Source organism: Amborella trichopoda, chromosome 3 (assembly GCF_054954075.1).
Source record: "Amborella trichopoda isolate Santa Cruz 75 chromosome 3, AtrichopodaSantaCruz75HAP2 v2.0, whole genome shotgun sequence".
Classification (NCBI taxonomy): domain Eukaryota; kingdom Viridiplantae; phylum Streptophyta; class Magnoliopsida; order Amborellales; family Amborellaceae; genus Amborella; species Amborella trichopoda.
In genome coordinates, this window is record NC_142338.1 from 42,302,621 (window position 1) to 42,374,709 (window position 72,089).

The 72,089-nt window shown below is 39.4% G+C and overlaps 2 protein-coding genes across 8 annotated transcripts; one reads left to right on the forward strand and one right to left on the reverse strand.

Annotated features, from left to right (window-relative positions):
• Positions 1 to 18,318: 18,318 nt before the first annotated feature.
• Positions 18,319 to 38,531, forward strand: SIG2 (RNApolymerase sigma subunit 2). 7 transcript variants are annotated; one of them, XR_016051109.1, is made up of 9 exons: positions 18,571 to 18,804; positions 20,483 to 20,684; positions 23,970 to 24,136; positions 24,935 to 25,546; positions 26,370 to 26,600; positions 27,210 to 27,350; positions 27,432 to 27,499; positions 35,466 to 35,666; positions 37,823 to 38,531. XR_016051109.1 is itself a non-coding variant. In XM_088860600.1 (8 exons), exons 4-8 carry the CDS (start codon positions 25,064 to 25,066, stop codon positions 38,105 to 38,107), a joined length of 1,341 nt encoding a protein of 446 aa, XP_088716726.1. In that variant the 5' UTR covers positions 18,477 to 18,804; positions 20,483 to 20,684; positions 23,970 to 24,136; positions 24,935 to 25,063; the 3' UTR covers positions 38,108 to 38,531. The 7 variants fall into 7 exon arrangements, 4 of the variants coding, with proteins under 4 accessions (XP_011623893.1, XP_088716728.1, XP_088716726.1 ...); XR_016051108.1 differs by lacking the exon at positions 20,483 to 20,684 and having other exon boundaries at positions 18,328 to 18,804; XM_088860600.1 differs by lacking the exon at positions 27,432 to 27,499 and having other exon boundaries at positions 18,477 to 18,804.
• Positions 38,532 to 38,594: 63 nt separating this feature from the next.
• On the reverse strand, positions 38,595 to 45,097 carry LOC18422670 (ABC transporter G family member 14). The gene is made up of 5 exons (XM_006878553.4): positions 44,767 to 45,097; positions 42,359 to 43,148; positions 41,587 to 41,769; positions 40,204 to 40,385; positions 38,595 to 39,945 (listed from the first exon to the last, which is right to left on the reverse strand). The coding sequence occupies exons 1-5, from the start codon at positions 44,905 to 44,907 to the stop codon at positions 39,295 to 39,297; spliced, it is 1,947 nt and encodes a 648-aa protein (XP_006878615.2). The 5' UTR covers positions 44,908 to 45,097; the 3' UTR covers positions 38,595 to 39,294.
• Positions 45,098 to 72,089: the final 26,992 nt, after the last annotated feature.

Consider the following 72,089-nt stretch of genomic DNA (forward strand, 5'->3'; position numbering starts at 1 on the left):
CGACACAAAAACCATAGATCAAAACTATAATTAAGGCATAATAATCGTAGATCTAACCCTTTACACCATAGATCTGTTGGTCAACATCCAAAATCAGATAGGCAAAGGGGAGCGATTCTGATACAGGTGAGCCCTTGAAGGCACGGGAATCCCGGGCCATCCGGCCCGTTGGTATTATTTCTTCCTCTATCTTTGTTCTTCTTTTTGTTGTTTTGCTTCTTTTATTTATTTTTGATTTGTTAACTTGTCTTAAACATCGTATTGTAATGCTCTGGATCAGGCTGGCTCTGTCACATATCTGATAGTAGATATGCTTGTTTCCGAGTAAGTCTAGCCTCAGATCTAAATTCAATCTGTCCCACTTTCTCTACTAATTTATTTACATCTTTTTAATTAGTTTAAGGTGTTAAAATTCGCGAGATCTTCATCGGATGATTTATCAGATTTTCATCGTAAATAGTTTGGCACCCATCGTGGGGCTATTTCGAGCTTGATCCAAGCTTCAAAAGTACGATTTGTATTCACTATTTTTCACTGTTTTGAATAAAAAAAGGTCCGAAAAGTCGGATGTGACCAAATTCCAGGGTTTCGGTGCTCCGAAACCCTGCTTTTTCTAGGGGACACTCCCAGTGTCGCTCAAATTCATAGGCCTCAGAAACCTCTGGAACTTTGTGGATTTGTTATAAGGACTCTTTGTGACTGCACAAAAAAATTCAGATCATAATACAATTTTTAAAATACAAAAAAAAATAATTTTAGTTCAATTTAGGCTTTTCTGTTTTACTTTATTTTAATTATTTCATCGAAAATATTTTTGTTTCCTGCTTCTTTCAAGTTTAAAGTAGTCTTATTTCATTAAGATTAACAAGATAAATATATATATAAATAATAAATTTTCAAGGGTGACACCACTAGTGCCGCTTAGGCGACACCACTGGTGTCACCCAACTACAAGTGTCCCAGAAAACTTCTAAGACCACACAGGACCATTCCAAGGACTTTTGGCTCTTTGTTGACCAATTTTTGACCTAAAATAAAATTTTAAAAAATATAAGAAAAATATTTTGCTTCATATGGATCTGTTCTGTTTCTACCATTTTAATTTTATTTTAGTTTGTTAATTTTGACTGAAATCATATTTTCCTTGCTTTCACCATGCTTAGTTTAAATTTTTTTCATCAAAATTAAAAAGATAAAAAAATTAAAAAATAAATAAATTAGGGCTGCTTACCCCTTCAACCTAGACTCACTCTTGGTCTGAGCCGAGACTCGTGCACCATCTAGTCTAGATCTTAGTCTAGGTTATAGCATAGGTCTAAGCTTAAAAGTTGCCTCTAAAGCTAGACTAGGCTTACCCTAGCTCAGGATCTTAACCAAAATCCATTGAGTCTAGTAAGTCTAGATTCCAGTCTAGTCTTAGCCTAGGTCTTAGCTAAGGTTTTTACTCTTAGTGTCAAGCTAGGTTTGCCTTAAGTCTGCAAGTTTAGATCTTACCTAAGTCTAGATTTTAGAACCCAGCCAGCATTCACCATGTCAGTCACTCAAGGCGACCATGATGATTGCTCCACGACCGACTCTAAGCCTAACCAGCCCAAACCTAGGGACCAATATGCTGCAATTCCTTGGAGTAATCGATAGACTTCAGGACAATCCATTATCCAATGCCCAAGTCTTCAATTAGAGGCAGCATCCCAAGCATCCACTCCCAGTCCTGAGATCGGTGTGGCCCGAAGAGCCGGCTCTGCCTAAAAAACCTTGACTAGTCAGGTAGTCCGACCAAGCGTCATCCTACAGGGGATTTTTGGCAACCAAAGTAGAAGTCGAGTGAGGGAAGATATTCATGCAACATCTAAAGCCAATTCCCGTAACTCGAACCAAGATAACTCTGAGGTGCAGCGATCTCAAAACCAAGACCAACCTAAGTCTAGGGGATCTAACCCAATGTCGAGCCACCATAGTACAGCTCATGATGTCTCGAATACTGTATGAAGTAGAGGCGTCGACTCAAACCGACCCTTAAGTGAGATAGGCATCCAAGTTGTCCTCAAAAGTCTAGTTGACTTAGGTTACACTGTTCATGCACAGCTTACGGGTCAATCTCAAACCTAGTTAGAAGTATATGTCAACCCTTAGCTCAGCTGAGTCAACCGATTCTTCAATCGGTCCCCTGGTTCATCTAGTAAAAAAACCGTGTAATTTTCGCATCCGGTGGCGACATCTATGGGTCAGTACGCCCCTCAAGCACCAATGTATCAAACCGCTCTGGTGACTGCGACTCATCAATCTCAGGCCCATGCAGGCCAACATATACCCTAAGTTTCAACTTATCAGTTTACGCTTGGGAACCTACCAACCATTGGGCCTACTGCCATGCCAAATACTCAATAAGAAGGCATCTTAAAAGCAATGCAGGATGTACTTGTAAGAATGGACATGCATGAAATTCTACCCCCAAAGGCCTATGTTCGTGAGACCCTTGGAGGCATGGAAGACATTCCCCTAGAATTTGTCGTCCCAAAATTTAAAAACAAGTTCAATGGGAAGAGCGATCCAGATACTCACGTCAATGTGTACCTCCTCTCCGTTCGAGCTTTGCGAGACTGGCCTAACCAATTGAAGACCATCTTTTCACAAACATTGACCGGTGAGGCCTTGAACTAATATCGGAGAACAATGTCCGCTCGACCACACATCACTCTAGATGAAATGTTCAACCTATTCGTCTCTCACTACCGAGGGTCAACACCAAGACCTCTCTCCTATGGCGAACTCAGCGCAACAAAACAAAACCCAGGAGAATCCTTTGAGGATTTCATCGGTCCATTCTGTGAGGCGGTAATGCGGGCCATATAATGTCCCCTTACAAACCCAGCCAAGATCTCCATAGTCTTAGAGAATGCTGCTTCCGAGTACAGGACATTCTCCAGCCAAGGTCTTATCCCCCACTCTTTCGACTCCATGATCGAGCAGGTGGCACGACATGAAAGGGCCAGAGGAACTCCCCTCAACACCAAGCCCGATAACAAACCGATAACAACTCCCCAAAATAAGAACAAAAATAAGGGGATTGCTTTCGGTCAAGTTAATGAGAACTTCGTTAACGGATCGACCGAAGGTTCAATTGCTCAACGCAACAATCAGAATCAAAATCGAGGGGTCAGCTTAGAGTCAACGCTCAAAATAATAACCAAAGGAGAGATGATAATTTCACCCCTCTCAAAGACCCATTCGAAAAAGTATTGGAATTACTCTTAACTAAGAATATGGTTTATCTCCCACCACCATCTGAACCACCATTTCAAGTCATGGATAAGAGCAAGTGATGCAAATGGCATCAAAACTATGTTCATGATACTCAAAACTGCATATATTTGAAACAGGTGATTCAAGGGTTAATTAATAGGGGGACATCACTGCCGCACCTAGAAATCAACTTGTTAAAGAGTCTAATCAAAAGATGGGTATCTTCGTAAATCCTCTCCCTAAAAATATGGTCACAACGACCGAAAAGCTAAGAGCTCAAGAGAACTCGAAAGAGAACATTGTCATTCACATGATTGAGTGTAGAGACAAAGAAGAGGATCCCAGTCAGTTCATATTGACTTGTGATCATCACTTTCAAGAACCCAAAGAAGATATTTTGAGCCTCCTAGGAGGAAGCTCTTCATCTCCAGACCTTGATAAACTTCCCAAATGGGACCGATATGACGAAGATGACACACTAGAGATTGATATGGTCAGGACTAATGAAAAGGTGTCATCTTCCAAACAAGGGGCCAACACCCCAAAGTCTCCAATTACTCTTGCTAGGGATGACCCTATCGAGCTTCAAGCTGACGAGGTCGACTCCTTAACCCGAAGAGGTCGAGTGTTCAAACTCATTCAATTAATGGCCGATACTCTCGATGAAAGTATGAGAAATACCTCAAAAACCAAAAAACTCTCGATGAAAGATCGTGAAGTACCTCAAAAACCAAACAACCAGCGGGGGTCGTAGATCACGAGCCAAACAAGGAAATTCAAGGATCTGCAACTACCTACGATCTACCAGCTCATCTCGGGAAGATCCAGACTCATATCTCCATCTTGGAGCTACTTGCTTATTCACTAGCACATAGAGCCCAAATCGAGAAGGTCCTTGCCAAGACACACATCCCGAGCAACACACAGCCAGATGAGTTGTGTGGAATGATAAACCAGCTGATGGCACCAACACCAATCGCATTCACTGACAATGACATCCCAGCCAGCTTCAACCGATTTCACGTCTAACCTCTATGCATCACCGTCTTCATGCAAGGATATGAGATACGAAGAATGATTGTTGATAATGGGGCATCCTTAAACCTATGCCCTATGAAAACAGTGAAGCAGATAGGCAAAAGCCCGGATGACTTCGAGCCATGTCAACTAACGATCGCTGCATACAATAGAACCAAAAGATAAGATGAAGGCATACTGCCTCTCACACTCAAGATCGGTCCTACCGTCTAAGTGATAAAGTTTTATGTCTTGGACAAAAAACCTTCTTTCAACATGTTGTTGGAAAGACTGTGGTTGCATGAAAACCTCGTGGTCGCCTCTACACTCCATCAATGCCTCAAATTTCCAACTAAAAACGGTGTCGCTAAGGTATGTGTTGAAGCTTTTCTCAATCCTAGTATACATAACAGGAAGCTAGCTGTAGAAGTTGAGCTCTGAGAAATGCTGCTTGCTTCCTTTGAGCAAGCCGATTGTGCCACCTTACTCCTAGAGGATATGGACCCTGTTCCTCAAATTTTACAAACTTCTACATCGATGGATGACATTATCCAATGTCAACATTGATACGGTTTTGGGTCCCTTGAAGCTTGGTACATGCTCTTCTCTCAAGGCTTCCAACCAGGCCAAGGCTTGGGTAGTCAAGGGCAAGGTATAACAGAGGCAATTTCTGGATCATTCGAAACCAAAACTGAAAATGGAGATCAAAGAGGTCTCGGGTGTTCTCTCACCTTATTGCAAAGCCGGATGAAGCCTTCAAGCTATCCCGACTTTGTATCTGGAGGCATTCAAAGCCTCGATCCTCTCGATGCTCGTCCTTCAAAATGGTCAAAGGTGATCCTTGAATTCCCATCGGGGAATAACTCTTCTTCCACATTTCAGCACACACAAGAATTGAGAATTGAAGACCTTTTTGCTGATCTGGATTTGAACGTATACACAATCGGCTCTAACACAGCCAAACATGCTCATCCACCAATTCAAACCCAGTAACGAAACTGGTTAATCAATCCCCTATCTCGGGAATCACTGGAAGTATACCAACGACACCTTCAAGTCCCGGTGCCAAAAAACGGATAGGTGTAGGGTGCCCATCTAACCACCTTGCGTGTCCAGTCCCGAACATTTATCTCGCGAATCTTATAAGTGAATATCCCTTGTGTTATTTCAAAAACCGTTGAAAAATCAAAACAGAATAAAACTAATAATAATGAAAAAGAATTTTAAAAAACGGTGAACACGCAAGATAGCCCGATAACGGTGCACAATACCCAAGATGACGAATTGGATGACCAAGATGAAGATCAAGAGAGCCAAGAGTCTGAAGAAATCCCTCAACCTAAGGAACTCACTTCTCATGTTGAGCAATTCAAGAAGAGGTTCGATGGTGACCCAATGGCTATCATCAAAGAGATGATTGACATAAACCTTAGAAGGACCCAAGGTTAACTAAGATTGAAACCTCCTTTTCTCATGAGAAGTGGGAAAATATGATTTTCTTTTTCAAATAATATCGCGATGTCTTCACCTAGTCATACAATGATATGTCAGGGCTAGATCCCACATTGGTGCAACATCACCTAATATTCAATGAAGAGGTCAAGCCTATAAGGCAGAAACTCCAACGTCAGAAGACCCACCTTGAGCTCAAAATTAAAGAAGAAATCGACAAGCTGCTCCAAGCGAAATTCATTACCCCCGTCGATTACTCAGAATGGTTGGCCAACATAGTGGTCGTACCTAAGAAAGACGAGAGGATCCGAGTGTGTGTTGACTACAGGGACCTCAACAAGGCATGCCCAAATGATAATTTTCCATTACCAAACATAAATGCCTTGGTCGATAACATTGCGGGGCACGAGATGTTGTCATTCATGGACGACTTCTCAAGATACAACCAAATCTGCATGGCAGAAGAAGACCAGACCAAGACTTCGTTCATAATGCAATGGGGAATTTATTGTTACAAAGTCATGCCCTTCGGCCTAAAAAATGCAACAACAACTTATTATCGGGCAATGACTAGCATCTTCCATGACTTAATGCACACCATCATGGAAGACTATGTCTACGACACTCTGGTCAAGTCGAAGACTAGGCCTGATCATCTCACCAACCTGAGAACCATTTTCGAAAGGCTCCGAAAGCATCAACTCAAAGTCAATTCGCAAAATGTGCCATTGGGGTTGAATCCGACAAATTACAATATGGCACAAGCAGACCCTGAGGACGAATACTCCTCCTGAACCCTGCATGTTCTCAAAAGAACCAATTTAGAAAGATGCGGGAGTGTGATATGAATGGAAAACCGAAGTGACTTCGACGAATCTTAGAAGAACATCTGGATCTCTCTAAGATGGAAGCTCAGCAAGAATCTAGAAAACTCTTCATGGACCCGCGAAGCACGGGATGAAAGCTCCAAAGGTAAAAAAACAACTTCAAGGTTTTGAATTCTCACGATCCCACAAGGAAATTCTTTCATCATCTTTGGGTAAAACAAAATAAAGAAAATGACTACCAAAGGGGCCACAAGTGGCAAAACTATAACGCCTGTCCCTTTTAAAAGCGTTTTTTTAATCTGATTGTTAAAACCCTCAATTTCCAAAACCCTTTTAGAAAGGACTTCCTTTATCACTACAAGAGGTTAAACTGTTAGTCAATCTGGCCTTGTTCTCAATGCCAACTTCCTACGCCTGCTCTGAAGGCTTGAAACTAGCCAGGCACTCCATGGTTGTATGAGTATAACTACCAACTACTACATATCGAAGATGGGTGAACCTTGCCAATGACGATATGGGCTAGTTTGGGAGTGTTTTTCCCTCGACTGGATCCCCTAAGGCGAAATGAGGCAAGCTCATCCTGTGTGTGCGTATGATGTCCCAAAGTCCAATTTAGAAAAATGTCAAACTCGTGCGACATAAAAGAGACGAGACAGGATAAACGTCAAACTCGTGCGACGTAAAAGAGTCGAGGCATGATAAGCCTTAAACTTGTGCGAAGTTAAAAGAACCGAGACAGGAAAAAATGTCAAACTTGTGCGACGTTAAGAGAGCCGAGATAGAAAAAAAACGTCAAACTCGTGCGACGTTAAAAAGCTGAGACAGGAAAAACACCAAACTCGTGCGACTTTGAAGAGCTAAGAAAGGAAAAACTTCAAACTTGTGTGACGTTAAAAGAGCCGAGACAAGAAAGACGTCAACCTCATGCGACGTAAAAGAGTAGAGGTAGATATCGTCTACCACCGTTTGATGTGAAAGGTCGGGTGTATCCAGGGCACAACCACCCTGTTTCAATGGAAAAACGTCAAACTCGTGCGACGTAAAAGAGCCGAGGCAAGTACCGTCTATCCCCGTATGACGTAAAAGGTCGGGTGTATCCAGGGCACAACCACCCTGTTTCAATGGAAAAATGTCAAACTCGTGCGACATAAAAGAGCCGAGGCAGGTACCGTCTATCCCCGTATGACGTGAAAAGTCAGGCGTATCCAGGCCACAACCACCCTGTTCGATGGAAAAACAACAAACTCTTACGACTAAAAAAGTCGTGGCAGGTACCATCTAGCCCCGTATGACGCAAAAAGATCGGGTGTATACAGGGCACAACCACCATGTTTGATGGATTATGTCTATCTCTGTATTGACTTAAAAGGGTTAGGTGTATGGTCCATCGCTGCATGATGCTAAACTGCTTAAATGGCTCTATGATTGTAGGAGTTAAAACTGCTAACCAACCTTGTTTTTTGAAATATCTTTCTCTTTTAAAAATTTGACTGTATGTCTTATGTTTTCTAAAACTTTAATTTCTTTGTTAAACTGTAACTTGTCCTTGCTCTGGGTTCTATTTCAAATCTCCCCTACTTTCAAAAAGTCTTAAAAAAAACGAAGGAGCTTGGACACTCGTATATGATGATTACCGCGGTGCCACGATTGCCGCGTTTCTACCTCGTCTCTTACTTCGGATTCGATCAGACAAGTCTCTTGCTATATAAAGCTTTTTCCTATAGACAGCCTTAGCAAACCCTAAGGAGATAAAAAAAAATACTAGGGATAAAAATTCAAACTACAAAAACCTCTGAAGTTAAGTGGCATGGTTAGAAAATCCAACTCGAGTTTCAAGCTTGTGTAACTCACCGACATCTCACGCTGAAAACCCTATGAGGAAAAATGCCCTAAATGGGTGAGCTCGGTGAGCACAATGACTGGGAGGGATAGTTGGTGTGCCCTTGACCATGTGACCTCAAGAATAAATTTAAAATGTATGCTTTACCTTTGACGTTCACCTGCCCCTCGAAGGATAGGGAACGCCAAAGTGTCTATTTCTTTGCCGCTCACCTGTCCCTCAAAGGACAGGGAGTGCTAAAGAGGGGTAATTGTAAACACCTCATTTTAAATCTGGCAAATTCTATGGTTTTTTTAACCCCTAAGACCACATTATCTTAGTAGACCCAATTTAATTACCCCAAAACTACCTAAATCCTATCCCAATTTGAAGTAGAGCCCAAGAGCTTTCCAACGGTCCAAGAATCTCTTGAATCGGACCTACGGACAAAAAAATATAACAAATAATAATTTAGTCCCTGTGAGACTTAACTATCGAGCCGGGGGCCGCGCTGTATCAAGCCCGATAAGCCTAGGCGCGGGCTGATGATGCAGTCAACACATCTAATGATGCAGTAAACACGTTTTCTTTAATTAGATAAGACTGAAACTTCAAGATAAATCCAAAAAAATATGAAAAAACTCCAAAATATTTAGGAAAAATCACCAAATGAATCTTATAAATACCCCTTCTCCCTAACCCAAAAGGAGAGAGAAAAAGAGACAAAAACAAAACCTTAGAAATTCTTGAAATTAGGAAAATTGCTCAAAAATACCAAAAATTGGAAAAACCCTTAGAAAATTCTTAAAAAATTAGGAAAAATCCCCAAAAATCCCAAAAAATTAGAGAAAATCTCATAATTCATATTCAACCTTTGAAGATCACAAAAACTCTTAAAAAAATAAGGAAATTCTCCTCCAGACCCCGAGAAAGACTGACAATTTTAGAAAAATCTTTAGATTGAAAACCCTAGAGAAGTTAGAAACCCTACCCTCCTGAAGTCCTAACCCCCAAGACTGAGAAACCTAAACCTACGGCACAAAGACCATAGATCAAAACTAGAATTAGGGCACAACAACCCTAGATCTAACCCTCTACACCAGAGATCTGCTGGTCAACATCTGAAATCAGAGAGGCAAAGGGGACCGATTCTGATACGGGAGAGCCTTCGAAGGCTCGGGAATCCTGGGCCATCCGACCCGGTTTGGTATTATTTCTTCATCTCTCTTTCTTCTTCTTTTTACTATTTTGCTTCTTTTATTTATTTTTGATCAGTTAACTTGTTTTAAAAATCGTATTTTAATGCTCTGTATCATGCTTGCTCTGCCACATTGAGAGTAGATCTGCTCGTTTCAGGGCAAATCTGGCCTCAGATCTGAATTCGATCTGTCCCACTTTCTCTACCATTTTATTTACATCTTTTTAATTAGTTTACAGTGTTAAAATTCGAGATATCTTCATGGAAAGATTTGTCATATTTTCATCATAAACAATATTTTTCTCCACTCTCAGTCTTTAGAATTTTTATGTCTTTCTAATTGATTTTTTACTTCTGTCTTATATTCTTTAAATGCTTCTAAAACATCAGATTTTCTACTAATTAGGCATACATATCCAGACCTAGAGTAATCATCTATGAAGGTCATAAAATACTTCATACCTCTATGTATTTTATCATTCAATGGTCCACATATATCTGAGTGAATTATGTTAAGCAATTCTTATGCTTTTTGTCCTTTAGGGAATGGCTTCTTAAAAATTGTTCCTAATAGGCATGATTCACAAGTTTGGAACTCAATTTCTTTAAGATTAGGTATTAATCATCATTTTACTAAGTTTTGTATTTTATTTTTATTAATATGCCATAATCTCAAGTGTCATATATACGATACATCATTGCCACATTGATATTAGAAGAAGTAACATCATTCATTGTCACATTGATATTAGAAGAAGTAACATCATTCATTGCCACATTAATATTAGAAGAAGTAACATCATTCATTGTCACATTGATATTCGAAGAAGTAACATCATTCATTGCCACCTTGATATTAGAAGAAGTAGCATCATTCATTCCATTAACAACATTTAGACGATACAAATTTTCAACTTTCTTCCTCCAAACATAAACTAGACTATATTTCCCAATAGACACATTCCCAAACCTGAAACAGACCTCATAGCCCTTTTCATCTAACCTAGGGACATGAATAAGGTTGCGCATCACATTAGATGCATACAAAGCACATCGCAGAAGGTGTCATTGAAAGAAGGACTCATGTAATCTAGCCATGATATTCTTTTTTTCTTCGTCTTTTTCTATTCTTTTTTTTCTTCACGGCTTAGACCACTCACAAGTAGTCCTTTTATAATAAATAAAATTCAAATAAAATAAAAAAATAAATTTAGGATCTCAAAACTTGAAGCTATTCAAAACATTTCTTTCAATAACAAAGAAAAGACACAACCTATGCTTGGGAATAAAAAAGACAATAAGTAAATAAGCAAAAAAACAAAAGAGGGTGTCAGAGATTACCTCAACTGGGCTTCTTATACCCCACACCAAGTCACCGCTTTCTAATGACATGGGATCAATGGTCAACCTTCAACCTCAACCAGAAAAGCAAGTTTAGGACAAGCCAAACCAATGGAACATGAACCCTTTTCAATCAAAACTCAAAAGATTGGTGAACTCCCTTTTGATAACGTAGTTTGAGAGAGATGAGATCTCTTTTACTACACCCTAAACCCCTTAGCCACAATAACCCAAGTTGAGAGATGGGAGAGAGAGATATCAAGAGATGAAAAGAGTGGGGTGAGCCCCTTTGACTTGCATGAGAGAGAGAGAGAGAGAGAGAGAGAGAGAGAGAGATAGATTCCTAGAGTGGGGCGTGCCTCTTAGGTGGGATGTGAGAGTGAGAGATGGAAAGTTAGGAGTAGAGATTTTGGGTAGGGTACTCTACTTTTTATAGTGCATCATTGGTTTTAGGGTTTCTTAGGGTTTTTCATAACTTACCTCTTCAAGTGAGATTGAATATACACCATTGATCTTGGGTGACATGTGGGGTGAGTGATATGAGTCGTCTATTTCATAGATGGGCCATCAATATCATATAGAAGGTGCTAGAATTATTAACCCCCACTTCCTAACCCATTTTCCCATCAATTAATCCAAATAAAAAATTAATGCATGATAATATTCGCCCTTTTTATTTTATGCATAAGCCTTCTCATACATACCAAAATTTATTTCAAAATTTCCTCAAGGCTTAAGTTTTCTAAAACTTTACTTTCTTTTCCCTCAAGCTTTAGAGCTTGAGCACCACAAATAGAAACTCCTTAGGGTGGGGTGTGCCACCCTAGGTGGCACATAATTGGCCCCACCCAAATTGTCATGGTGGGCCCATAAAGCCTATTGGGCTTCCTATGCAATATTTTGAAAATTAATAATTTTTAGAAATCCATAAAATTATATTTGAATATTTAAATAAATATAAAATCAATATCTCTGTTTTTGTAAATCTAAATTTGATGAATAAAATATCTAGAGATTTAGAAAAATTCAAATAAAAATTTTAAAATAAACAAAATTAAATACTTTGATGGAAAAATGGCTCATATAATATAAGAATAAGTGTACATTGGGGCACTCCACTTTCAACTGTGGACCACAGACCAAACATGCTTTCTCAAACCAACCCAACATTGCCCATGATCCACAGTCCATGCAGGTGATCATTAGCAAGTCACCAAAGTCTAGCCAATGGATTAAGGGTTGTAGTCCCAGTATATGGATTTCAGATTCTCCTCTAGAGACGAACCAATGTCACCTAGACATTGTTGCAATCCATTGCTCGCTGGTGCATAGGGGATATTTCTCGCATATGTACCCGCGTACACCCAACAATCATTCCCCATGTATATCTGTTGGTCGCCGATTTTGACTTCCTTCAAATCAACAAAACCATCCTTAGTTTTAGAAACATGCCTAGTCGATGTAGAGTCCACCCATCATCCTCTCAAATCATGATCGGCCACCATCAATTCAGAAACCACACAAACTAGGTCGAGCTTCTTATTATTTTTCTGGTTGCTCATTTGTTCATTGTTCCTACGATAGCCATTATTGGAAACATTTTTATTTGGACATTTGGGTTTAATATGCCTTATCTCTTCGCAGTTGAAACATTTTGGCAAGTTGTTGTAAACCCTTCCTCATCATGGTTTGAAAACTTTACCCTTCCCTTTAAATGGATTATGGTTATTTCGATTATTGTAGGGTTTGGGGTGGTCACTTTTAGATGAATTTTGGGCAAAGTGCAATTCTGCCTTTCCATTTTATTTATTCTTTCTTCCGTTATACTTAGGTGTATGGGTAAGTTCAACATAGTAATTCCATGGGATGAATGATTAAGAGTAATGTCTACAAGTTCCCATGAATGTTGGAGATTGTTCAATAGAGTTGAGACATGCATACGATCGAGAATGAGGTTTCCCGTTGCAGCAAGGTTTTTAATTATTAACATGCTCTACAACATATTCATTTTCCCTTATCCTACATGAATTATACTTCTAAAAAAAAAACTGAATATGAGTTTCAGATATAGATCCATATTTTTCCATCAAAGCATCTATCATTAATTTAGATGTTTCATAATCTTAAAAAATTCTTATCAAATCATCGTCCATAAAAGTAAGTAATGTGGTTTTTGCTAATTTGTCAACCCCTTCCCATTTCGCAAGTCATCTTCTCATATGAGCAAAGGGATTTAAACCCAATTTAGGTTTAGAAGAAGTCAAAATATGGTCAATCTTGTCTTGAATCAATATATAGTTCATTTTTATTTTCCACATATTAAAGTTTTTCAGTTTAGATAATTCACTCATCACCAAACTAGCAGTTATGCTATTAAAGAAATATAAGAATATCAACAAAATTCAAGGTTTAGATCAGCTGACCACTTCCTTGATGGACAATTTACCGATTTTTCATATGATGATGGCAACACCCTTTTAGTCAACGATGGGTCGCAGATCTCCTCAAGTGGACCAACAGATAATGGCCACAAAAGGACTTCCGATGATAAGGGCTAGTTGTGCTTTAGATGGTTCTGGCCCCTTTTGGCAAACAGTTGGAGTGGCAGCCCACAAAAAAAAAAAGAAAAAAAAAAATCCTTGCAAAAATTCTGATTTTCAGCTCCCAAAAAATGCATTATATCTGCCAAATAGGGTTGAGTTCCATACCAGAAAAATAAATTGGGTATTGAAAAACAAATGAATGCCTTAAATTGAAGGGAGAATGAAATGGTACTTATTTATCAAGAAAGAGAAGATGGAAATGGGTGAGTTGGGAGAGATGACCACATAAATAATATAAGGGAATGTTTTTGGTGATGACATCCCTAGTTGCAGCTTTAGAGTGTTAAAATAACTAGAGAGAGAGGGAGGCAACATAAGGAAGCTTTAGAGTGTTCAAATAACTAGAGAGAGAGGGAGGCAACATAAGTAAAAAAAAAACAAATTGAAGAGAATGGACAAAAAAGTGGCTCAATAGAGTTATAGAGAGATAAAATATCAAAGGAAAAAGCAAGGGAAAATTTCATATAGAACCCTAATTCCTCATATTATTTCATGGTAGATCCTCATTTCATTTTTCTTTCAAGCAGCATAATAGAGCCTCTAAAGATTTCACTATACCCCCTCATCTCTTGTCTCACTATTTTATTGACTTTTGATCATAAAAATTAGCCCTAACAAATCTTTTTATACCATTTTAATCCAAAAACTTTTTTAATGTGTGAAAAGGGAAAAAGATGGTTAAAAAAGCTTTTAAGATGAAATGGTATAAAAAGATTTGTTGGGGCTAATTTTTATAGTAAAAAATCAATAAAAGAGGGAGATAAGAGATGAGGGGGTACAGTGAAATCCTTAGGGATTTCCTTATGCCGCTTGAAAGAAAAAGAAAAAGAGGTCACACCATGAAATAATATGAGGAATTAGGGTTCTATACGAAAATTTCTCCAAAAAACAATCATATAGTGACAAAATAGAAGCAAAAAGATAAACAACAAAAAGGTTATATAAAGGAGAAATAACTATGTACAAAAAAAACAAAAAAGGTATTTGCCTTGCTTGCGTAAAATTGCAGATGGCAATAGCGTGCGTTGGTGAACTCAAGGGAAAAGAGAGAAACGGTTGTGTCTCGATAGTTTGATGGAGCCCACAAAGAAAAGAACTGGCTCTGAAACCAACATCAAAATATAATTAAAAAAAGTTTGATTGAAAATGATAGATAGAGAAAGATAGATATGGAAAAGTGATTTTTGCTGCAAAGCTTGTGGATAACTAAAGAGATGGGCAATGACTCTGATTTTTCTCTAGATGAGTGAGCCCCTTTTATAAGCATTGAAGATTATCCTCTTGCCACATATGGTAGGTTTTGCATTCAATGGTTTAGATTTCTCTCTGTACATATCAGTAGCTAAGCCTTTTTTTTTTATCATTCTCTCTCTTATCCCAAAGAAAAATGTTTGGTCTAATGCGACCGTTAGAATATCATTGATGGGTGGTTAAAAAAACAGAAAGAGAATGAAATTTATCATAAAAGATAGTCAAATGATTTGAATACAATGAGACTATTATAGCAAGTATATAATATAATTAAATTAAATTAAATATATTTGAAAATAGAAGATAAGAGAGAGACCATGAAAACTATGGTAGTCTTGAGGCCTTAGTGGCCATACTCCAACATATATCCTACATTAAATAATGGATTAGAGCAATGCTGAAATATGGAGATATATTCTTTCCTTGTGTTCTAATAACCAATGAGGTATTTGCATGCTTGCACCAACACATGAGGCGTCCTGAGCTTGAGCATGCTTACAGGCCTGGCTCATGTGTAATTTGGTCTTTGCAGCGTTAATATTTTTTGCCGTTTGGTTCCATTATCATAAGGCTACTCTAAAATTGGCTTGCTCCAAAATGTAGATATAGGTCCTCTATTTGTATGAATGCTAACAAATTCTTCCATTATTGATAACTAACAATAGTGGAATCAATGGTGCAGAATCAACATAGGACTCTGACTCAACACTACCGACGAACGGATCCATTGACAAAGCCAGCAGAGGGACGACGTGCAGATATGGTAATTATCAGCCTACAATTGAAGAGGTGCCACTGCCATTGGAAATTTCATAAATTACAACATTGCCCCTGCCAGCAACACTTGTGGCTTTAACGTGTTATATTAAGCGTGATGGTTGTTTTATGGAACTTGAAAATACACCTGACCGTTGGTTATCCAATTGCATTTTGGTTGCAATTGATGAAACCTTTTCAACAGTTATGATTAAGAATCAAAGGGTTACAACTTATCATATAATATAGGACCCGGTATCTATACGGCCAAGCTCACATATGTAGAAATACGAGCCTATTAATAAATGTATTTTTGAGATGGATTTTTGGACTTAATTTTTAATGATATGTAATCTCTAACACGAAGATCATGAGTATGAAAAATAAATAAATTTTAAATACTAAAAATAATAATTTTAGTAAGAAAACATTTGGACCGTTAGTTTCTATTGTTTATACATGGAACACCTACTTGCATCCATCTTTAAGATGGATGCTTAATACTTTTTTGACCGCATATTTAGTTATGCGGTGCTTAACACTTTTTTGACCACATATATAGTTATGTGGTCCAACCCACATGAGACAATTTTCCTATAACATATGTATTGAACAATTGCATTGGGTGGAAGTGAAAAGGGAATTTCTATCTATAGAAATGAAGATTTGTTTTTTCCTCATTTGTAACTAGACTCCTCTCCTATTTAGAACTTGTATTCAAATTTTCGCTCTCTAAAAATAGGCAACTGATGCTCTAGATAATGAAGTACTTATGCAGTTGTATCCGTAAGTATACCGAGAGCTAATTTGCTCGGTAAATACTCGTGCGTAGAAACAAAAAGATTATTGTTCCTAGATGCGATCCACTTGTGCCTTAAAACAAGAAGCTTATTGTTCCTATTATGGCTATGAAGAGAAGCTTTATATCTATCTTTGCTTTTTTGCCCCATTTCACCCTCAAGATTATTCTCGCCATGGTGTTCTAACGAACTCCAAGTCCCTGCGACTTAGGTGAAGTTTGAAACTCAGCATTTAAATCACAAAACAAGGTTTCACCATAGTTATATGGAAAATTCATGTTTATCATTTTCAAAATACCATGGTTTGAGGATCTTGTAATATGTTTTTTTTTTTTTGCGTGTGTCAGTGGGGAGAGGGCCTTACCCTTGGTAGAAATTGAGCGTCGAATGTAGCGTTGCAGATCATCAAGTACTAACCAATTAAGCCTGGGCATGAGGAAATTTGATAAACAATATGATCAAGGTCAGTGAAGTGAAGGTCCATTCAACTGCAGTGCTACGGTGTAATTTCAAGAGAAGAATTCTCGATCCAACCAGCTTAAAACAACCTGAATTTAGAACATGGAATCTTTTATCCTACAAAAGTATTCAGATTAAAAAAAATTTATTTGAAAGTGATTCAAGAAAAAATCTTTGGATCAAGAAATTGGATTACCGAGGTGAAAAACAAAAAACTTCAAATCTGAATTGAAATAAGGAAATTGCAGCGTGCAAGTAGTTTTTTTAATGTTCATGTACAATTACAACAAAAATAAAAAAGAAATAGCCTTTTCTATCACACTCTACTCCAATTGCTTATCATTCTAATTCCATTAATGCATACTTTATTTTAAGCAAGAAGATTAGGTTCTCTTTTATTGAGCGGGAAGAAGAAGAGTTACGAATCTCCAACTCATCCTTTTTTGGTAGAACAAGAACACAAATTCATTATCTCTAAATCAATGAATTGATTCACTTCTAAATGTAAGTTCCCTAAGGCAACTAACATCCACCTTAAAGATGGATACTAAAAGGCGGTACTCCCATCAAATCTATACATCAATGGTTTAGACAAATACATCAAAAGTACTACTTTTTATTTAATTTTATTAATTGATATTCACCATGGTATAGATTATCAATCCCTAAAATTTTTGAATTGAAAATCCATTTTTGATATGGATTTCGAGGGATGATTGAGATGGTCCACTCATAGAACCCTTTTTTTTAAAAACAAAAAAAAATTATAGATGCTCTCAAAATCAACTTTCTACCCATCGTAACCCTAATACTTTTTGTATTATATTTTAAACCCCAATACTATTTTCTCTTCTATTTACCTCAAGTTAAATAGTTAATGAATTTTCCCCGTTTCCAATATATTATTTTATATTTCTCTCTCTTCCCCCGCCCTTTTTTTTTCTCTTTGTCTTTTTAGTTGCGTGATACACTTGCTTTCTCACTTTTTCTCTCTACTCGTCCTCTTTCTTACTTTCTCTCTTTTTCTGCCCTCTTTTTTTCTCTCTCTACTTGTTTTTCTCTATCTCTCTATCCTCTTTCACTCTGTCTCTCTCTACCCTCCACCATTTCTCTTCATCTTTTTTGCGATTATTTTCAATGTGTCGGATTACATTATATGAGAATAACTTCTTGGAATTTATGTAGTCCGGTACACTTCTTGTTGGACCGAAAAAAAATTTGCAAAAAAAATGGAGAGAGAAAAAAAGTGAAGGAGGGTAGAGAGATAAAGAGAAACATATATAGAGAGAAATGGATAGAGAGAGAAAGAGGGGATGGATGGATAGAGGTAGTAGAAAAAGAAAAATAGTGTTGGGATTTAGAATATAATATAAAAAGTATTGAAGAGCGTAGGATGAGTAGAAAATTGATTTTAAAGGTACTATAATTATTTTATTTATTTATTTTAAGCTCCTACAAAATTGGAAACCACCACCACCACGACCCAAAAACCCCTTTCCTTATTCATGGAAACCTTTCCTTCAAATAACCCCTTTCCTTGCTCATAGAAACCTTGCCTTCAAATAAAGTCGGTTTGAATTAGACTGCCCTTTTTTTTTTTTTTTGGGACAATAAAATTAGACTGCCCTTTTTACCTATTTTTAGATCCCTATTGCTACCAATGGAACATACACAAAGAATATATACATAAGACATGGTGAAAGAGAGAGCAAGAATCCAGCAGTCTATGTATAGTGATGCCCAAGAAATAACAAAATTATTTATGACATACAACTAGGTCCATTTTATAGTTCACACCCTCAATTTTTCTCACTCAAGACTGTCACGCATGTTTCTCTCTCTACCCCTTGGCTCTCCCTCCTTATCCACTCCCACACTGCCTCCTCCCTACTCCCTCCCATTTACACATTATCGTCCCTAATCTTTCTCTCTATTTTTCATACTCTCTCTCTCTCTCTCTCTTTCTCTCTCTAGTACCAGATAATGGCATGTATGCTACCGCAGTTTATCCATATAAGGACCAGCTACCATAATAACTGTGAGTATCTACTCTCAATCTGCTTTTAGTTGCGGAAAACCCTTTCTATTTTGAATTTGGCATTTGGGTTTGATTTATGGGACTGTGAAGCTTGTTTTACGGTCGCAAGTTCTCTTTTCCATGGCTTTTTTTTCTACTTTGGGTTGTATTTTTAGGTTGGTTGGAGTTTTTGGCTTGTTATATATTTGAGTTGATATTGGTTGGAGTTTTTGGCTTGTTATATATTTGAGTTGATATTACTGTGTTGGGTTTTTATGTTTATTTTTTGGGTTGGCTGCTTGAATTAATGGTTTCTAGGTAATGGACATCTCTCTCTTATTAATGGTTTCCATGTAATGGGCATCTCTTTCTCTGGTTGAGCAGCTATTGGAATTAGAGGTTTTGATTTCATGGGGTAGTTTTTCCATCACCATTATAAGTAGTATTATGTTGATCAGAATGAGAGTTGAACTTGTGAAGTAGTCTTTGAGATGAAAGGTCCCATGGGTTATGCTTGGTGTTTTCGAATAACTGGAACCATGCTTCATGAATTGCAGGTTTGTGGAACTGAAGTTTCTCATTTTCTACTTCTTTGTTATTCAAAGTCTTGCATTTCAATTCTTGTAGGAAAACTAGTTTACATGTTGTCCTTCTCTCATTGCTTCATCGGTAGCAGTTTTGAGAGTCTGAGCAACTTAATTTATTGACAATAGATCACAACCCTGAATTTCCTCAATGATTTCTTCCTGAAATTTAGTACGCAACACTTTCTTATCCCAAGGGAATTACTCTTCCTAAAAGAAGAAGAGAAAGGTGATTAGACTTGGAGTTAAATATCAAACTGGTATAAAGAAGAAATTAAGAGCTTAACAATAAGGGCTTCTCAGTACCAATCTCCTAGGCTTTTCTTGCATATATTATTATTTTAATGCTTGAATTTGGTTGCACAGTTTTTCTGCGGGTTTTACCTTTGTCTATTCAAGTTTTCATTGCATACCAACTAACCTTTTGACAAGTGGGTTCCTGGAGAGTTCATCGTATCCTTAACCTGCCACTAAATTGAGCTGAGTCCATTTATAGATGTAACTTGAGGGAAGCTACAAACAGTTACCTTCTTGTCATATTTCTGGTCTTCTGAAATTGTAGGTGGTTTGCAGTATTTGTTTTCCACGGTCCTAAGTGAACATGCGATCACAGAGATAAGTTCATTGGTTGCGATTCATAGTTCTTGATTTGGTATATTTTTGTGTCGATATCATAAAGCAATCCATCAAGGGGCCTTTATGCGAGATACACAAGGTTTTTTGATTCATGAGTGTAACTGTGCTTTTCACAAGCAACTTTAGAGGTCTCAGATGTGGCAATCATCTAAACCTTTTCATTTATAACCATCTTGGAGGGGTTTGCCTGGGCTTATCGACATTAACATGGTGGGGACTTTAGGCTTATTTTTGGGTTTTAGTCCACTCTAAGGAATGACTATTCTCTCACCTACATTTCTTATGTTGGTCTGTTGTGGGGCCTCACTTATCCAACCTGAAAATCATATATTTGACAGCTTCTCATTTTGTATGCCATTGTATTTGATAGATTGTATGCTATTTTATTGGATAGGCGAATGGTTTTTACAATCTATAATGCTTAAATGATTTGCTGGCCGTGGGTTTGAATAACTACAGCAAGGTGGAATCTTTGCCAGGTTAATTACTTTGGATTCATATTTGTCTTATAGCCGTTTGAGATCAGTTTCATATGATGGATTTGAAGTGGATGGTGAGAATCTGCTGGATCTCAATAATTCAACAGTTGACTTGAACTTTCGAATCTCGTCAGGGAACTTCCCTTGTAGTGTGACAATGTTCATTTCATACGTCCCCATGATGTTACAGAAGCAATTATTGGTAAATCTTTTGTTGCCTACACGACAAGATGCAATGTATTGTTATGCTTCTCAAATATCAGTCTTAGTGCATCTTTTGAGATTGACCTGGTTGTTAGTCATCCTTCACATGCTTATTCCTATTCACCTAAGTAGCTCTTGAATATGATAAGATTTAGCATGTAAATGCGTACTGCAAAATGACACTCGACTATTTGGCATGCTGCAGTTGAGAATCCACAACTCTTTAGTAATTGCTTTATTCATCTATCCTTGTTGTTATGGTTTTATTAGTGGGCATCTGCACACTGTTCCATCTCAATGAGCTACATTGGATGACATCAGTTCTTCCTTCAAGCATCTACTATTTCGGGTAGTTCCTCGAACACATGATTTACATTTGATGCTTTGATTGCTTGATGCTGTGATAGTTAAGTCCGAACTAGTCAGCATTTCTTATGAAACCTTGAGCAAGGTTGGAGCCATAGTTAAAAACAACACTAAGGAAAGAGATTGGGACTCTCTTTGGTTGACTCTACCTTTTCTTTATTTAAAGACTTGCAGCTTGTGATTCAACGCAACTTGGTGTGTTAACTCATAAAGTGAAACTGAGTTCGATTTTTCAAACTTTGGTTGGACTCCTGATACGATACACCTAAATATCTCTTGCATAAATTTGAATATCAGCTAGCTGTCTTGGGGCTAAGGCTGTTCAACTCAACTGTGCTTAAGTTCTTGAGCCTAGAAGATTCAATACTGGAAAATTCCAAACTTCGTGAGCAAACTGTGGGTTTTTGGGACAATGGTGATTCCTCGAGTTTTACTCGATTCCTAAAGACTCAACTAAGTACCACACTGTCCAACGTGGCAGGTGCTCTAAAAGTCAGATTCTTTTCTTTTGATCCCCAATATTTACTCCTATATACTTGTTTATTTCACGAGGTTAAGGGATGAATCCTGAGTTATGGTCTCTAAACTTTGGTATCAAGTAGGAACTGTTGTATTGATCATCTAAACCATTTGATGCTTGGGAGATTTTCCTTTTTATAACTAACCATTCATTCAAATGCTCTGACAAGGTGGCTGTCATAAACCAAGATAAAGCAGTACAAATTCTTTTTTTTTTCCCCTGGTGAGGTTGGGGGTGGGGATAAGGTTGGTGTTAGGTTAAGCGGTGGAATTCAAAGTCTTTCACATTTAAGTTGTGAGTTAACTGTCCTAGCCTCCAAGCCAAGCCGTCATACTAGTTCAACACTAACTCTTTCGATATCTCATTCGATACCCTATGAGCTATCCATGTTGATGCCTTCTATCCCTTAGGGCTCGTCTTGAGGGTTTTACAATTGATTTGAGTTTTAAATTACCCTCTGGGGAAGGAACCTATCTAGCTTGAGGCTTGGGAGGCAGAGATACCTCAGCCATGGTCCTCTATTCCCTCAAAAACTTGTAACTGAGGGCCTAAGAGATCATAGTAACCCAAATCTGATCTTTAACTACTGGGCTGCTCATTCCAATCCTTTTATGAATTTATGTGCAATGTGGTCCAAGTAGTAGGCTTCACCATAATGTAAAAGTTTTATCTTACCAAAGCTCTATGTGCTTTTTTTTTTCTTTTTTTGAGGATATAAGAGATTTGAGTTTATTTTGTTTTATATGTCTTACAATGTGATCCTATGGTATCATCGTGCTACTTGAGATCATTTGGAGTTGTGTTTCAGAAAGTCTGTTTTACATATAAGGTGTGACTGTATGTCAATTGAATGGTTTAAGCAGGCATTCTTTTGGAAAATATCACTCCTATTCATGAAAATTTAAACATGAATGTATGGTGCTTTTTGATTTATTTAATCAACCCCTATCCCTGTTTACATAATCAACATCTAGCTCCACTTATAATGGATCTACATTAATTTATTGGGTGGTAGTTTACTCCCATTCCTAATACATGCAGTGTTTCAAAAAATGCTAGGCGGTGCCTAGGTGGCTGGGGCTGTCCAGGCCGCCCAGCGCTTAGGCGGACGTCTAGAACCTGGGCGGCCTAGTAGATCTATAGTCTAACAGTATAATTGTATAACACATAAGACAAAAGTTAGGGACTTAGGGCAACATCCTCCCTAATGCGTCTTACGCAATTTTTGTCCAAAGGATTCGGGTTGTAGTCATATTTTGATCTCGGATCACCACTTCGATTAGATCCCGTAGGAGACATTTCAAAATAATACAAGCAATCTAAAAAATAAAAATTTTCATTAGCTTTGATTGCTCGATCTCCAAACTTCCACCTCTAAGATGTTTTCTAAGGTGAAAATCTTCTAGAAAGCCCTCAAATAGACTTATAAAACTTCCGAAACTAAATCTAATATCAATGGGTGATGCTTAGCTTGATTTCTCGTAACTTTGAGAAACACTTCAATCCTATGGCAATCACAAAAAGCTAGTTTTTTGGGGTTTTCCTCTCTCTAAAATAGGCTCTAATGGGGTTTAGGTTTCAAATGAAGCTAAAACCTACAATTTTCCCCCTTTTTTATTTTAAAAAAAAACTAAAAATTCCCCTCGACGAGGGGCATTCCGCCCCTGGGCGGCTGCCTAGCGCTCGGCGCCCGCCTAGGTGGGTTCTCTAGTGTCAAGGCGGCCGCCTATTTGGGCTGCCTAGGCCTGGGCAAGGCGGTCTGCCTTTCTGGACTGCCTAGGCGTTGGGCGGTCTTCTTTTTTGAACAATGAATGCATGGGAGATGAGGAGTCAGTTGCGTACTTGGAGATGAGTTGGCTTGAGCTTGTTAATCTTACTGCCCTAGGTCTAGGTCTTATCCATACATTTTTTACTTCTTCAGCACACCCTATCCAAAGCGGGGCTTGTTACCGCATATGGAGATTAAGGGAATGTTGGAGGATGAGTAATGGTTTGAGGATCATCTTCGCAGAGGAAGATATCGTGATATAGCTTGTCAAACCCTCACTTCAGTTTGTGCCTGTAGATGCCTTAACACCATTCCATCAGAATGGTTGTGAGATTGAAAAGCATGAATTCCACACATTGCTAGCTTATTTATTTTACTTAAAATAAAGTTTTCAGTAGAAATATAAATAAGTTTTGTCGTTACTATGAATCTCTATGATGTAGCCTTTGCTCTTGGGAAGATATCCAAACATTCCAAGTAGTAATTATGCTGCAGCCGCTGCGCGTTGTCCTTTCCTAACATTAGTGATCTCTTTTAATTGTGTTCCATTCTTATTTGCAAGTGAAGACCAGAAAGTTTCATGGCTAACTTTTGTTACTTGTGTTAATTGCTGCACTATGTGTTTGCAGTAAGGACTAGAGAAGCTACTTGTTTTCAGACGCAATGTGTTTCATCAACAGCAACAGTGGTTGTAGATGTGGATAAGGTGCGGGTCCCTTCTTTGGGAGGTCATTCAACTTCAGTATCTACCCATGGACCTCTGACATATGTCGGAACCATTGGTTCCCAGAAAAAGGTCAGAAGATTACGTTTTTTATTTTAACAATTTCTTTAATCTTAAAATGTAAGGTGGCTTATTACCAAAGCTATTTTCAAAATATTGAAATTTGCAATCCAAACGTAGCATTAGTTGACTATTAAAAGATAGAAGATCTACTTTCCTCTGAATATCAATAAAGATGAATCTAAAGACATAGGGTTGAGTTTTTCTGAACAAATCTCTTCAGATTGTGAGAACCTTATTTTTTCATTACAAGAAAATACAAGGTTGATGCCTTATCCATGGTAATAAACTTGTCTTCTTGGACAAATGCCATTGTAAAATAGAACACCTGGCTACGGAAAAAAAAAAAAAAGGAAAAAAGAAAAGAAAAAAAAAGTATTAATTAAACTTCTAATGATCTCCACTGATGGATGTTTTTCAAGAAGTTGGTTTGTCTTAGACGGGATATGTTATATTCTTTTTTTTTTTTATCTAACTAGTTACCCACTTTGTGGAGGTATCTACCTTCCAATAAACTATATGAGAAGTATAAAATGCATAAAAGTTTGAAGAGGTCACAATCCATTTACTACTGATGGTGATGGAGGGGGGGTGGGGGGGGGGGGGGGTGGTGTGGGAATCAGAATAAAACATGACCAGTATAGTGGGTCCTCTCTCTCCACTTTCCATCATTTCCATGGACCGTGATCTCCCAATAGACAGAATTTTCTTAGCGTATTGGATTATAGTATACTTTCTTATTACTCGTGCATGTAATGCACCTTTATTTTTATCAATCTAGCCATTTATTCTCCATTTCACATTACACAGACAGATTTTGAGGCCGCCTTAGTGACCGAGTCATTGCTCAAGAGTGAAGAAGCCATAATAGCTGCTGCGGCTGCTGAAGCCATAGCTCTTGCAAAAGCAGCAGCAAAGCTTGCCAAAGATGCAGCTCTAATGGTTGGCAGTGTTCCACCTTCAAGATCCGACAAAGTCGATGATTTCCCATCAGAGGCCGATATTTTAAGGCTCCAGAGGGCTAGGCTAACTGAGATGGAGCGAATTGGTTCGATGGATGGCTCTTCCATAGCTGGTATTGGACCACGTGATAAGCATAAATCGGTCAACCAATTGAGCCCCAATGAAATGGCTGATAAACAATCAAGGGAGAACATTTTAGAAGCGCTACAATTGCAGCATTCTCAGAGGGTTGCAGTGAGATCAAGGCGTCAAACAGAGAGGAGAGCAAGGAGGGCAAAGGGGGTTGAGAAGGCTGCTGCAAATGCCATCACTGTTAAGTTGGGAACAACAAGCAGGAGAAAACGAGCTCCTTTGCAAGAGATTGACTACTCCGATCCGCTTCGTTACTTGAGGGGAACAACAAATAGTACTAAGCTTCTCACAGCTACAGAAGAGCTTGAGCTATCAGAGGGAATACAGGTTAAAATATGGGATCTATGATGATAAACTTGACCTTTTTTAATGAAAGAAATATTCTATTGAAGGGTCATGACCCTTAGATTAACCCTAAGATTAGGGAAAACTGCCACCTCTCAGCATGTCTTGTTCTTGCTTCCTGGCGCTTTGATTTTCCAATTTTATTATTTTTAGTTTTTTGCAATAAGAGACAAGTTTTCAGGACTTATTTTCCTGATATGATAGAAGTGTCTAGATTCTTGTATGGAAAAAAATACATAGGTGTAAGGGCAAATGACCCAGTTGCAGAAATCACCTGGACTTCCAATTTTCTCTCCAGCCAATCACCTGTCTTAACTTTTAAGGCCACCTGCATGCATTTTATACTTTTTCATGAAACATGAAGCGAAGTTTTTTACTTTGAATGATGGATATCTTTTTCTATAACATTCCTGAAGGAGCCTAGTTTTTAATTAGCCATATTATGGAGTTGGGAAATAGCTCCTGTCATTCCATCTGATTAGGATTCAGTGCCATTGGTTAGTTGGAGCAGAACTGATAGGAATATCTTTTAGATGATAATTATAAGATGTCTCTTGGAGAGAAAGGGCCTCTTCGCAGCACTTATGATATTTGTTTCTGAAAACTCATGGTTTTTTAGAAAGTTAAAGGTGAAAAATGGAATTTCCATTTTGATAAATCGTGATCTGTTATGTAATCCTTTCTCTTTTCTTGGGTAGGAATTCCTTTAAGCTCCCTTGCATCTGTGCATGAAACACCTCAAAGAGACATATTTTGGTACTTGTCTTCCACTTCTGAAATTTTGGTGCCCTTTCACTCTGCATAGGATCTTCTCAAGCTTGAAAAGCTACACAAAGAGCTTACAGAAAGATTTGGTGGGGAACCAACTTTTGTTCAGTGGGCAGCTGCAGCTGGAATTGATCAGAAGGCATTGAGGAGGCGGTTGAGTTATGGAACGCATTGTAAAGACAAAATGATCAAAAGCAACATACGACTGGTTATTTCTATTGCAAAGAATTACCAGGGTGTAGGGTTAAGCATCCAGGATCTTGTTCAGGTTTGATTTGACAACCTAATTAAATTCCTTCTTCTTTCATTGTAGGGAAAGTATGCAATAATCCAATGGACTTCAGGAAACATTGTCCATTGGGGCCATTACCATCCAATGGAATGCTAGATGAAGAAGAAGAGAGTGATTGCGGTACTGTAAATTGGATACTATCCTGTTCTGATGGGTTCCTGTTGCTTTTCACACTGCCTATTCCATTGAATGGTGATGGTCCCAATGGCCTATGCTTTTCCATTGTCCATTGCATCAGCATAATTTCTTTCTTTCAGAAAAATATTTTGGGAAATGATATATCATGACTTTCATTCAAAGTGAGTTGCAGGATTTTGATTTCTCTGTTGTCATCACTGTTTGTTCTAGTAGATGGGAAATGATATATCATGACTTTCATTCAAAGTGAGTTGCAGGATTTTGATTTCTCTGTTGTCATCACTGTTTGTTCTAGTAGATGGTGATGTTCCAATTAGACTATGGTTTTACATTGTCCATTAGTTCATGACATAATTCCTTCTTTTGGAAAAACAATTCTGGGGAATGATATGTCATGGCTTTAATGCACCAGAGTTGCAACCTTTTGATTTCTATGTCTGTTTTCAGGAAGGATGCCGAGGCTTGGTTCGGGGTGCAGAGAAATTTGATGCTTCTAAAGGATTCAAATTTTCAACCTATGCGCACTGGTGGATTAAGCAGGCAGTTCGGAAGTCTCTCTCTGATCAGTCCAGGACCATTCGGTTACCTGTAAGTCTTGCTCACACTTAATCTTGTGCTTGCTGGTGCTGTCACATGGGAAGTCTAAGATAGTCTAATGGACTATGGCAGATTGGTCCTCCACTTTACATCCAGTAGTAGTTCCCCATGGAGGATGTTTGGGGACTAGCTGTACCCAGGTAACTGTCCTTGTGGGCTCCATTCTAGTTAATCTCCCACCATCCATCATCAGGAATGGCATGTGGATGTAGGCTTGAAGTACTATATTTATAGTCCATTGAACTATGGTATAGTTTTCCTTCTTGATTTTCCTTGGTTAGCAAAGGCCCTCAGCTCCACTGGAGATTTGCTTCTTATTTCATCATCAACCTATGGATCAAAATTAATGTTCCTCTGAAATCTGACCATTGTGATTTCGTTATTTACTATTTTTTTTTGGATACATAACCCTTTGTATTCATAAACTTATGGAGTTTCGTGTAAAGCATGAAGGACCAAAGATGTGTGTGGCCTAACTGTGTGGCATTGACTCTTAAGCTCTGTTGCTCTAGGGCCTAGTTTAACCTTCTCACACTCCAACACATGCACAAGGGTCTACAGAATGGTCAAGAAGGGCTGTGACCTACTTTTATTGATCTGTGCGAACTATTAGTGGAGAGATAATTGAGTTTTCAGTGACAATAGGTCTACATCAGGAGCCCATGCCTTTTTGTCTTAGTTATAAACGACTTAACTAGGCACCTGCAAGATGAGGTACTGTGGTGTATGTTTTTTGCGGATGACATAGTTCTGATCGATGAGAACTGAAGTGGCGTCAATACAAAGTTAGAACTTTGGAGGATGCTCTAGAATCAAAAGGTTTTAAAATTAGCTAGACTAAGATTGTATAGAATAAAATTTTACAGATAATAAGATTGACGGCCAAGAAATACTAAAAAAGAGTGCACTCTCAATATGTTGGGTCGATAATTCAAGAAAATGGAGAGATTGAAGAAGATGTCACACCTAGAATTAGGACTGGGTGAGCGAAGTGGAAATGTGCAATCAGAGTTTTATGTGATCACCGTATACCAATGAAGCTGAAGGGCACATTCTATATGATAACTGTGAGACCAGCTTTGCTTTATGGGGTCGAATATTGGGTTTTCAAGGAACAACATACCCATAGGATGAGTGTAGTTGAGATGATGATGTTGAGATGGATGAGTGGCAAGACAAGAAGGGATAGAGTTTGAAATGAATACATTAAGGAGAACTTAGGTGTGACTCCAATATGCGATAAGACGAGAGAAAATAGACTTAGGTTGGTTGGCCATGTGCAGCGCAGACCCAGTGCAACATCTGTTAGGAGGTGCTAGTTAGTTCAAATGGAAGGCTACAAAAAGGCAAGAGGTAGGCCCAAAAGGACATGGTTGGAAGTAGTGAGAAAAGTTATGGGGACTTATGCCCTCACTGAGGGTATCGCCCCTGATAGGGCAGAGTGATGGATCAAGATGTGTGTAGCCCACCCCAAATAGTTAGAAAAAGTCTATGATGATGATAGTTACAATGTATATTTTGCACTAGATGGCCCTCAAGGGTCTGTTGGGGTTTATATAGATGTCAGCTACAATATTTGAATGCAAATACATGCCAACAAGTGTCGGCAAACCCCAATGCATGGCCTGGGTTGAGCCCACCTAGCAGAGATTGGCTACCAAGGTTGGTTATATCGTAACTACTCGCAATTCAAGCCGCCATGACTTGGCCGTTTCATCCACATCTCTAGCCAGTGTTACACCCATGTCTTTGGCCCACCAATGATGGTGGTTCCTCTTTTGAATTTTGAATTTGGGTGCCCACCCAGCCTGGGCGTGCCAATTCACTGTCCAAGTCTCTCTTAGTTGTGAGGCCTAAGCCTACTCGTACCAAGCTCGGCACTTGCCTTCTCCTCCATGATGGGTCAGTTGGCCCAAAGATTGTCCCCCCTCCCACCCTTCCCCCTTTCATATTCGTTTATCCACTTGTATAATTGGATCACCAGGAGAGGTAGGTTCGTACTACAAAGTAGCACAAGACTGTATGGGGCACCCACCAAGCCTCATATTTGGTCGTTGGTTGCGTCAAGGGGGTTGATGCACTGGCCCTCGATCAATATGCATGAACTAAGTTGGGGGTTTGACAAGCCTCTCCCATCAATAGTTTTTGACATCCAGGGTCTATCCAACAAATCTTGGACTAGACCCTCATAATCCCAAGGGGTCACTTCTCGTTTCCAACTGACTTTTTCTTCAGAAAATCCCTCCCAAATGACCGAGAACTCCATTCCTCAATTCTTTTTACTCTGACCTAACACTGGTTAATACAAGATGACCTCAACCTTCTGTTCAAATTGAGTTTGCACGTTTTCTGGAGCCTGGATTGCTCGAGTCCTTGTCCCATTGTCATCACGGTGATAAAGTTTCTAGAAGCTTACGTGGAGCTCTGGGTGGACCTTGATCCAATTAGGGAGAGCCAGGCTATAGACCAATTTTCCTATCCTCCTGGTCACCTCAAAGGGACCATTATACCTCTTGATCAAGCCACGATGCACTGCCCTGGCACCAATCTACTTCCAAATTTGTGGGGTGGGCTTGAGATCACCCGGTCTCCAACATTGAACTCTAGGTGCCTTCGCCCTTGGTCTGCATACTTGGTGTAGCCAGTCATGGGCCTCCTCCAACTGCTCCTCTTGGGCATTAGCCAGCTTCAGAATATCTGGGAACTGCCTGCCCTTGTTGTAGAACTACATTGTGCAGCACTAAGGTTGCATACCAATGGCTAGTTTGAATGTACTTTCTCTTGTTGAATAACTGTTGTGAAGTTTGCAGCAGAATTGGGCCATGTCTAACAAATTGACTCAGTTAAACTGGTTCACCCTCAAGTAATGCCTGATGTATTCCAAGATTGCATTTGCCCTCTCAATCTGCCCATCTGTTTGAAGGTGGTTGCTAGTAGAGAAGCTTAACTTTGTCCCCATAAAGTGAACAAGCGCCCCCAAAATCTTTTAGCGAACCAAGAATTTCAATCACTCACAATGTCCTCAGGAACACCCCATATGTGGGTGAGGAGTGAGTTTGTGGCTGCCTTGGTAGTGTATTGCTCAGGGGCTGCAACGAAGGTGTTGTACTAGGAAAACCGATCGACCACCACCATGATGTGGCTTATGCTGTTGACCTTGGGTAGTCCATTGATAAAGTCCATGGGCAGGTTGATCTGAGGACCCTTATTGTATGGGAAGGGACTCGAGTAGTCGAGCCGGTATTTGCAGATCCATCTTATCTTGCTGACAAATGAGTAGGTTTGGATATAGTGTTCCATGCCTCCTTTCAAATGGGGCCAGTAAAAGCTCCTTGAAAGGAGCGCGATGTTTTTCTCCTGACCTGGGTGGTCCCAACAGGAGCATCATGAAATTTCCTCAGCTACTCTTTTCAAAGTCCACAAGAGTTCGACACATATATGCTCTTGCCCTTGGCATCGAAGACACTACCCTCTAGCTAAAACTGTCTGAACCGTCCCTTCTGGACTCTCTGCACCAACTTTTGAGCTGTTAGGTCACTTTGGGTCTCTTCCCGAATCTGCCCCAGTAGATCCCCCTCTACTCCACCAGCAGGTGGTCCATCTTTCTACTTAGGGCATCTGGAACCACATTGGCTTCCCCTGGCTTGTACTCCAGGGAAAAGTCAAATTTGGGTAGAAATTCCTGCCAGTGAGCTTGCTGCTTGCTTCGGGGTCTTCTTCTTTTCTGTGGCGAAGTATTTTGTGGCTACATTATTGGTACACACCACAAACCTACTTCCAAATAGGTAATGTTGACAAAGTCTGATGTAGTGCACCACACTAGTCATCTCCTTATGGACTGAGTACCTTGTCTTATTCTCGTTAAGTTTCCTATTTTTGACAGCCACAGGGTGTCCATCTTGGATCAAGACCCTCCAAATTGCCTAGCTTGAAGCATAGGTCTGCACCTTGAATGACCTTTCGAAGTCTGAGAGGTGCAACACTGGTTTCCCGGCGATTGCCGCCTCTTCCACTCCTGAATGGCTGCATCGCAAAGCCTTCATTGACTCCCATTTGACCTCCTTCATAAGGAGATTGGTCAGTGAAACGATCCTCTTGGAATATTCTTTAATGAAATGTCTATAGTAGTTGGCTAGCCCCAGGAAGAAATGTAGCTTATGGACATCTTTAGGCTGTGGCCACTCAAGGATGGCTTGCTCCTCCCCATTGTCCATCTTAAATCCCCCTTTACTAACTTGGTACCCGATGAACATAATCTCCTCTAGGGAAAATATAGATTTTTCTAGCTTTAGGTACAATTGGTTAGTTCTTAGCTTGTCAAGTACCAGCTTCAGATGCTTGGCATGGTGATCGAGGGTTTGGCTATACACGACTATATCATCCAATTACACAACAATCAACACATATATGTACCACCTAAGGATGCCATCCATTAAATGACAAATAGTAGTTGGGGCACTGGTTAAACCAGAGGACATTACAAGAAATTCAAATGAACTGTATCAGGTCACACAAGTTATTTTCTCCTCATCTCCTTCTGCCATGTAGACCTGCTAGTACCTCAAGCACAGGTTGAGTTTGCGGAAGACCCTAGCCTTCGCCAACAGGTCAAAGAAGTCGGCAATAAAGCACAAAGGATATCAATTCATCACTATTTGCTTGTTTAAACTTTAAAGCGCAATAGTCCACACACAACCTCAATGACCTATCATACTTCTTTTGGAACAACACTGGTGTACGATAGGGAGATATGGACAATTGGATTGTCCCATCTTCCAGTAGCCCATTCAACTTCCTTCTCAACTCAGATAACTCGGATGAAGCCGTATGGTATGGGACTCTAGGTGGTGGCCGCCCACTAGGCTCAAGCTCTATGAGGTGATCGACTGCATGTCCTGGGTGCAAAGTCTTTGGGAGCACTGGAGGCATTATGTCGCATTATGTCATCATAGTCCTATAAGAGCTCTTGGACTGCAGGAGGAACTCTCGAGCCTTTCCCAGCCTCCTTAGTCCCCATGGTTGCTAGGTAAGTCGCCTGCCCTTCCTACAACCCTTCCTTTGGGTGCAGTGTAGACAAGACCTTACCCTTTTCCTATTGCACAAGGACCAGACATGGGCTATCCTCGTCAAAATTTTCCATCACTCCAAGGTGGGTATCAGTAAAGCTTTGGCTGCAATCAGAAACTCCAACCTAAGGATGACATCGAAATCATCCTGGGGTACAACCATTAAAGTAATATGTCCAGTCCATCCTCCCACGCACATTAACACAACTCAGCTACCCCAAAACTGCCTTGGCAGTTGAGTTAACAACCTTCATCTTACTCGAGTCCCCACTCAATTTGAGGTCCAGCCTTGCTGCCTTATAGTTCTCCACAATATTGTGTGTGGCACTAGTGTCAATCATCTCAGGCCTCTTTTCTATTCAATGTAACATGCACACACATGAGGCCACCCTTGGCGGGAGCCACCTTTATAATCCTCTGTATTGGATGCAGTTGACGAGTAGCCCTTATGATGTCTTTCTTCTCCTCACTTACGGTCTTGACAGGATTAGGAGACTCCTTTTGGGGTCAGTTTTTGGCTCGATGGGGAGTTTTGCAAATGAAGCAGCTCAAGAAGTTCTTCTTGGTCCCCGACCCGCCAGAAGACACCCCTCTAGACTCTTCCGCTGCTTGAGGTTGTGGATCCCCACTAGCTTTCTTCCCTTGTCCTTTGCCTTTGTCTTGTCGAGAACCTTCCTATAAAGCTGTGAGTTTATATTCCACAAGGTAATCTGAGCATTAGGCTAGAGAACCTTTTCACATACGCACCGTAGCCATTTGCTTGAGTTCCCTCAGGGCTTCTTTTGTGGTTCAGGCAGCATTTCTAGGAAGGAATCGCTCCTTTAACTCCCTCTTGGGGTCCTCCCAGTTCACAACTGGAAGTCTCAACCCATCTGGGGCATGTGTCCTCTGCCAGAGTTTTCCATCTCTGGTGATGTCGAATAAGGTCAGAGTTACTCGGTCTTCTTCTTGTGCATGGGTGACAATAAAGTAATGCTCCATGTCCTTAAGAGCATTCTCTAACTACTTGGCACTCTTAGGTCCACTGAAGGGTTTGGGTTCAGGTACTTGAACTCCAGGTGGCTCAAGTACTTGAACTCCTAGGTCCACTTTAGCTATTTGATCTGTCATTGAAGATGCTGTATCTTAGAGATCCTACAAGCTTGCTCCAAAACCAACTGTTATGGGAGTAATTTTCGTCTAGCCCAACTGTGCAGCCTTGACTTTTAAGCTTGTTTGCTTTAGGGCGAAGTCCGGCCTTCTCTCACACCAACTCATGCACCAAGGTCTACACAAGGGTCAAGAAGGAAGCTACTTTTATTGCTCTGTACAGTTACAAGGTACTACACCAGATGCCTCTCAGGGGTTTGGGCTTGGGGTTCTTATAGATGCCTATTACAATACTTGAATTAAAATACAGGGCAACACATGTTAGCTAGACCCAGTGCATGGCCTCCATTAAGGCCACCTAGGGGCAACTGTTACCAGGATCAGTTATCGTTACCACCCTCAATGCAAGCCGCCATGATTGGGCCGTTTCATCCACATCTCTGGCCTGCCGTTACACTCACGTCTCTGTAGCTGCATCTTTTGAATTTTGAATTTGGGTGCCCTCCTAGCCTGGCACACCAGCTTACTGCCAACACTCACTCTTTGTCGTGAGACTGGCCTTGTCCGCCACGGTGGGTCGGTTGGCCCAAGGTTAGTATTCCCTCTTCATATTGGTTTCTCAGCTCAAATAACTGGACCTCCAGGGGAGTTAGGTCTGTACCACAAAGTAGTAAGAGACCATAAGGGGCACCAACCAATCATCATCTTTGGTTGTTGGCTGTGTTAAGGGGGTTCACGCACCGAGCCCTCTAGCAGCATGCACATACCAGTTAGGGGGTCTGACAGCTAGGGTATATAAAATTTTGCAGTTTTAGAGTAGTGGTAGCGACTGCTGGGTTTTTAGGAGTGTAGATTGAGTCGTCTTTTCTCTTGCCCAGGCGGTCAGCGATTGAGATTATTTCATGTCCATGAAAAGGAAAAAATCTGAATGATCATGCAACAGCCTTGAGGTTTGGTAATCACAATGACTTTGTAGGTTTTACATTTCTCATGTACGTTTTAAAGAATTGTTGTTATTATTATTACTACTACTACTATTATTAGAACTACCCTCACCCTGGCCGATTTATCCCACTAAGCCAAAGCCCAAGGGAAATGTTTTAAAGACTTAACATATGCTAGAAGGTTTTATTAGATACGCTCTTCGATGTCTGGATTTTTTTTTTCTGAAGCTATTTTTGGTGGATTGATTGAGAGGGACTGCTAATCTGACTTCAAAGAACTTATTTATAATCTTCCACTAAAATTCTCGGAATGTATTTAAGTTTTTCTCTCTTGAAGATCAAGGTTTAAGGTATTGGGGCCAGTGGATACCATCTCCTCATAATTGCCTAGATTTTCCTTATGAATCTATGCACTTGTTTTATCATTCACTAATGCCCACTGAATTATGTTAAATTAAGAAATCCAGATGGCAGAAGGGCATATAATATCCATCCTTTTTAAAATTCAGTATACAATTGTTATCAGGTGTTGTATGTGTTTTCATTGAATTTTTCTGATCTGTAACTTCCTTTGTCCACTTCCTATATATTAAATTTAGTTTTTCATGTCTAGAAATCAAGGGGCTCCTGCATATTCCCCCAACACCCCCCCGTCCCCCCTTTTCGATCCCAACACAAAAAGGGTTAAATAAATAAAAATACCGGGGTTTTATTCATCTCAATTTCAAACTACTAATGTGATGAGATGCTGGTGACTCACTTTACTATTTCTCTTGGAAGGTTTAACTTCTCGTCCTAGGTCATGTCACAACGTGTAATCTCTGTTACCTTTAGGAAAATATTTGCTCCTTGCTTTGTAAACCTCTATATCTCAATTCTTTGCTGACACTCATTTACTTTTATAGAGCCATTTATTCTTTCTATATTAGAATTACACACCACTAGATGATTTTATCTCATGAATGGTCCTATTATTCTTTTTCTCTCAATGTTACATGGGCAAACAGTTTCACATGGTTGATGCAACGTATCGAGTGAGAGAGGCAACAAAGCAACTATACAGCGAAAATGGGAGGCACCCAAACGACGAAGAAGTTGCAGAGGCCACTGGGTTGTCAATGAAGAGGCTCACCACTGTGCTTCTTACCCCAAAAGCTCCAAGATCTCTTGATCAAAAGATTGGGATTAATCAGAATCTGAAACCTTCGGTATGTTCTTTTCAAATCCCTTTCATTATCTTTCAAAAGTGTCACTAGACTTGTTTGCCCACATGCGTGATAAACCATACATGAATCCTCTATATGAATGCATGCATAGTTAGATGCACATGGACACTGTTGAAGAAAGGAGCTGACTAGTGCTGCCTAAATTGCTTTCGGGTTTTAACCATGTTTTGAATGAATGGCCAGGTTTGCATATGAATGCATGCATGCTTAGATGCACCTAAATCCAGTTTGCAGTCTACCCAGTAAATTCTCTAACAAGTTGGCATAATGAAAAGCTGCAACTGTTTGTGCTCTTAAAATTTGAATATGGGAAAGCGTTGCATGTGAACCCACCCACAGGAAAAGTATATGTGGTATTCTCTGTTGGATTTGAATGGATGGTTGAGATGGCTTATGTCACGATCTCATTCCAAAATATTGTTTGATTTTAATCTTTTTTCTGCAGAACATATTTGAGTGGAGTTTGGGACATCCCCTCTTCATATTGGGGTGCATCTAGCCCCAAAAAAGTCTAAAAATATTTTTGATGAAAATGACCAAAACGCCCCTACAAGTTTCAGGGGTATTCTGGTAATTTTCTATCGCTAGATATGTTTTATTATTTTTATCATGTGCACCTTTATTAGATGTATGCATGCCCCAAATTTTGATGTAAATTGATTTATAGAATAAAAATTAAAAATAAAAAACTGTGAGCCATCAGATCAAGATCTGATGCTCAAGAGCCAACTTGTGACATTGTGACTCAAGCCTTCCCAGCCATCTACTCTGATCTGACAGCTGAGAGCAGGGGTCAATATGCTTTATATGTGGGTTGGCATGTAAAGTAATATACTCCATTTGTCCAAATCAAAATCAAAGACGGAGCGCTTGTACTATGCTCCCGAGGGAGCATACTATACGTTTACTCCCTTGGGCAGAAGACTGAAGATTTTTTTGATCCGAAATTTTGGGAACAACTAGATGATTATATTAAAAATAAAAAAAACTGAATTTTGAGTTTTTTGACACTTAAATCTTGCCCATTAGAAATTGAACGGATTCTATTCGATCTTGAGGCATTTTTATTTTTTAAGCCAATAGAGAATGCATTTGGAAATTTCTTTTATTGAATATATCATATGGTTGAAGAGGTTACATCCCCAAAATTTGGAGTGGTAAATATACTCCGAATTTGGGTTTTGCATAAGTAAATGGACATTATACTCCCCAGGAGCATGCAATCTCTTGGCATCAGAGATTAAATTGTATTGTAGACTCCTGAGATTCTTGTTGAAAAGGACAGGCATCACATGTGCGGTAGTCTGGGCATAAGTATGTGGATGCTTATACAAACCTCTCTCTCTCACATGTCACTAGACAAACATGTAGAATTATCCAAGTCACGTCCATCACAAATGGAAATGCACCAGATTATTAGTAAAGATGGAGATGCATGCACATCCCCCTCTTACATTCCCATGTCTCTGTACTATATCTGGGAATTATCCAAGACCATCTTTTCATTATCGGACATGGAGAATCTACCAGATAAATTGTATATATGCAGATTCATGTGCATCTCTCCTCTCTCCTCTCTCTCCCCTCTCTCTCCACCCACCCAACTTGCTGATATGTGGGGAATATTCAAGTCACGTCTCATCACCATCAGAAATACTACAGACTGGTAGCATAGATGCTGATGCACGAACCTCTCTCTCTCATGCGTGCACACACACAGAGCAGTAAGAGATATCGGACACAGAGCATGGTAAGAGTTATCGGTACAAGTTGCATCATTTTCTCCTCAGATGCCACAGACTACTAGGATAACTGCCCATTCATGCATTTCAGGTTATCGGTACAAGCCGCATCATTTTCTCATCAGATGCCACAGACTAGTAGGATAACTGCCAATTCATACATCTCTCTCTTTCTCTTGGCAGATATTTATAGAGATGTAAAATCACATTTTCCCATCAGACAAAGCAGACTTATTTTATAGATGAAAAATGCATGCACCCATCCTCTCTCTCTCTACACGTTTGTATACAGATGCTCTATACATAAGGCGCTAGAGTTAGGATCAGAAAAAAGTTGTATGTCTTTTTGTTTGAGATTCAGGAAGTGATGGACCTCTCTCTCTCTTGTGAATTCAGGAAGTGATATCGGACCCAGAAGCTGAAACAGCAGAGGATCTATTGATGAAGCAGTTTATGAAGCAGGATCTCGAGAAGGTTCTGAATACCCTGAACCCAAGGGAGAAGCAGGTGGTGAGATGGAGATTTGGGCTCGAAGATGGGCGAATGAAGACTCTCCAAGAGATTGGTGAGCTGATGGGAGTTAGTAGAGAGAGAATTAGGCAGATTGAATCAAGTGCCTTTAGAAAGCTCAAGAACAAGAAGAGAACCAAGAATCTTAGGCAATATCTACTTAGTAACTAACTGGAACTCAAGGGAGTGTTTCTGCAAATATGGCAAGGTTGATAGGTCACTTTAGTGATGGCATTCTCTCTCTTCTGCACATGCCATGATTTCGGTCTCGCTGTTGTTGTCCTGAATGTCCTATCTGAGTGGACAGCCCGAATGAATTGATGCCTGCCTCGTAGGGAGACATGGAATCCGGACCATCCATCAGCTTGCCATCTCCTTTATTTTGTAGGTAAATATATATTGTTGGTTTTGGAATTTGAACAATCTCATGATAGAGAAGCAAGATGTGATCGGGCTCCTCGCTTTATATAAGATATTTCAGTTTTATTTATTCTTTTTATTATTTTCACAACAAATGTCGACGATTGTGAAAATTGTACTCTGTTTGCATGTTGAATTGGCAGAGTGCGAGAGAAACGAAGAAACATTTCTTTTAGCATGTTGTTGCTAGGGATTTGCTTCCCCCCTTTTCTCATACAGAACATTGCTGGGATTAATATCAGAAAATGGATATGATACACGGAAATGTATCATGCCCTTCTTAATTTCTCAAAAAAACTATAGCACTAAAAGATGTCCCTGTCTCTATTTATTAAGACAGGAAATGAGTCTCTTACATTGGATATTGGGGTTCAGCCCACAATACACATTTATATAACTATTGGAAACTAACACCCGCTGCTTCGGAAACGCCTGTTCCTTCATGCTACAGGGAGGGAGTCAGAGGGAGCAGAAGTCACCAAAAATTCTCATGGGAGAAAGAGAAAAGGGGTTATGGCACCCTCCATCCAGAATGAGAGAGACAGATATTACATCCATTGGAGCCAACCAAGAGGAAGGAAAGAATAGTAGGGGAGAAAACAAAAAGTGTCCATCTACCATAGCTTAGACAAAATGGAAGAGAGGGAAGCCAGAGTATGAACACTGAAGAGAAAATAGGGGATGATAGAAGAGGCGTGAGTGTGTGAGAGAGAGTGATCGAAGGGGTAAAAGTGAGAGAGAGAGCGGTGAGTGAAGGACCGAAAAAAGGTGAGGATAAAAAGGAAAGTAGAGAGAAAAGATATAATAGGATAAGCCTAGACAATGGAGAGAGACAGCAAGGAGGGAGAGAAAATGGTGGGGAGACTGAGAAGAGAAACTCCCCCAAACAAAAAAAAACAAAATTCTCTCTTCCCTATCAAAACACCATTTTTCTCTCTTTACCTCACCTTTAACCTCCTCAAAGCAGCATAAGCAATCAACCTATACCCCACCATCATCACCACCAAGGCCCCCACATCCCTCCCCTTATTCCCCACCCCAACATTTGCCACCGCAGGCAAATCCACAACCCTACACAACCCCGTTCCGCAACCGTACACATCCCCTTCACCATACTGTACCCCTAGCAACAACTTGTAACAATAATAACTAAACGAGACATACTTCAACCAGGCAATAAAAGATGGCACTCTCTGAACGTAATAACCTCCCGCCAAAAGGAAAACGAGCGTTATAACGGAGGCGAGCGTGGTGCCCTTCTTAACGTCCATTAAAACGGCCCCCAAGGCGAGACCCAGGCCCTGCGAGACGAGGACGTTGAGGAGAATAACGAGCAGGGTGAGGGTAAAATTGGTAAAGGTGGGTTTTAGGCCTCCAGTGAAGTAAGAGAGGAGGACAAAGAGGGTGGGGAGGGCGAGTTCGGTGGGCAAGTCGCCTAGGGTGCGGGCCGTGAAGTAGGAGGAGAGGCGATAGTAGGATGAGGTGCGTTGTTCTTTCATCAGGATGGCCCGTTCTTGTGGGAAAGCGAACACGGCGTGAAAAAGAGGAAAGAATCCCCAAAATATGGAGTAGAAGAAGAGGAGACCAATCTGCATACACAAAATATATCATAATCACAAACACCTTAAAAAATGGCTTTCAAGATGGGTACAATTAAAGAAACACAAAGCAAAATGTTAAGAAAATAAGAGCCAGGCCGGGACGGCCAAACAGGGCAAGGCCTCTATTGCCCTGTCCCAGGCCCTACCCACGGGCGACATTTTGTGGACCAAGCCCAAGTTTTTTAAGGCCGAGCAAACCGGGCGGGCTAAACTACCCCGCCCATTGCCCAAGAGAGAGGAGCACACCTGATCTTGTATATGGGAGATGGTGGAATGCCACCACAGAAGGCCGGAGAGTATCGAGACGGTGGTGACTTGAAATATCCGAAGACCTGAGAAGGCCTCGTGTTTCCTCTCTTTCAGACCTCTCTTCAACAACACCCTCACTTGCTCCCACCAACTGGTGCCCCATTCTTCCTCCACCCTACCTGTTCACACGTGCCACAACGCTCCTTTACACTTTCCTTGTAAAAAGCAGGCATAACACACATGTGACTATAAAGCAAATTATTCCCATGATTCTAGCTTTGTCCCAATCATTTCATTTGTCTTAATAGAATACAAATATAAAATGCTCTAATTTTGATACATGTAGCACACAAACAGTGTACTCCTCGAGTAACCTGGACCACATTGTCAAGAAAGGATGGTTGATATGAATAGTTCTACCACAAAGAAACCACTGACTTGAGCAGAGAATGATTCATCTCATCCGTCCAATGCAGAGAACGGACGGTTGAGGTTCATGCAGTGTGTTCTTTGTACTACCCAACATGTATCATAGTATTTTCCCCTCTATAACGTAAAAGAGAGTTGTGCGGTGTGTTCTTTGTACTACCCTAAACGTATCATAGTGTTGTCCCCCTCTATTAACTTAAAGGAGAGTTGTGCGACTACGCACTATATCAAGACATAACTAGGGGCATGTATGCGTGTGTCTATATGATGCATCTCTTTATGTACGTCACTGTAAAAATAGGAAAAATTATGCCAATACCGTAAGTAAAATAGGGAATTACACATAGGTCCAAGTTTTGTAAATTTCATATGGTGGTCCAATTGTTTTTTTTTATCAATTTTGCCCCTAAGTCTGATTTGTTTTTTTCTCGATTTTGCCCTTATGTCTGATGTTCTAAACACCAAATCATTTTTTTCATTTTATTTTTTTTTTTAATTTTTTTAAAGTATAGGAACTTGTACGAGACTTTGATCCTTAGACCGGTACCTGGACTGTGAATTTCACAGTCTAGGGATTGCCTTGAGGTTTTAGACCTCAGACTACTGCTTCGACAATGCTCAACAAGTCAAGCTGTCTTAGATTTGGAACTTCGAACCAGTCCCTACACTTCAAAAAAACAAAAAAAAATAAAAACCCATATTATGTTTGGAACATCGGATATTAGGAAAACTTAAAAAGGACAAAAAAAAAAACAGCAAAATGTTTGGCCTTCAGACCGTTGGACCTCATTGTAAAGTTTGACAAACTTGGGATCTCTATGTAATTACCATATTGAAATATTGTATAGAAACTTTCCAAAAGAATGGCCTATGCGGCTTTACAGGCTATTATGCATGCACACACTCTATATATATATATATATATATATATGCATATAGAAAGATAGTTACTTCTGCAAGCCACGCTGTATTGGTTGGGGGTGGAAGGTGTACTGCGAAGCTCAGCTTTCAACCTTGGAGAGATGTTTTCATTGTATGCTGAAATAAGAAGTTGATGTACCAACTTTGGGTCTTGCTCCTCCAAACTATTTCCCTCACCTTGATCCTCCGAATCAATTTTGCTAGGTGGAATGCCTACACATCCACACACCCAAAAAAAAAGGAAAAAAAGAAAAAAAGACAACGTCCAAAAAGTCAGACCTGCAATAAAATCAAAACATTCATAATATCATATATTTCACGTTCTTACCGTTTGGTACTTCAAAAGTTCAGTCATTTTCAAGGAACCCTTTCCACCGACGTCATTTTTTTTTGTTCTTTTGTTCTTTTCTTTTTACCATTAGTAGTAAGCCTTCGCATCCCAGGATACCAAAGAAAAAGAATTTTTTTCTTCTTCTTTCTAATCTAATGGTTTAAATGAATGTTGTAATTGTTATCACTTGCCCAAAAAGAAAGTAGGTAAATACTCAATTTTTTTTTTTTTTTGCCCAGAAAGGAAAATTACTAGGACATCTTTATATGCAAGGGTATTTTGGTAATTCAGTGAGTGCTTTCTGCCTGTACTCTGGTTTGAAGTCAGGAGATCAAAAATCATTGGCATTAAGATTGTACACATGAATAAAATAGAAATAGAAATATAGAGGCCAATTTTTCTTTTGAGAAGTGATTGTTTTAGCCCTCCATTTCCCTAGTTGTATGATAGTTTTGGAGAGAAAGGACATACCATTAGCTAGATCCAACAAGAAGTCTGCGGGGTTCATGGCGACAGGTGTTGAGAATCCAACGGCCGCGAAATAACCCATGGCGACTGATGCCTGACCATGGTAAATAGGTGCTCCCTCAGATAGAACCACCACCTTGTCAAACATATGATACAGCCTACTAGAAGGTTGGTGTATGGTGGTAACCACGGTTCTGCCCCCTTTGGCTAGCCCTTTAACCATGGTTAATATCTTCATGGCTGTGGTTGAATCCAAACCGGAGGTTGGCTCATCCAACAGCAGTAAAGAAGGATTAACCAACATCTCTTGGCCTATGCTGACCCTCTTCCTCTCTCCCCCTGAGACCCCCCTTAACAAGGGCCCTCCAATTATGGTGTTCTTGCACTTGCTTAAACCCAGTTGATTTAGCACATGCTCTGCTTGCTCCAACTTCTTGGCCCTAGTTATGGAGTCCGGCAGTCGGAGCAAGGCGGCAAAGGTTAGGGTTTCGGAGACTGTAAGATGGGCATAAAGCACGTCGTCTTGCGTCACGAAGCCAATTCTTCTCTTCATGGAGCTTGAGAAAGGATGATTGTTGTAAGTGACAGAGCCAGAGTGTTTTCCTGGTAGCCTGCCCCCGAGGGCGGTGAGGAGGGTGGTCTTGCCGCTGCCCGAGGGCCCTAACATGGCTAGTATTTCACCCGGGCTCACGATTCCGGTGAGCCCGGTTAGTATTGTCTTCTCGACAATCAACTTTCGGGTCGGCAGGCATTCGCCTTGTGCTAGCTTCACCTTGTAGCCCACATCTTCAAACTACACAAGCAAACACGACACACTCATCCCGCTGCAAACACTCCAATGAAAAAATACAATGTGGTGCACTGCAGTTCACTGTTACTAAGCTACCAGTCATCTCCAACCGTCCATTGTCTATGTCAGATGGCTGATTTGACCCTTCCTCCTCTCAATGTCTCACTTTGGGAGAGTAAGTGGGCGGTTCAGGTCATTTGGAGTTGACTATTTATATTCCGCATGCATTACTACGATCTTTGATGTCTTAATGTCTTAGAACAGCCACGTTTTTTTAATTGTTTATATTATTATTATTATTATTATTATTATTATTATTATTATTATTATTATTATTATTATTATTATTATATCTTGCATGCAATAATAGAATATGAGGTAAATTTTTTTTAAAAAAAAAAAAGAAGAAAAAAGAAAAAAAAAACAAAACATATGAAGTCCTTTTGAACTGTTTTTATCTAGAAAGGGAGTTTTTAAGGGTATCTCTGTCATAGTTTGTATGTAAACGTAGGAAAGGAGGGGGGAGGGAGGGGGGGGGGGGGTGTGCGGTGGTAGCACCCAATACTTAATTAATGCGTTGTGGTTTCTAATCATGCTGACACCACCCACACTTAAAAAAAAATCCAACTCCCTAATTTATCTAAAAAAATAGGGGTTGTCTTCCTCATTAAATTACTCAAAAAAAAAAAAAAAAAAAGTATCTACAGATAATTATAATGTTACGGCTGCTTCGTAGCAGTCCATCAAACATTATTAGAAATTAACCAAATTTAAGCTCGATCAAAGTTAGTGAAGATTTATGATGCATGTGAGCATCCTGCACATAAACTACAATTCCTATATAAAAAAGGAGGGACAACCCTGCCCATCATTCTATCTTGGTACAAAAGAAAAAAGAAGCTTGGTACAAAAGAAAAAGGAAGAGTTATAAATGGTAGGGCCATAAAGAAGAATGGTGGGCAAGAAGGAGAGGAGATGAGCTCATCTCTTCTCCCCACAATATTCCATCTCAAAGAGAAAATTCATAATTTCTCAAAGAGAAAATTCATAATTATGTTTCCAAAAACTATGAGGAGTAATTATGCCTAATGAATATGAAGGAAAAAAAATAAATTTAATTGTTCATCTTCAAACTAAAGACCCTCAACAATTTTGTTTGAGAAGTCTTTCTAAGAAATACAATTGTTTTTTGCATTTCAAAGATATTTCAAAATTGGAATATCTTATCAAAAGCTGGTTCAATATTATTGCAATAGCAACCCCATGATGCACCAAGGGTAACAAAGATTTCAGCTTCCATTCCCATCATGCCAAAAGTTAAGTTTCTGCATAATGCAACAAATGGGTCACATATGGCCTCTTCCCACCTCTCAAATGCCCATGCTCAACCTCAAGTTTTAAATAAAATATGTTTAAGAGAGAGATACTCATGTTCATAAAAACTGTGTTTGTTGGATAACGTGCTAAGAACTATCATGAGGAGAGAAGTGCTAACTCATTTTTCATGGAACCTTGTGTTTTTGTAGAGAGAGAGAGAGAACTATCATGGAGGATAGAGAGAGTGCTAACTCGTTTTTCATGGAAGCTTGTGTGTTTTTAGAGAGAGAGAGAGAGAGGAAACCTTGAGTGTCACAGGGCAAAGAGCAAGGCCCAAAGGCGAAGAAGCCCCGCTCTGCGTCAATCTCCGTAACGGGTCTCCTCCACCGTCTGCCACGTGGCAAACACCGTCAGTCTCATTTGAGGTTTGCTCAGACGGCGCCATCTCCCGAACCGAACTCCAAGCCTAAGTTACGGACTCTTAACGGCCACTGAAGATCACGGAGTTAGGCCCCTCTGACGCCGTTAACTCCAGAATTAGGGCACAACAAAAGCTGTTAGGCCCATGGACTGTCCTCTATAATAAGAAGTGGAAAGGCTTTGGTGGGATTTATATGAGAGCCCGTGACACCCCATATACGTCAAATATTTAATTATTATAAGAAAAGCATGAGACATGGAATTTATTACAAAATATTATTTTATTGCAAAAAAAGCCAAACAAATCGAATCACAGAGTGACTAAAGAGATTTGAATATCTGATAAAAACCCAACATTGGTATTTTGGTTCTTTTTTTAAGGCTTTTGACTGGCCATGAGAATCTAGAATTGCCCTTTGTGCCCCTGAATTTTCATTGGATTTACATTATTTCGATTGTTAATTAAGTTTCTAGTATTGCATTTATTTTTATTTTAAGTTGAATTTTACTATGGTAATGATGAAATGACAGATACGCCTGCATGAAATGCACAACACGCGGATCATCACCATTAGTAATGTAGGAAAGATAAAAATGATGAACAAAAAGAAGATAAACTTAAAAAAAGAAAAAAAAAAAAAAGCTTGAGGAGATGTTCCTTCACTCGTTCACATTAAAGTTAAGAAATTTAAATGTATCATAAGGTCTAGAAGGCAATCCACCCAAAAATTCCTTTCCCCCCCCCGCCCCTGCCCCAGCCCCAGCCCCAGCCCCAGGCCCCGCCCCCTTCCCCCCCGCCCCCCTAAAAAAAGTTAGTCTTGGTCTTGTGAATAGGCCATAGAGCGGGAATATTCTCTCGTATAAAATTTTAGTTTTTAAAGTGTTAGTAGAATTGAACTTGCCATTACACTGATGAGGAATCTGGTCAAAATCGGTTAGTTGAATTGGTTGGAATGAACTTTTTTTTTTTAAAAATATGTATAGTATATTTACAAAAAAATTGTCCAATTTTTTTTAGCTAGTCTAACTAGTCAAAGCTGTCTAGTCTGAAGTCAAAATTGGTCAAAAATTAGTTTAACTGAGTTTTTTCGGACCATACTAACTGACGTAGTAATTGATGAGTTAGCGAATTCAATCTAGTTTAGATAAACATGTTTTCCCCTGCTGCCTACATTATTCAAAAGATGATATGCATTTTTTCATTTTCTTGAATGTTAAAGTTTCATCAGCAACCATGTTAAAGCAATTCCAGAGTATGGGCTTAAGTCCAAAATATGATGTGCCGAATCCATGTGGGCTTCCTTGCCTCAACCACATTAAACACAATAAATATGAGTTATCACATGTACACAAAAAAATCTAGTAATAATTGTTTAAATCTCTGGACTGATTTTTTGGGCCAAAGTAAGACACACGCCAAGAGTCCTCGATGTTTCTAAGGCACATGGTTACGGACTTGTGGCCATTTCATGTAATTGGTTTCTCATAATCTTCTATGATCATCTTATATTTTTGGGCAGAGAATGGGTCGGGGCAAGATCTACTGGGATCAGGATTTGGACTAAAAAATTATACATGCGATCCAGATCTAGATTTGGACCTGACCGCATCTAGAATATTTTGATCCAAATCTAGAACCACAAAGTATATATGGAATCTGGATTTAGATCTAGATCCGAACTAGATTGGATCCAAAAAAATTATTATATATATATATATATATATATATATATATATATATATATATAGAATAAAGAAATGTATATAATGAGACCATTTACTTTTTATACAAGGAGATCACAATCATTATTGACCCCTATATATGAAATTTGATGGTTGAGGACGTGTCGTTAATTGAGCACAAAGTCCAAAATAAAATTTCTTGAATATTGTGACACACTTCAATCTATTGGATGTCACATCCAATGGCTAAAAGTGATTACAATCTCCACGTACTAAATGTAAATGGTCTCATAGTATAAAATCCCTAAACAAGATATTATATAACATATATGTATAGGGTGTGGTTTGTATAGTGTCGAGGCTCTAAACACTAAAAAAAAACGCACCTTCAAATAGTGTCAAGAAATGTGGTTTCAATATTGGAAACTTTGTGATAGTCTTAAAATATATTTTCATCTTTAATATAAAATTTAAAGCTTTAAAAATAGTGTAGATCAAGAAGATCTATTAAAACTTAAGAATCTTGAAAATTAACGGTCCAAAATGCATTACAAGATGAACTATTTCCAAAACTTGAAATCCATTTTTCTTCTCATGTCCATGCATATTAATGTCGAGATGATCAATTTGAGGATACTTGGGCACTAAAACAACCTCTTCTAGTGAAATTTTTGAGGTGGGCTCTAATTTGATCGTTTAGAGCCTCGACTGTGTATAAAGTTTTTCCAAATGTATATATAATAATGTATAATATTTTAAGAGAAAAGTTTACATAGAGCCGAGGCTCTAAACAATCAAATTTGAGCCTACCCCAAAAATTTCACTAGAAGAGGTTATTTTGATGGCCAAGTATCTTCAAATCGACCATCCCGACATCAAGATGAATGGACATGAGCAAATAAATAGATTTTAAGTTTTGGAAATAGTGTATTTTGTAACACATTTTTGAACCGTCAATTTTAAAGATTTTAAAGTTTTTATTGATCTGTCATCTACACTATTTCTTAAGCTTAAACTTTATCAAAAAAATATAAATATATATTTTAAGGCTGTCACAAAGATTTCCAATATTAAAACCACATTCCTCAATACTATTTGAAGGTAGGCTCTAATTTGATTGTTTAGAACCTATGCTCTATACAAACTGCACCTATATTTTAATAATTGGGTCAGATTCGGATTGGATCCACTATACCCGGATATGATCCGAATTTAGTAGTTGGATCCACATTTTGGACTTAACCGTCAGATCCCAATCTCAGATCCAGAAAATCCGGTTTTGGATCAAAACTTGATAAATTCTCAGCCGTATTACATTTAAATTCAAGTAAATTAGATAAAGGGAAGGGAAGATACCATAATCTCTTAAGGGTACACCATGGGGCATCCGCATTTGAGATTCAACTGCGATCCACGGTTGATTCCTGGAGTAGTGGTATTTTACCACTCGTGCACCACATCCGCCTGTTGGAGATGACCTTGGCGTTAAAAGGTATTTTCGGAATTTATGTGAGATGATATAAAATAAGAATTTTTGATTGAAAGTCTCCCGTCCTCATGATGTGGACTATGGAATGCACCCTTTCTACGGCTCAGATTGAACCACACTACATCTAACGATTCAAATTTAATTTCATATTAGATTTTTATTTTTAATTTAAAATTTAGTTTAACCATAGGTTTAGGTCGTAGATTCTTTTTTGACAGCAAATAAAAACAAGCAAATTTTTATTTTTATTAAAATAATTGACCAAAATATTCCTTAAAGTTTTAGATGTATTTTACTCAATTTATGACATTCAAAATAGCTGTTAATTTAAAAATTGCTGTTAATTTATTTATGTTTTTTATTTTTAACCATTAAATGTGGCACGGTACAATATGAACAGTTAAAGAATGGTTGTACGTCCACATCTTGTGGACGCTATACCAACCCTTTTTTAAAAGACCTGCTTTAGTTTCTTAAAACAAAAAAAGAAGAAAAAAAAGAAAAAGTTGCGGCTTATAACGCACGCGTGAGGGATGGGTCCGGGATAAAGCGCACTGAGTGCGCATCGCCACACGACTGGTGGAGCAACCCCAAAATGCCATTCCTACCCCTATTCTTAATTGTTTAATTTATCTAAGGGTGCCGTTTGTATAGAGCCTAGGCTCAAAACGATCAAATTAGAGCTTACCTAGAAATGTGGTTTCAATACTGAAAATATTTGTAATAGCCTTAAAATATATTTTCATTTTTATTTATAAAGTTTAAAGCTTAAAAAATAGTGAAGATCGTTATATCTATAAAAACTTGAAAATCTTGAATATTGATGGTTAAAAAATGCGTTACAAAATACACCATTTCTAAAACTTGAAATCCATTTTTTTCTCATGTCTATGCATCTTGATGCCGAGATGATCGGTTTGAGGATATTTGGGCATCAAAACAACCTCTTCTAGTGAAAATTTTGATGTATGCTTAAATTTGATTGTTTAGAGCCTCGGCTCTATATAAACTTTTCCTTTACCTAATGATCCCCTATTCTTAATTATTTAATTTGTCCGATGATCAACGAGACCTAATTCTATTTAATAGGATAATAAACAAGGTTTAACTTTTATTGCTTTGTGTGAACAAGGAATAATGTTGCGTAAGTCTTCCTACAACAGCACTAGCCAAGTTTGGGACGCGACACGTGTCATTCTCTTGGCTGAGGACTAATGTGGCCGTCGTATTCCTGCCGGAAGCATGGGGATGCATATCTACATTTGTGTCCAATAGAGATGTCTCCTCAATCTTTAAGATGGCTGTTGAGTGGTGGTCAAAAGATAAAATCGATGGTAAATTTTTTTAAATTATTATTTTTATTTTTTTAATTTAGCATGTACATATTAATATTCTCCATGTTAGTGGTACTAAATAGATAAAAAAATATGAATATAGTTTGATAAGGCTGCAATCCTATCAAAATAAATAACACCTCACTCGATCATCTCGGCCTTGAATATTATAATTGTGAAAAATTAGAATTTCAAGCTTTGAATATAGTGTATGATGTAACAATGATCTAGATTGTTCATTTCGCCTTAAAAATAAGTATGTGCAGATTTGCAAGATTGGTACCATTGTTTGATCTTGAAATTTCATAGGCGGTCTTAGAGATTGATTTTAGAGCCATCATGGATATTTTCGATGTCCAAAGGGCTTTCCAGACATAAATTCGAGGTGAGGCTTTACTTTAGTCTGTTAAAGCATAAGTCTTATAGAAAGTTCATTTTAAAAAAATTAAGTCCAAATCCATTAAAAAATATGTCATAAAGAGAAGACGCGTATCTATATATAGTCCTAGGACTTATAAAAACCGTGTCCCTCATACATCATGCCCCATGATGACATCAACATAGGGAAAACATAATCATAAGAAAGTGGCCAAGTGTGTGGGCTCCCACCACTAAACCCTAACTATTTTACTCTCTCTCTCATGGATGTAGGTGCGTGTATAATCAACATCCATACCAATATTTTCTTTTCTCTCTAAGGGATTGATTGTACACTGTGATAGCATTAACCATATCAATGATATTGTTAATATGCCCTGGACTATCCGATGTAGAAAAAGGGTTGAGGGAGCTTTGATCATAACATTATGGTTACTGTTTTTTTGATGTAATTTGTCTCTTGTAAAATTACATGCATACATAAGAAAAGAGCCCAGGCTTAATTGATTAGCGCTTGACGATTTGTAACGCTGCGTCTTAAGCTCAATTCCTACTAAAGATAGGGATCCTCCAATGACTCACCCAAAAAGTAAAAAATAAAAAACATTACATGCATATATAGTGAAGACAAGAATACAAGTGTGAATGTATGTATGTATGTTATATTTGTCTGTTGCAAAATAACATGCATACATAGTGAAGACAAGAATACAAATGTGTGAATGTATGTATGTTATATTTGTTTCTTGCAAAATAACATGCATACATAGTGAAGACAAGATACAAATGTTTGTATATATGTGCATTTATGTATGTATTTTATATGTTTGCACCACTAAGACACCCAGATAGCAATCATTTCATTTACTATTTATACATGTGGGTGCCATGTGTGTAAGCTAATTCCTATATGTTTTCAGTTTTTCCTTTTTGGTATCAATTGAAAGTGAACAATTTCTTTATTTTCTGGGAAATGTGTACACTTTCAATAATATTATAAAAAATATTACACTTTTAAGAAGCTTACATCTTACGAAGGTTTAAAAAAATGGATTGGTGTCTCGAATCGAATATCCTGAAAATCGGGTCGAATCAGGGATCTGGTTCGGTGAATCGGCCAGTTTTGGTCCCAAACACATTTCAAAAAATCACTAAAAATTCCTAAATATTGTTGGAGTATGGCTACTAGAGCCTCATGACCACTATAGTGTTCATCTTGTGTTACGTTTTTTATGTTTTGCCCCGTCTCTATTACATTTTGTTGTTTGTCTTTTTTTGGCTTCAAAATTTGTCCTCTCAGTTGCATATTGAGTCTTGGTTCATCTTGTGTTACGTTTTTTATCCATCTCTCTCTACTGAATGTTAAGACACATAGAGGTATAGAGTATTTTTTAACCTTCATAGATGATTACTCTATGTATGGATATGTATACTTAATAAGTAGAAAATCCGATACCTTAGAAATATTTAAAGAATATAAAACAGAAGTAAAAAATCAATTAGGAAGACATATAAAAATTTTAAAGATTGATAGGGGAGGATAATATACTTCAAAATTATTTAACCAATTTTGTAGAGATCATGGTATAATACATCAAACGACCTTACCATACACCCCACAACAAAATGGAGTAGCAGAAAGGTGCAATATGAATTTAATGGAAATGATTAGATCTGATGGGTCATGCCAATCTAGCTCAAAATTTTTGGAGAGAAGCCATTAGTACAACTATGTTAATTTTAAATAGAGTGTCAACCAAGTCTATAGAATTAACCCCATATGAATTTTGGACAGAAAGAAAACCAGTCCTAAGCATATTAAAAATTTGGGGATCACCTGCACGTGTGCTTATCCCACATCACCATCGAGACAAACTTCACAGTAAAACAATTAAATGTCCATTTATATGATATTGTGATAATTCTAAGGGATACAGGTTCTATGAACATGACAATATAAACTTAATTGAGAGTAGGGATGCCCATATTCTAAAAAATTTAAATAACGAAAATAAAAATAAAAATAAAGAATTTGACTTATTTGAAGAAGAGCATAATAAAAATCAAGTCAATCCCATGGATCTTTTACCAACAACTAATGATTTTGACCTTATTGAGTTCCTTAATCTAAATAGAAATCCGAGTTCTAGAGTTCCTCCTTTCCATTTAGATGAATATTATGTATTCTTAAATGAAGATGAGATAGATGAACCATGTACTTGTAGTGAAGTAATCAATTCACCTGAATTATCTGAATGAGTCAATGCTATGGATGATGAAATTGACTCTATTGAAAGAAATCAAACATGGGAACTTGTGGACCTTCCTAAAGATAGGAAGGCTGTAGGATGTAAATGGATTATTAAGAAAAATTTAAAGTTGATGGAATCATTGACAAATATAAGGCTAGATTAGTAGCCAAATGATTTGTTAAAAAAGAAGGAATAGATTATGCGAAGATATACTCACCTATAACAAAATTTGCATTTATAATAATAATATTAGGATTAGCAGCTTTTTATGACTTAGAATTATTTCAATTAGATGTTAAGACAACCTTAAGGAGAATTAAAAGAAGATATTTATATGAATAAGCCAGAGGAATATGTAGTTATAGGTCAAGAAGAAAAAATATATAAATTGAAGAAATCATTATATGGTCTAAAACAATCATCTAGGCAATGGTACTTAACTTTTTACAACACACTTGCCCAAATTGGCTATATAGCTAATAGATTGGATCACTGTGTATATGTTTGGAACAATGTGAGTAAATTTGTGATATTATCTCTATATGTGGATGATATTATATTAGTTGGAAATGATAAATAAAGCTAAATCTTGGCTAAATTTGCATTTTGAAATGAAGGATGTGGGAGAAGCGTTATGTTTTGGGAATAAAAATTACAAGAGATAGAAACTTTAGGATTTTCTACTTATCTCAAGAAAAATATATGGAAAATGTTCTTAAGAGATTTAAGATGGAAAATTGCAAACTAATGAAAAACCCTATTTGCAAAGGCATGAAGCTATCAAAAAAAAAAAAAGTCCAACGAATGATGTAGATAAGGCTGAAATGAAACATATTCCATATAAACAAGCCATTAGGTCTACTATGAACGCTATGTACCTTAGTTTTGCAATAGGATATGTCAGTAGATTTCAAAGTAACCCAGACAAGTAATTAAAATGATACTCAAATATATCCAAGGACTCAAATATTATATATTATGCTATCAGACTGATAACCTGCAAATTCAAGGATTCTCTGACGTAGACTTCGCAGGAGATCCTGATGATAGAAAATGCACTTCTAAAATATTTTCCTCTTTGGAAGAGGTTCTGTTTCTTAGTTTAGTAAGAAAGAGGAATTTATTACCCGGTGCACAATGGAAGCGGAATACATCTCTTGTAGTCTAGCTTTTGCTTTTGCCGTTTGGATAAGCCGCTTCATTAAAGATTTGAAGCTGGAAATAGCCGACGAGCCAGTTCAAGTATTTTGTGATAACCAAACTGCAATTCCGTTAATTAAAAATGGAGCAATGAGCTCTAAGGGCAGATACATAGAAGTTGGTTATCACTATATTAATTGCAGTAAGCAGAAAAGAACGAAATTGCAGTAAGTCATTAGCCTTCCAATGATATGATAGCGGCCCCTTTAACAAAGGGATTGTCTGCTGAAATGTTATCCAAGCATGTGACCATGATGAGACTTAAATAAATATAGTTTTTCTTCCCAAGAGGCACATTTTGAATGCTACAAAGGATTAAATCCTGTAGGTAGACAAAACCTTGTAGCGAAACATGTCACGTTGGGTAACATCTTAAACGGGCAAAATCTTATGGCGTAGCAATATTGGTGCATTCGGCGTTTTGGCCAAGTCAGAGTGTTGGAGTTTCTTTCTCTATTATTTTTCAATTGAATTGTTTTTATAAATATTTTTCGACAAAAGATGTGTTTTTGAGTTTCCAATAAACATTGGGGGTCGTGTATTATGTATTTTTACTATTTTGTAAAAATAAATGAATATTGAGTCTTCATTTGTTTGCCTAGATATTTGTTGACCATTACATTCACACTATTGAAAAAACAAGAGCACACAATCATCATGAACATGAATACTTTGTCCAATATAGAGCACACTACTATTGAAATACAACTTTTTATTTTTTTGGAACAATTAACAGTGATTTTCATTGATAAACGAAAAGAGGTTACAACAATAGAAAAACAAAGAAAGCAAGAAAGCAAAAAGAAGCGAGAGGAGAAAGAGTGGGAGAAGAGAAAGGGTGGAAGGGAGACCACTTGTAGATCAAAGAAGAACGTCATTGGCTACTGCATCAGCATCCCATTTCCCTCATGAACATGGATTAATTGAACCTCTCTGTAGCGAAGTGATAGATCAATACGGTCACAGTTGTGCATCCATTGCCAAGGAGTGGCCAAAGGTTGATGGCACCACTTAAAGACACTGAGGGAGTCTCCTTCAATAAGAATCAAATTGTACGCCTCCTTAATCCCGGAGACTCCATGAAAGAGGGCCCAAAGCTCTGCTTTATTGGCCATGCATGCCTGCAAACTACCATGATAGAACCATAGAATAGTCTCCATATAGTCCTTGAGAAGACCTCCATAGCTAGCTAGCCAGCCGACTATCCGCTGCCATCAAAGTTAAGCTTAACTACCCAGGCGATGGTGGGAACCAATCCCTGAAGTGAGAATCAAAATACCCCTTATAAAAATGCTTAAAAGTAGTGCGAGCTTGAGCCCAAACAACAATAGTTTTAATGAGGTCAAAATTTCTCCCTCTACCTTCAAAACATCTGGCATTCCTCTTCTTCCAAATTGTACAAAGCACGGCTGCTACACAGAGGCGCCATAACAGAATTCCCAAACTAGAGAAAGATGGCAACTATCCATGTTGAAAGATGGCTTCAATGTGACATGGCATCCCCTAGTGTCAATTAGACTTAGTTAGTATCCATTCCTAGAGTAGGTGTGCAAAAGGATGGGTAAGAAAGAGATGAGAGGCACACTACGCATTCTGTTTACGTAGAATGCAAACGTTTACAATAGGAATTCCCCTAATACACAACTGATCAATAGTTAGAACCCGGCCCCAACTCAGAAACCACAGAAGAGCTCTCTAGGGGAGCCTTGCATTTCCACACCTTAAAGGAAAAAGAGTTGGGATAAATCTATCCACAAACAGGTCATTGAATTGTCTCAACAATTTATTACCTTGCTCAATGTATACCTCATAATGGTAAGAGGCAAACTAATTATACCTTACCATGTAAGTTAACCTTCATTTAAAAATTTAATTTCAAATGTAATTTATTTTACATTCATACATTCACATTATTTCGTAATATCGAATAATCTTGTTTTCATATATAGGACAATACAATAATAAATTCAAATTATTCGGTTATACTTATTTTACTATACTAAAATAAATAATTTTAAAGTTTGTTTTATAATAACTTTTAATATAAAAAAATTCTCATTTACATAAGTAATAAAAACTATATATATACGTATTTTATAATATAAAAAATTAATTACTAAATTGTAATATTTGTGTTATTAATGAATAATAATAATATGTTAATATCCAAATGATCCATCATTAATAAAAAACATGATATTTTAATATGGTAGATAGTAAATATGATAATTAAAGCATAACTTATTAATACTAAAATATATTAATATATTCTAGTGTTTTTAAGAAATAGAAAAACAAAAAATCATAAATTAATGAAGATCAATAAATATCTGAAAATTGTTGCCCTCGATTTGTATTGAGATAAGTTTGGATCAACAAAATTTACGTAACAAATTTGTGCAAAGGTGAACAAACATCAATTTGAACCAAATTTGCACAAATTTGGTTAAAAAATCTTTTCCAATATCCTCAAAATGGATGATTATGCTGCCAAAAAACAAATAATCAAGAACAATCTCAAAACCAGAGACAATAAAGTTCGGGGCGGGGGAGGGGGTTTGAAGAATGTGATAAGAAAATTCAGATATGAAGCTCCTATGCTAGAGAAATCATTCTTGAAAAATAGCCTTAAATTAATTTCAATACAAACACATCCAATTCAATTGTTTTTCATAGCAACCCTAAAACTATCAACATTTTGGTACAAAGCTGCCAAATAATTGGTCAATTTTTGTAAATCGGAATAAAAAATAATATGGAGTGATGAGTTGAGAAAAAAAATTGAACCAAATTTAAACGAAAATGATTCAAAATAGAGGAAGATATTGGAAGTTTGGTGGATTTTGGTAGAAGGAAAAAATAAAAGAAAAGTGCAGTAGCTAACACGAGCTCAACATTTTTTTAAAAGAACAAAACAAATTGAGATCTGAAAATTCATAATGCCTTATTGAATAAATACAGGACCCCTAGATCAAAACACATGTTTAAAGCGATTTTTAAAAACTGTGATATCGAACTTTCAGATGATTTTGCAGCTCAAAGAACAAAAAACAAAAGGCTTCATTGGGCCCAAAATTCAAAGCCTTTGAACTCAAAGAAATGCCCCAATGTTGATTTATAAGCATTGCTTGCACATTATTGATCGAGCAATTCCAATTATATAAGGAAAATTGTTTCAAGCGGGCTGGACCGCATTTCTACATATGCGGTCCAGAAAGTGTAAAGCATCCCTCTTAAAGAGGGATGCCAGTAGATGTTCTATCTAAAAATAATAGAAATTAATGGTCCAAATATTTTCTTACTAGGATTATTATTTCTAGTTTTTTAAATTTATTCATTTATTTCATATTCATGATCTCCATGTTAAAGATTACATGTCAATAAAAATTAACTATTAAAACCTCTCTCAAAAATAGATTTATTACGCATTTCTACGTATACAGGCTTGGCCACATAGAAACCGGGTCAAAGATTTGATTTATAAGCATTGCTCTTCTTCCCACCTTCTCTATTTAGTCCCACATCGGCTAGGTAAGGAAGGGTCTGGTGGCGAAATGTCGATAGGACGCTACCACAAGCGTTGTGCTTTGGTAATCTTTGCCGCCCCTTGTGAATCAAGGGGTGGGTCCCACGTTAATATATAGGACCATGGAGGTCATAATAGCTGATAAAAGAATATTAAAATACTATTACAAATGTTGTGAAGTGGGAGGCTTGCCCAGTTTATCTAGTGTTCTAGTTAGAATCCTCTATCTTATAGAGGGAGCTATGTTATACAGGGAGCCGGTTCTTGATATATTAAAGAAATTGATTCATCCACAATTATTCTCGAATCATTGGCCGATGTGCATCATTGTTGGAGTCAATATTCCGATTCTTGATATATTAAGGGAATCTTGATATATTAAAGAAATTGATTCATCCACAATTATTCTCGATTCATTGGCCGATGTGCATTATTGTTGGAATCAATATTCTTGATTCATTGGCCGATGTGCATCATTGTTGGAATCAATATTCCGATTCTTGATATATTAAGGGAATTGATTTATCCACAATTATTCTCGATTCATTGGCCGATGTGCATCATTGTTGGAATCAATATTCTTGATTCATTGGCCGATGTGCGTCATTGTTGGAATCAATATTCTAGCAATGTGCAGTGCGTAACTGGCTATATTTTCCTTGTTTTTTGTTAGTTTCTTAATTTTGTGCTACTTATTCGGCTATATTTTCCTTGGTTTTTTGTTAGTTTCTTAATTTTGTGATACTTATTCGCCATGCAGAAGTTTTATCTCCTTTGATATTTACAATGTATACCATACGACTTGTCTTTAAGGATGAATAATTCCCATTTTTTAGGCCATTCTGACGTAGATGCCTTCATTGTTCCCAATACCATTCTTGGGGAATACCATTCTTGGGGAGAGTGATTTTTAGGAGTTCTGCTTTTACAGGTGTTGGGGTGATTTTAAGCTGAAATGTACGAAGAACACAAAACAAACTCAAAAGTACTTCAACAACCACTCTGTCAGGGTTTCGCGAATAAAATTTTATTTAATTTTTAGGGATTGAGTAGTTCCAAGATACATGTAGATGCCCTGTTAATTATATTCATTGTCTCATACAATGGAGATGTGAAAAACCTTCGTTTAATTAATCATAGATAAATTCCTCGAGCAAAGAATTATGGAAGAATTAGGAAGTGAATCTGACTGTTGCAGCTACTTGTGTGAACTCGTTCATACATATACAATGACAAACACTGATAACTATTTAAATAAGCCTTCTATTTCTTAGTGACTATATATCTTCAACCTATTTATCCTTTATTTTATTTTATTTTATTTTTTTATTTTTTTTATATTGTCGTTGATTGAACTATTCATAATCGTTGAACACTTTGATTAGTGGCTCTTGATCGTGCCTGACAATTGCAATATAGTGCGTGTAGTGGTCTTTGTGTCTTTCTCTGATGACACGTGGTTTTGCGAGATTATTTGTAGGTTCTAGAGTTTTCGTCACTTCTTGAATGTATGCCACGTCATTTTTATTTTGACACGTAATTCTAGAAGGATATAATATCTTTCGTCAGGTGTAACTTAGATGAAAGGCTATATTTTTTCCATAAGTTTAGTGTATGTAAATGTCCAAAATTGTTCTCAAATCTTCAGACCTCTATGCTTTAGAAGATGTGAGTAACAATCCCTATTTTGTCCATAATAATCTTTGAGGGTAGATGATGTATGTATTGACAAGTGTGAAATAGAATAATCAGAGTTGTTTTCGTATCCATTAGAGCAATGGCAGAATGAGGAGTCGATTCACTAGAGAGTCTTGTAATTGATGTAAATTCATCAAAGAGTCTTGTAATGGGGCAAATTAGGGGTTCATACAAACATTTTAGAGCTATACTTAGATTATATTAGACTCGTCCCCAATGCTTTATGAATGCATTGAAGTATTAAATTAAAACTCATGAGCTTAACACTTTAGTTTGGCCGTAGTGTCCATCATGAATATTCTAAATACAAGTATAATAAGAGACAAGACTTTTTCAAAGATGTAAAGTTAAGGTAAGTCAATATTATACCCAAATAATTAGCCTCCCAATGGCTCACGGAATTGCAAAGCAGTGTGTAGCATTCAAAAGTTTAAGGGTGGGATTTATCTAGAATGAAATCTAGGGACCAAGAGGCCGAATAAGAAAATACCCCGGGATTGTTCCTTTATATCACCAGCAAAAGAAAAGCTCATTCAGACTGAAGAAGAAGAAATAGAATTGCTTTATATCACCATTGCTTTAGAAGAGAAAAGTTTAACATGCTGAGGAGGTGAATGCTTAACCCATAAAAGGTTACCCCTAGTCTTCTTTCCCCTAGTCATCTTCCAAAGAAGGTTACCCCTAAAAAGGCTGAGGAGGTGAATGCTGTTGAGATTCTCCATGCTGAATTACATGTCCTCCAACGCTATCTATGGTGGCGGGAGAGGAAGATAAGGGAATTGGCCCAGAGACTTCATTGGGCTGATAGAAGGTTGGAACATATAGAGACCGTTTGGGGGAACCACTAGGACTTCTCCATAAAGAAGGTTTTGATGGGATTAGGTTAAAGAAGCTGATGGATGAGGCTCTAATACATTCTTTTGATCATGATGACCGATCTAAAGATTGTATGGCTATCATATCTCACCCCATGGGTCACCTATGTTTTATGGTCAAGATTGAATCTCCATAATGATGGCGAACCCTAAATCCAAAAACCCTAACCTCTTAAGGTGGCACTGGTTGTGAGCCTTGATTTCGTCGGGTCATGAGACTGTGCGGGAATTCCGATTCAAGTCTAGCTTGACATTACTCTCTCGAGAATCGCGATGCATGGGGTGCATGTACGGACATGTACCAACTGGTAAGAGAGGATTGTGGGGTGTGAGGTGGGATGTACCTCACGGTAGGTTCGTGACATGTTCAGGCGTCTTGTTGATGCCCTCTTAGATCACGACAGAAAGCCCCCCTAGCTTGAGGCTGGTTCGACTTCAGCCTCCTTGTTTTGCACTCTGTGGCTCATGAACACACACATATAAGGTTGCCAGACAAGTGCGTTAGAAGACCTTGTCTTGTAATTAGAGACATATTTATATCGAAAGGTGGGACGATATGAGGCTATTTGCCAATTCAACAGCCTTTCGGCACTGTCTTGTCAACCGTCCTCATATCGACATGCGAATGAATAAATAAATGAAATGAAATGAATAAATGTAACCTAGTGTTATGGGTGAGATGATGTGGGCTTAAAGAAGTAGATAAAAGGAGGAATTTTATGAGAGATATGAGAGAGAGAAGAAAAGCGCTTTTAAGAGAGAATGAAGAGGGAAGAGAGAATGAAATAGGATGAGGATGAGAAAGAGAGAATAAGAAAGAGAGGAGGAAAAGAAAGAAAGAGAGGGAAAAGGATAGAGAGAGAGACAGGGAGAGAGCCGATGAAGAGAGAGAGCAAGAGAGAGAGAGGGGGAGCAAGAGAGAGAGAGGGGGTGCAAGAGCGGTCGAGAAAGAGAGAGAGGGAGAAGGCAAGAGAAAGAGAACAACAGAGAGAGAGAGCGAGAGAGAGAATGAAGAGGAAAGAGAGAGGGAGAGAAAGGAGGGAAGAGAGAAGAAGAGGGGGACAGGTCGAGGGAGAGAGAGAGGTCGAGACAGAGAGCGAGGGGAAGAGAGAGAGAGGTAGTAAAGAAGAAAGAGAGAATGAGAGAGAGAGAGAGATAGTGAAGAAGAAAGAGAGAGATGGGAAGAGAGAAGAAAAGAAAGAGAGGGAGAGAGAGAGAAAAGGAGAAGAAGGAAGAAGAAAAGGGGACCAGCAACTTAGTCGTCGATCAGATTTTAGAGAGAGAAGAGAGAAGAAGAGAGGAGAAAGAGAGAAGAGAGAGAGGAGAAAGAGAGAGAAGAAAGAGAAAGGAGGAGAACAAAAGAGGAGAAAGAGAGAGAAAAAAGAGAAAGGAGGAGAAAGAGAGAGAAGAAAGAGAAAGGAGGAGAAAGAGAGAGAAGAAAGAGAAAGGAGGAGAACAAAAGAGGAGAAAGAGAGAGAAGAAAGAACAAGGAGGAGAAACAAAAGAGGAGAAAGAGAGAGAAGAAAGAGATAGGAGGAGAACAAAAGAGGAGAAAGAGAGAGAAGAGAGGGAAGAAGGAGAACAAGAGAGGAGAAAGAGAGAGAAAAGAGAGAGAAGAGAAGAGAAAGAGAGAGGACAGAGAAAATAAGGAGAAGAAGAGAAGAGTAAGAGAGAGAAGAGGAAAGGAAAAAAAGAGAGAAAGAAGGCAGGTCGACGACTCGGTTAGCTGTGAGAGAGAGATGGAGAGAAAGAGAGAGAGAAGAAAGAAAAGTAGAGAGTAGAAAGAGAGTGAGAAGAGATAAAGGAAAAAGAGAGAGAAGAGAGAAAAGAATGAGAAGAAGAGAAGAGAAAGAGAAAGAGAGAGAAGAGAGAAGGAGAGAGAAGAGAAGAAGAGAAGGGAGAAGAGAGGGAACTGGTGGCTTAGCCGTCGGCCCGATTGACTGTGAGAGAGGGAGAGAGAGAAAGAGAGAGAAAGAGAGAGAGAAAGGACATAGAAAGAAAGAAAAGAAGAGAAGGGAAAGAGGGAGAAAAAAGGAGAGAACATAGAGGAGAGGGATAGTGAAACAGAAAGAGAAGAAGAGAAGATAAAGAGAAGAGAAGAGTGGGGAGAGAAGAGAGAAGAGAGAAGAGAGAAGAGAGAGAAAGAGAGAGAAAGAAAGAAAATAAGAGAAAGGAAAGAGGGAGAAAGAGGTGAAAAGAGAGAGGAGAGAGGTATTGAGAAAAAAAAGAGAAGAAGAGAAGAGAAAGAGAAGAGAAGAGTGGAGAGAGAAGAGAGGAGAGAGAGAAAGAAGGTGGTTCGACAACTTAGTTGTCATATCGGTTAGCCATGAGAGAGATAAGGAGAGAACGAGAAAAAGAAGAGAGGGAAGAAGGAGAAGAAGAGAGGAGAAGGAGAGAGAGAAGAGAGACAGAGAAGATAAAGAGAGAGGAGAAAGTGAGGACTGGCGGCTCAGTGACAGATCGGTTTTAGAGAGAGAAGAGCATAGAAGAAAGGCGAAAGATAGAAGAGAGAAAGGAGAAAGAGAGAGGAGCCAGCAAATAACGAAAAGAGAAGAGAAAGAGAGAGAGAAGAGAGAAGGAGAGAGAAGACAGAAAGAAGGTGGGCCGGTGAGAGAGGGAAGGAGAGAAAGAGAGAGAAGAGAAAGAGAGAGAAGGAGGCCCGATTAACCGTGAGAGAGAGGAGAGAAAGAGAGAGAAGAGAGAGAAGGAGGAGAAAACGCGAGGAGAAAGAGAGAGAGAAGCAAGGGAGGAGAAATAAACATGAGATAAAAGAAGGAGAAGAAGATAAGAGAAAGAGAGAGAAGATGGAAGGAAAGAGAAGAGAGAGAAAGAAGGCGGGCCGACGGCTTAGCCGTCGACTTGGTTAACCGTGAGAGAGAGGAGATAAAGAGAGAGAAGAGAGAGAAGAAAGAGAAGAAGAGAGGAGAAAGAGAGAGAGAAAAGAAAAAGAGAGAGAAGAGAGAGAGAGGAGAAGAGAGAGGAGAGAGAAAAGAAAGAGGAAGAGAGAGAAAGGGTGAAGGGTTACCTAGTGAGATCATTGGACCAGACCGGTGGCTAGGTTGAGAATGAAGAGTTCCAAGTGAGAAGTGAGATATTCCAAGTAAAGAGTGAGAAGTTCTAGGGGTCGAAGCTTATGGGGAAATTTTCCCTCTCCTCTTCTTGAGTGAAAAAGGTAGAAAAAAATATTGCCAAGACTAAGGGGCCAAAATCTCATTAATTTCCCCACCCCTTTGGAGTTAGGGTTACAAATACTTATATAACACTTCCTTTGAAACAAGGGTGGATGCTCAAAACTAATTAAAATTGCTAAAAAAAAATACACTTTCTATGAATTAAATTTGAATCACGTTTTTGAGGCAAAATGACTATTTTGCCCTTACCCACAATCTCAAAAATGGCAAGATGGTCCCCAAAAAGGGGCCATAGGCTATGGTGGTCATCTAGGCCCGTTTTGGGTCTTTCCAGCAACCTTCCGACGAAAAGAATGTCGCAAAAGTGATGGTCTTGGCGAGGCAATCGTTTTGACATATCTTTTGATCCTCGAATCGATTCGTCAAGCTCTTAGCAAAATCCATCAAAATATGAGGATTTTGTGATCTTAGATCTCAGATCTTGTTCATTTCTTGAAATTTTAATTCGATATTTTCATCGTGGAACGATGGGGAAGTCATCATGGTCATTTGGTGACAAGAATAGCTCGATTTGATGACCGGATCTTCACTTTTCGAATTGGGGAAATTGGCTGGAATATGGATTTCGGTAGTCGAAAAATACCCTTTCGTGAAACCTCAAAATATGGTCTTTTCGGTCACTTATCACATATGATGTTTACTTTGGATCGAAGCCCTTGACGTCACGTTTGCAATGGACCCATTTTCAAGTCCATCCGAGGTCGGGGCTTCCTGATATGACCGTTTGATTGAAGGGATCTCCTCTTTGCAAAAATCTGTAAAGCATGAGTCTTCATAAGCAGCTTCTCTCTAAGATTTCTTCCATCTTGGGTCATGTCATGGGTTGTGCCACATATCAAAATATGTACGGTAATGAGACGAAGATCCTCCTAAAATTTGAGCTTGATCCGACTTAAGATGAAGAAGTTATGACCTTTCAAAGGTGATCCCGAAATCATATTACATAGTTTGCATAAATGGAACCGGTTCACCGAGGAGGTACCAGAATAGTGTGTAATCCACCTTTTTTGGGTAAGTTAGCCACAAGATGGTCTAGAAGTGTTCGAATGAGTTGAACTTTGGTATCTGGGGGTTTTTGGACATTTTGAATCCAATGGAAGTGGTCTGGTGTTTAGTTGAAGTTTCGGTGATAGGGCTGTAGTTATCAAGTGCATTTTCTAGTTTTGTCTCTGATCCACCTTAACATCGTTGGATCGCGATGAGACTTGGCAGGTGTCTTTAGGGAGTCAAGTTCTACCTTCGAATGCTTTTTGGGACCCATTTATTTCCTTTAAAAAACTTGCTTCGGATCAGTGTTTATTTCAATAATGCTTTTGTGGTCCACTGGCATTTTGGCGTCTGCGGGCATAGGTTGTGATTGGCTTCCTCCTTATTCGCATCGGGATACAAGTGTCAAAAAATACCTAAAACAGCCTGCCCGTTGAATGTTTTGCTTTGAGAGAAGCGAGAAGGACAACATTCTGAATCAAAATTGGTCCTTCGGCTTTTGTTTTTCTTCTCGGCCACCGGCATCAGCATGACTGGCAAAGGGGAATCGTGCAAAGCTTCTTCCCTGGGGGATGACCGAGGTGCTTTGATGAGTGGGGGCCTTGTTGAAGGGCTTGCAGACCCAGGGGCATCAAGTTTTTTGGGGGAGAAGAGATTGGAACTACTAGTGGGGGACCTTGCTTATGGGCTTTCTTCCCACTTCAGGACTCCTTCTTTTGGTTCCAACAACTGGGGGCCTTGCCTAAGGGCTTGTTAACCCAATCAATTAGAATCGAGGTTTGTTTGACAGTCAGGGGCCTTCCCAATCAGTTAGGCTTCCTTTTTAGTCTTCTTCCCATTCATTAAGGGCTCCTTCCCACTTCCGGAGATGCTTGTGCTTTGGGTAGATAGTCGAGGGCCCTTAATGGGGCGTATGAATTGCTATGCCAGGGTTTGGAATTTGTTTGACAGGTAGGGTGCCTCTTTGGGCCCTAGTCTATCGGATGCAATTAAGGGCTTTTTATTGGCCATCTTGAAAATTTTAATAGGTGGGGATTTTGGCGAGGCGGTCTCTTTGGGGATTGCAGCCCCAGTCTTATCGAGTCTAGTTAGGGGCTTTTTATTGGCCATCTTGAAAAGTCTAGACAATCATCAACTGGGAACCTTAGGGAGACTGCTACCTTGGAGGTATTGTTCTGGCTTGACAGTCAATTGCCTTTTGGGACTTGGCATGAATTTCTTGTTTTTGGTGACTTCTTGAGAATGAACTCCCTTAGCATGGAGCTCCGACTTGCCATCTTGTTGATTCTCCTGACTTTAGGGTTCTCCTCATGGATTGACTCATTATTGTTGGAATTTTCTTAAGCTCTTTTTGGTTCTAGTAGCGGGGTATGCTCTAGGGGGTATTGATTCCTAAGCTACTGGGTTTTCTTTGCCTGAATTGCTGGCTGAAGCGGCTTATGGAGGCAAGCGTTGCATCAACCTGCTTATTGATTCAAATGCCCTTTCGAGTTTTCACCTAAACTGAGGGGGAAGTGGCGCTGTAGAACGATTTTCACCAACTTCCTTTTTTTATTGGGCTCCTTTACCTGTGACTTCATGGTCACGTTCAACTTCTTTTCTATTTTTACTCACGGTGCCCTTTCAGGTTTTCATCGTGCCCAAGTTTTTTTCTTTTAGTAGAACACTCTTACTTCTGGTTTCGTGACTATGCTCGCTTGCCATTTTTACTCACAGTGCCCTTTCAGGTTTTCATCATGCTTGTTTTTTTCTTTGAGCATTTTTACCCATGGTTTTATGGCCATGTTCGCTTATGTTCATGTATTATATACTTATATAAATAAAACTGGGGCGGTAGATGGATGATGATGGGAGTGGATGGCAGTCTTTTGGTGGCCATGGAGCGAGCATGGGGTGGCTCGACTTATTGGAAAAAATGGCATAAGACATTTTGTGAAGGATTACCTTTTGTGAAGGATTAATGGAGTTTTTATGGAAGGTGCGGCTCACTGGGGTTGGAGTGAGTTTCTGTGAGAGATGAATGGGATGATGATGGAGGGTACAACTCACTGGGGAATAGAGTGAGTCTTCATGCATGATGAAAGGAATGGTGATGGAGGGTATGAAAGGTACGACTCACGGGGGGTGATGCGAGCTGCATAGAGTGAGCACGGAATGGTTCGACTCACTGGAGGTGGTGGGCATGGATGATGCGACTCACTGGGGAAGGTGAGTGCTGAGGTGGTTTGACCTATTGAGGATGGTGAGTGGTGGGTGATGCGACCCACTGAGGATGGTTGAAGTGGTGGCACACACACATGAATGGGGTGCACACATGAGTAAGGGGCACATAGGGGACATGTGGGCTCGAGCTTTTGGGTTGGAGCTCGACTCAATCCATGTCTCGAAGAAGGGAAGCATGCACATGCTTGCACGTGGGAAAGTGAGATAAAGGAGGTGGTTGGGCTCCGACTTGAGGTAGGAGGCTCAGCTCGGCCTGTAGTGATGAGGGGAAGGTACGCGCAGAGACACGTGTGGAAGACGAAGATGAAGACTCCAGGCTCGGGGTAGGAGGCCCAGCCTGACCCACTATGGCGAAGGAGATGACATGTGCACACGAATTTTTGAGGGGCGAGACTTTGAGCTTCGGGTAGGCAGCTTAACTCGGCCCATCCATGAGAGGGAGAGAGCATGCATGGGCAGTGACTTGAGGACGAGACCTCGGGCTCGGGCTCAAGGCAGGAGGCCCAGCTCGACCGACCGGGTGAGAAGGAGAGGAGGAGAGATAAAATAGGGTCCGTTGGGCCTTAAATGGGCTCGACGGCCAGACCTGGAGGCACATTTTGGATGGCGATGGTCGGACATGGTTCTTGGGGGTCGGGAGAAAACCCTCTCTCCGACAACCACAGGGTTGCTCACCTGCGGACTTAAGGGAAAGTGCAAGTGTGGGGGGCGCAGGCGCGAGGGCTCTTGTGTGCGGATAGGTACCAATAATGAGAGAGATTTTTGATGGCAGGAGTGCTTTGGATGCTAGCCTCGTCGCTTGGGGTTCGGGGAACATGTCCAGGTGATCAGCTCTCTTAGAAAAATCACGAAGCCCTCCAGTTGTGTGCCAGTGAGGTTTGGACAAGGACTCTCTCCAGGCTCGCAACTTCTCTACTCTCTCTCTCTATAGCTTAGGGTCGGTATGGGATCCGGCTGTCCCTCCTTATGACTATCCTCTGGAGGGGGCTGGCTGATTGATGGAGGGGTGTGAGAGAACCTGAAGGTTGTGGCCCGTGGGTCCACTCGCATCCGCGTGTCTATTGGTGGTGCTGGTTGCTCCGCAGGGCAGGCAGAGTTTTGTGTAAGGGGGAGAGAGAGAGAAGGGTTGGGGCATGACTCGGTTTAGGAGAGAGGAAGGAGGAGTCTGCACACTCGGAGGCGTTTACGAACCCGTGCACTTAGGGATATTTTCTCTCCCTCAAAGTTTTCTCTCTCCTCTTGGAAAAACTAAGGACTCAAAAGCAAATGAAGAAAGGAACAAATGTAATGCCTCTGTTTTATAATGGATAAATACGCTGCACAAAAGTTTTCTCTCATCCTCTTACAAGTGAGCTAAGCTTGCTTATATAGAGGATTCACCAAACATGGTGAACACTAAAAAACAAAGCTCAATTACAACTTAAGAAATTAAGAATACATCTTAAAATTAGGTGCAATGATCGAAATGTCCTTGAGATCTTTTCTGCTAATGATGAAGCCATCCATGCGTGCAGATTGTTTCGCCATGGCCAGATCTTGGAAGCCTTTTCTGTAACTTGTGGTGATGGTTCAGATGATTTGTCAGCATATCTTCAATGTCCTTGCGACTCTGACCATTTTGATACCCTTTAGTCGTGCTGGGGTGGCCTTTTTCCCACGGGATGGAAGTTCAGTCAGATTCGTGAACTTTGTTCACCAATGCACCTCGATCTGTGATGTTCTAGCTCTTGCTCTGCTTGCAAACGAGAGAGGAGATAGTCGCAGTCATTTTGCACCAAGTTTGGGCTGATTTGGCCCTGGTTTGCGTTTTTGCCTAATTCGGGAGGTTGGGGGAAAGAGGGATTCCGGTAACCGAGCGGATTTCCTTCTTTTGTGACCTGGGGACTTGCATCCATCAGACCTTAGATTAAATGCAAGAGCTATACCAGTTTGTAGCTCTTTGCAAGATGGTTGCATTGAACTCGTCCCCGTGGTGATCCGATGCTTGGATGTCAAGCTGTGCTTCACTAGATTCGAGGCTTCTACTTTTTGAACCCTGGTTTTTCTGGTTTTGCGAGCACCTTCTTTTCAGGAGAAGTTTGACTCTAGATCGTGCCACAGTGCATGCCTTAGGTCAAAATGACGAGGCTGGCGTGACCTAGAACATATTTGGATCTGGGCCTTTCGTGGTTTCAACGGAAGGCGCCATGGGTCCTTGAAGCTGCTCCCGAAACACGATGTCGCAGTCTCCATGTTTAGGGATTGGTTCGGTGAAGCCACACCTCATTAGTGTGAAACCCGTATGCTGCGCAGCCCCATGGGTGTAGATTCCTTTTGGGTGGTCTGATTGAGCCCAATTGGTCCCCAAAGGTTTTTCGACATTCTGTATGTGGTGACGGTGGTCTGGTGTAGTTTTGAAGCCACTAGCATAAGGCTACAGTTGTAAGCTCCTTCCTTGGTACGATGGCACCGTACCCAGGTCGAATGTCTCAAGGCTTTATTTTATGGTACAACTTTGGCCTGCCGGTGTCTTGTGTACCCGCATGACTAGGCTATTACCAGCTCTCTCCTTGTTCACGTGGGAGGTGCTAGTACGTCAAAAATGATGTACAACAGGCGGATGTGGCCTTTCCAGCTCGACGAATTTTTCTGCACGTCCTGACACTTGTTTCGAGCAATTTTGACGGCGTTTGACCCCTTGTTGACTGTTTTTCCCTAGACCCATTTTTATTTCAAAGAAGGGGTGTAAGTGCAGTGAGGTCTTTTTGCTTATTGCTTCCCCAAAATGTCCCCTTCCTTTCTTGGAAATGACACAGAAACTCTCATGGACGTGGGTGGAATTATGAATTTGCGAGAGACGATAATGAGAAGGGGAAAAATGACCTTTATGGAGTGGGGTATATAAGGGTGAGAGTTGGTCATTCTCATTCATTTTTTTGAAATTTCAAAGAGGGAAATTGGGAGAGCAACTAGAGTCAGGCGCAGGTGGTTAGAGGGTTGCAAAACAGGGCTTTCTTTTGGCGCAGATAGTCGGGGCATCCGGCACCAAAGAGTTTGGTGAGTTTCCTGTGTTCCATGTTTTTCTTCTTTCCATGTCTTTTTAGTGCCCATTTTAGTACATTTAAATGCCATTTTAGCACTTAGGCATTCCCTTGTGCATCTTAAGCATTTTTTTTGCATTCCTTTTGCCATTTTTAGTACTTAATAAGCACTTTTGGTGCTTTTTAAGCATTTTTAGCACATTTTGCATATTTTAAATGCTTTTTTTATCATTTAAAGTGCTTTTTGAGCATTTTAAGTGCTTTCCGAGTATTTTAAGTGCCTTTTGAGCATTTTAAGCAGTTTTGAGCATTTCGAGTGCATTTTGAGCATTTTAAGCACTTTTACACATTTTTGATACTCTTAGAGTGCTTTTAATACTCTTTGGGCACTTGTAATGATTTTTAAGCACTTTTGATGCTTTTTAGGCCTTTTGGTGCCTTTTCAGCATTTTCGACATGGATTTCAATAGATTGAAAGGGGGCTCTGCCGGGGTCCATCTGACTTGGGTATGTCCCACAGTTCAGTTCCCTGAGCATTATCCGGGGTGCCTTGATTTCTTCGGGCACCTTTTTTGTCAAAAGTCCAGTTTACAAGGGAGATGTTGCCAAATTTTGACCAGGCCTTGTTGGTTAGATGCCTTTATGTCGCCTTCTAGGTTGAGATGATCTAGTGGCATGGCTCCGTGTTCGAGATGGACTCGAGACTTGTGACGACTCTTTCGTGAACCGCGTAAAGGAGACATGGGCAGGAATACCAACCGGTAAGAGAGAAATTTTGGTCGTGAGGTGGGATTTATCTCACGTGGGTCTGTGACATGCTCGGGCTAGCTCGCATGGGTGCCCTCTTAGATCACGTGGAATGCCCCCTAGCCGGTTCGGAATCACCTCCTTTGACCCGTTTCTTCTTACCTGCTACCACATACACGCATTAGAATACAGATAAGTGGGTATGAGGCCCTACCTTGTTATAGAGTGAACGCACACGTATGTGTGTACTCAAAGAAAAATGGAAGAATTAACATAATGGAGTCCATATCAATTCGACAGCCTTATGGCGTCTCCTTGATGAGAGACTCTGAGTACATATTTTATAGTAAAGAAAATAGGGAAAATGAGTTCGATGGAGAAGAGACATTTGAGAGAAGAGAATATTAGAGAGAAGGGAAAGAAAGAGAAGAGGATAGAGAGAGACAAAGAGACGAAGGCTGGTTTGGCTTTCATCCATCTCTTCAGAGAAAGAAGAAAAAAAGTAGAGAAAGAAAAGAGTGACGAAGACTAGTTTGACTTTCACCCAGCTCTTCAGAGAAAGAGAAAAAGAAAGACAAAGGTTGATATGTTTTTCACCCAGATCCTTTATAGAAAGAGGGAAAAGAGAGACGAAGGCTGACTTGTTTTTCACCTAGATACTTTAGAGGTAAAAATGCATTTTTTTAAAGAAAAGAGAGAAAAGAGAAACGAAGGCTGGTTTAGTTTTCACCCAGATCCTTCAGAGAAAGTATTCGTTTTTGAGAGACAAATAGGAAAAGAGATGAAAGAGAGTGAAGGTTAGCTTGGCTCTCACTAAACCTTCCAAAAGGCAGAAGAGACGAAAAGAGTGGGAGAAGAAGAGAAGGAAAGATAAAAGAGAAGTGAAAGGGGGTGAAGAAGTTTGACCCTGCCGCTAGGCTGGCATAGTGGCAAGACTGGCATGGTGGCTGGTTTGGCGCGGCAGCTAGATGGGCATGGTGATCAGACTGACCCGACGGCTAGACTGCTCGGTGACAAGACTGACATGACGACCGGTCTGGTGCAGCAGCTGGTTTGACGCGGCAGCTAGACGGGCATGGTAACTAGACCGACACGACGACTAGACTGCTCGATGACAAGACTGACACAACGGTTAGTTTGACACAATGGTTGGTCTGACGCGGCAGCTGGACGGGCACGGTAGCTGGACCGGCACGACGACTAGTTTCCTTGGCGACAAAATTTGCACGACAGCATAAGGCTCAGCTTGCCTTGTGGTTAAGAAAGAAAAAGAGAGAGAGAGGAGATAGGAGAAAGAGGTTGTTCTCGACAGTATGCACTGCTGTACAAGACAGAGAGGAAAGAGAGAGAAGTAAGTGTCACGCACAGTAGTGTGTGCTGCCGTGCAAGATAGAAAGGGAGAGAGAAGAGAGAGAGAAGAAGGGTCATGCTCGGTGGTATTCACTACCGTGCGAGACAAAGAGAAGAGAGAAGAGAGAAGAGAGAAGAGAGAAGAGAGAAGAGAAAAGAGAGAAGAGAGAAGAGAGAAGAGAGAAGAGAGAATAGAGAAGAGAGAAGAGAGAAGAGAGAAGAGAGAAGAGAGAAGAGAGAGAAGGTCATGCTAGGTAGTGTGCACTGTCATGTAAGATAGAGAGAAGAGAGAAGAGAGAAGAGAGAAGAGAGAAGAGAGAAGAGAGAAGAGAGAAGAGAGAAGAGAGAAGAGAGAAGAGAGAAGAGAGAAGAGAGAAGAGAGGAGAGAGAAGGTCATGCTCGACAGTATGCACTACCATGTGGAACAAAAGGAGAGAAGAGGGAAGAGAGAGAAGGTCAGACTAAGCAGTGTGCATTTCTGTGTAGGATAAAAGAAAGTGCAAAGAGGGAAGATAGAGAAGGTCGTGCTCGACAGTGTGTGCTTCCGTGCAGAATAGAAGAAATAGAAAAGAGAGAACATCACGTTTGGCAGTGTGTAATGTCGTGCAAAACAAAAGAGAGAGAAAAGAGAGAAGAGAGAGAAGGTCATGCTCAACAGTGTGCACTGCCTGGTTAGGTGCCTCAATCTCACCCCCTGGGTCAGGATGACCTGATGGTTTGGTTCCGGGTTCGAGATGGACGTGGGACTTGAGATCGCTCTCTCGGGAACCATATAAGGGAGACACGGTAGGAATACCAGCTTGTGAGAGAGGAATTGGGTTGTGAGGCAAGAATTACCTCACGTGAGTCCATGACACGCTCGAGCTAGCTCGCATGGGTGACCTCTTAGATCATGTGGAATGCCCTTTGGCTTGTGGCAGGTTCAGAATCGTCTCCCTTGGCTTACTTCTTCTTCCCTGCAAGCATACACACACGTTAGGATGCAGACAAGGGTGTCAAAAGACCCCATCTTGCCTTTGGGTGAATGCACACAAGCGTATACATTCGAAAGGAAAAATGGGGAAATGATGTCATCGAGTCCATGTTGATTGGATAGCTGTCCGACATCTTCTTAACAAAAGATTCGCAATATTATTTTTTAACAAAAAGGTGAAAGCATAAAAAAAGTGAGATGAAGAAAATGAGGGAGAGAGCATAGAAAGACAACGAAAGAAAATAGTAGAATATAAAAACAAAGATCAATTTGGCTTTCAC

Excerpts from the sequence above, each read along its gene's own strand:
- SIG2 (XM_011625591.3), top strand. The coding sequence starts at position 18,750 with ATGGCATGTATGCTACCGCAGTTTATCCATATAAGGACCAGCTACCAT. Across the intron at positions 25,547-26,369 it reads AGCTATCAGAGGGAATACAG|GATCTTCTCAAGCTTGAAAA; the intron begins GTTAAAATATGG and ends CACTCTGCATAG. Across the intron at positions 27,351-35,465 it reads CCAGGACCATTCGGTTACCT|TTTCACATGGTTGATGCAAC; the intron begins GTAAGTCTTGCT and ends ATGGGCAAACAG.
- LOC18422670 (XM_006878553.4), bottom strand. The coding sequence starts at position 44,907 with ATGGCGCCGTCTGAGCAAACCTCAAATGAGACTGACGGTGTTTGCCAC. Across the intron at positions 40,386-41,586 it reads ATACAGCGTGGCTTGCAGAA|GTAGGGTGGAGGAAGAATGG; the intron begins GTAACTATCTTT and ends ACGTGTGAACAG. Across the intron at positions 39,946-40,203 it reads TCTCCCATATACAAGATCAG|ATTGGTCTCCTCTTCTTCTA; the intron begins GTGTGCTCCTCT and ends TTGTGTATGCAG.